At 44.2% G+C, this 72,089-nt stretch overlaps 1 protein-coding gene across 1 annotated transcript; it reads left to right on the top strand.

The window, feature by feature from the left end:
* The first annotated feature begins 43,341 nt into the window (after nt 1-43,341).
* LOC140916957 (endogenous retrovirus group K member 6 Gag polyprotein-like) lies at nt 43,342-47,380 on the top strand. The gene is made up of 2 exons (XM_073358854.1): nt 43,342-44,837; nt 45,432-47,380. Exon 1 carries the CDS (start codon nt 43,570-43,572, stop codon nt 44,308-44,310), a length of 741 nt encoding a protein of 246 aa, XP_073214955.1. The 5' UTR covers nt 43,342-43,569; the 3' UTR covers nt 44,311-44,837; nt 45,432-47,380.
* Nucleotides 47,381-72,089: the final 24,709 nt, after the last annotated feature.

Here is a 72,089-nt window from a genome sequence, read left to right as displayed (position 1 = left end):
CACACCTCACCACCAGATGTCATAGGGTGGAGCTCATCCTGACACTGCTTATATCTACACACAAAGCATGAAAAAATACCTCCCCGCACCCCACTCTCCTGCTGGTAATAGCTTATCTAAAGTGATCACTCTCCTTACAATGTGTATGATAATCAAGTTGGGCCATTTGGGCCAAAACCTGGATTTGTGCTGGAAATGGCCCAACTTGATTATCATACACATTGTAAGGAGAGTGATCACTTTAGATAAGCTATTACCAGCAGGAGAGTGGGGTGGGGGGAGGTATTTTTTCATGCTTTGTGTGTATAAAAAGATCTTCTACACTTTCCACCGTATGCATCTGATGAAGTGAGCTGTAGCTCACGAAAGCTTATGCTCAAATAAATTGGTTAGTCTCTAAGGTGCCACAAGTACTCCTTTTCTTTTTGAGGTATGTGTAGTATTCATACAAAATAATACAGATATCCCTTGTTATCCTTCATGGAGGTTAGGGTCCATCAATGGGTATTAACCAGGAGGGGCAGGGATGGTGTCCCTAGCTTCTGATTGCCAGAAGCTGGGAATGGGCAATAGGGAATGGATCTGTTCATTCCCTCTAGGGCACTGGTATTGGCCACTGTCAGTAGACAGGATACTGGACTAGATGGACCTTTGGTCTGACCCAGTATGGCCGTTATGTTCTTATATGGTTTCCACAATAGTTCACGCATTTTGATACATGTAGTTTGTGAAATAATAAATTAATATGATAAATTTACCCCCAGTTTGTTCAATGATATATAATCAATGACCTAAGCATCTGTCTCCTTCTGGTGTTGTCCAGTTAATCTGTGTCATCAGGATCTGGGGTCTCTGTTTTATTACTAGTGTCCTTTCCTTTATATTTTCCAAATTCTGCTGAAAAGACTCTGGAGTTTTACAATTTAAAAAAAAAAAGTCCTTCAAATATCCATCTGTTCCGATGACCTTTAGGAATTGCTTCTGAAGGGCAATGTTAAGTGTCAGGGTACTGATGGCAAGGTGTTGTGTGACTCAAAGGGGTAGGGATAGCTCAGTAGGGGAAGGGATAGCTCAGTGGTTTGAGCATTTGCCTGCTAAACCCAGGGTTGTGAATTCAATCCTTGAGGGGGCCATTTAGGGATTTGGGGCTTTGTCCTGCTCTGAGCAGGGGGTTGGACTAGATGACCTCCTGCGGTCCCTTCCAACCCTGATATTCTATGACCATTCACAGGGTGCTGAGCACCCTCAGCTCCTGCTGAAGTCAGTAGAAATTAAGTGTGGGCAGCACCTCTTGGAGTCACTCAGCACTTCACAGGATCTAGACTTACACGGAAATTGTAGTATTACCAACCCCAAGTGTTCAAAAATCATGAAATTGCCTTTAAAGTCATGACTTTTTAAAAAAAATATATGTTTGGGTTCTCTTCATTTGTCTTCTGACTTTTGTGCCTTTAGGGTCACATTTTCTAGCCTTTCTCTGCAATTAGGAGAGCTAGAAGCTTCCTCTTTTTGAGAATGGAAACTGAAAGTACACTGTAATCCCATAACCACAGAAACTGGGGCTTTAAGAAGAACAGAAAAGGGAATTGAAAAAAACACTTTAGGGTTATAGTGACAGCAATGTGTAATCATTACAGATTGGTGCCCAGCTGTTGGCTTGAACTCTTGTAAGCTTCGGGCACTCTTCATTATACTCAAGGATGAGTGGGGCCTTATCTGCCAAATGTTAGCAAAAGGAAACTCCACAAGTAAGAAACATATTACTTTTAAAGGGTGAATAATTTTTCTTCCCATTCCACCAACTATCTCTTAAACTCATCCTAGAGTGGCACTTGAAGACTCTGGGTATAGGTATTTACATCACAAAAACACCACTATCACCATTTATTCCTGGTTGCTGGCTCAGCCAAGAGTCCAATTACTAGGTCCTGGCTATGTAACCCTAACTCAGGTTGATGAGCCTCTACTTATGTCAATAATCCCATTGATCTCAATAGGGCTACTCGTGGGAGTAAGTGCTCAGAGTTCCACAAATGGGCACTTAATATGCAGGAAAGTTTCAACTACCTTCTATCTTACAGAGAGCTTTCCAGCTGTGATTCAGCCTGGCCAGGGAGAGCTATTGCTTACTTGCTGTACCTTTCCTATCGATAAACTAAAGGGAAAAAACTACACATAGAAAATTATAAGAATCTGTGATCTGTACAGTTCACTGAAGTCCCATGAGGCAGACGATGAACAACCTCTCTCACATTAGGTCCCTCAAACAACAATTGGCAGAGATCAGCAATTACAGATTAGTGACCCAACATCAGTTTACATTGTAAGACTTTTTGGAGTGTAGAAATTTACTTTGATAATCAAGTTGGGCCAAAGTTCTGTAGTTAAGTTCTCTGTAGTTAAGTAAAAGCTGAAGAATTTTTAGTCACTTTTAAATCTCTACCTCTGCCCCCAATCCTTGAGGAGAGGGGGTATGTCTACATTGCAATCTGAATAACCTGTATAGGCATACCCAAGTTAGCTTTGATTGAGAGCAGCTTGCTAAAAACAGCCATGTAGTCATGGTGGCACAGGCTAGCTGCCCAAGTATGTACATAGGTACCTAGGTTCCCAGCTGGGATTGTACTTGGGTGGCTGTTATTTTTAGCGAACTAGCTCAATCAAAGCTAGCTTAGATATGCCTAGACGTGCTGAAATCCTACATCCCAGTTGCTATGTAGACATGCCCAGTAACATTTCATACAGTCCCAAAGTACGATAGCATTTTTGACAAGAATAGAAATGGCAGGGAGGAGGCAAGGGTTTTCACAGGAAAAAACTAAATCTATAACACCAGCTTCAGTTCTATACATGTGGTTGTCTGGACACTTGCAAGAAACAGAAATTATGCAATTTGAGTCTTATTTTCCCCTGATCATTATTACAGGAAAGGTAATTGCTATTGATGGCTCTGGATCCAAAATCAAGTTCCATTGTATTGTAATGGGCCACGCTTTTCACCATTTCTGTTTTTCTTGTGTGATAAAACACAAGATAATGCTATGCATTTCTTAATGGGCTAATTTTCTGTGCAGTGCCACAAGCTATTTTAACTGTGACCTTGCAAGAACAAAAAGAAGAAGAAAAAACATGATTAAAGGTATTATTGGAAGTGCTTTCTTTCACTGCTGCTAGTGGAGAGAGATTTATTTTTATTTTCCATATTTCAAAGACATTGTGTGACATGTTTTACGTAGCCGATTCAATTTTCTTCTGTCAAATCAAATGAAAAACACAACTTGGGGAAATTTAAAGTACAAGCCCCTCCTCACCAATTAAATATACAATTTGTTTAAATGTGGATGAGCTACTTTCTTTGTCTCTGGCAGTTTTAATTTCAAGACTGTGCTCCCTGAGGATGGCTTTGTTTGTGCAGTGCTTTATTTTTAATACCATACATCTGATTTTTACGCATGCTGTTTACCTTTGGTTTCTTTGCTGCTTGGTTAGTGGGTTCTGGGGTTTCTGCTGATTGTGTTTCTACAAGTATTACATTTCTTTAAAATGTACATAAATACATGTAACACACACAAACAGTCAATGACCAGACATGTTGTGTGGACAGGTACAGATAAATGTGCAAATACTGGCTTACGGGCCACCCAGATGTGGGATTTTTCACAAAGAGCCTCGGAAAATCAGAGCTTATATTTGCCAAGTTTCCTCTCATCTAGGAGTTGGTGGGAGAGGGAGGAGATGGAGCCTCCCTATTGAATTGAACCAGTGGCTGTCCCAAGTTCCACACACATCTCAGGGGACAAGAGCATCTTTGTAAAGGCCAGTTGCCTCTATACTGTTCGTTTGGTGCATATCTCTTCCATGATGCCATAGGGCGACTTCACCAGTGGGGTTCTCCGCTGTTGGAGCTCCTCTGACTGGGAGTCACTTTCATGTGTATTTCTGCTTGGATTTTCAGAGAGCTAGACTAATAGCAGCATCAAGGAGCAGAGGGAAAAAATCATGAACTGTGTCCATGTAGAAGCAGTCTCACTCTAATGCTAACACGATTGAGCTGAACATCAGCTGAGTGCAATTCCTGCTCCAGAGTCAAAGAAAGAGCGTGACCTTTGTAACCTACTTGTGGCTGCCACCTTGTTCTCAGTGGAGCAGGGGAAAGAAAGTCCAGTAGCAGGGAGAGTGGGAAGAGGACTCTGCCATCTTCCTCCCCCACAATGCAAAGAAGCCATACTCCACTCCAGACTCGGCAACTGTTCACTCCTCTTGCCATCCTGTCACCACCGACACAAGAAAAGTGGGCTTAGCACCAGCCTCAGTAGGAAAGATCTTCTCAGGGTTCTTTCTCTATCTCTTTGTAAAGGCACAGTCCCTTCTATAAAGTGACTTTTCTCTACAGCGTCATCAAAACATAACCCTTGTATAGCAGAACAATACCAACACCCCAATCTAGGCATCCTTGGAGCTAGGGGTAGGATGTGCCTTGTGGTGACTCTGTAAAATCCTTGCGTGGAGTGCTTTATAAAGCACCTTCAAGCTAGTCCCAGACTAAGATATAAGGATGTTTCTAGAATCCCTTTTAATTTCTCCCTCCCCAAAATAAAGAGGCTGTAAAAACAAGGAGCTCCAGAAAAGCCAGGCCATACCTGGAAGATATTCAAGATGGTGGAACAGTGCAGAAGACCCATAAATCTGTGACCAAACAAGCAATGCAGAAACTTAACCGAAATTTAACAACCGCTTCTGAATCTAAATTCTCTGAAACACAAGCAGCTATGCACAAAATCGCTGCTGGGGCAGACATCTTTCAAGGTCAGAAGGCAATGTCTAAAAAGAGAGTCAAAGCCAGAGAGGAAACTCACATGCTGGCAGAAGCAACACTGCAACTGCTAAGAAAGCAAGGTGGCCTATGTAGAGGAGCAAGCTTAGGATGCAGAGAATAGGAGCTGACACACCATTATTCTCTTTGTTCTCCCAGAAGGCTTTTAGTTTCCTATTATAGGCAGGTTTTGGCATGATGCCTCCAGCCATCCTCAGTGTAGTGGTGCATCTCCTCTCCTGAAAACCTCCTAACATAGCTCTGGCTTACAGCCTTTCACATCCTAAAGGTTACTGTTTGAGTAATTACTTTCTGAGGAATTTTTTTCTGCACTGTTAATACTGAATGAATCCAGTGACCTTGAGGACAACCACATCTGATTCAGACATGATTCACATATTTTTCTCTGAATAAAAGCTTGCATCTGAGCAAAACTTTTGCACATATAAAAGAATCAGCTTGGTTATGAAAATCATTCCATGCGTAGGTTCTGAGCCTGCAGTCGTGTACAAGCATAATGCCCCTTGACTTCCATTTGCTGTCAGTGGGAGATTTGCCTAAGCAAGGCTAAAAGACAGAACTAGAGGTAATAAAGTAAGTGTTAGATAACTGAACTGCATAAAGAGAAAATACACTCGTCTGGCCAAAAATAAAAAATTTAAAAACAAGCAAGACCGTCTTTCACTCACAGAAAGTGATGGCTTTCAGAATGCACAGCACTTACAGAGGCAGTACTAGGTTATCTGTTCACCACTTCTTTTAATTATTATATAATTATTCTTCAGCCCTGAAGAAGATCTCTGTGTAAGCTCGAAAGCTTGTCTTTTTCACCAAAAGTTGGTTCAATAAAAAATATTACCTCCCCCACCTTGTCTCTCTAATTATTGTGTGTCAGATAGATCTACATCAGTCATGTTAAAAAAAAACAGAACCAAACCACAAACTCACCATAGAATTCTACAGTGTTGAAAAGATTTGTCAAGGCACTGAAACTAGTTAAATGAGGGGAGGAGGAGAGAGTGTTTGTTTTTTGGTTGCTTGGTTTTTAAAGAAGGGCTCAGGTTTTTTCTTTTTTCTAAGGATCCAGATCATTAACCCTTCTCCAGTCCCTTTCTAACTGTGTTTCAGAAATGTTCAGCAATAATAAACAGGGCTGAAGTGAGCTGTAGCTCACGAAAGCTTATGCTCAAATAAATTTGTTAGTCTCTAAGGTGCCACAAGTCCTCCTTTTCTTTTAAACAGGGCTTTGGAGATGGGCTTCGGCTCCGCTCCAGCTCCAGGCAAAAACTTGCAGCTCCACTGCTCTGGAGCTGCTCCGTGGGCTCCGCTCTAAAGCCCTGATAAGAAAGGAAACATAAGGCTTAATTATAAGGACTGCTTATTCATTGCACAGCCACTCCTATTACAAATAATTGTCAAACTTGCCAGCTTCCTCTTCCTGTTTACTAAAAATTAAAAGCATCAGGTGAATTAGACTTTCAAATATCTGAGTAATGGTCTCTTTGAAATGTGTTCTCATACAATAGATGATGACTCTCTGGTGAATCTCATTCTAAACACTGGGCTACGATACAGAGTTAGATTTTTGTATTTGACTCCCGTTGCTGTGACTGAATTACAAGCATTGTCTTTTACCTTTTGTTTATATACTGCAATAAGCTCCACCGACATATAAAACTTGAGAGGCAATTAAAAACTTGTCTGTGTGTATTCCCTAAAACACTTTTCTTCCTCGAGGATAAAATGCCCACCGCTCAAGTTTATTTGTAAAAGAAAGCTCGGGATGTTAGGTTAGAGTAAAAGCCCTGTAGAAGCCGGCAGGGAAATATTGATTCATGAAGCAGAACACAGAGATAACGATCAATCTACCAATGTAACTGAACTACAACATTGGCCAAAGTTCTAGCTGACCTTTTAAAATGGCATTTAGAAGGCTTGAGTCTCTGGTTTAAATCTATTGAAATGGAAATTGCTGAGCTACATCACATGAGAAGCTGGCCCACAGTATATACAGGTGAATCTATTGCATTTACAAACCCTGTATTTGCATGTACTAAAGGAGTAATTATGCATAATTACTTAGATTTGCATGCAAAATGGGGGGGAAGGGGTAGCTCAGTGGTTTGAGCATTGGCCTGCTAAACCCAGGGTTGTGAGTTCAATCCTTGAGGGGGCCATTTAGGGATCTGAGGCAAAAATTGGGGATTGGTCCTGCTTTGAGCAGGGGGTTGGACTAGATGACCTCCTGAGGTCCCTTCCAACCCTGATATTCTATGAAAACTATGAGATTTGTACATAGATAAGGTCGTGTATCCCAATACTGTGGCATGTTTATAGAAATGTCACCCACGACACCTATATTTCTCCATAAGGTCTGTGCAGAGGTCCAAGATGTACAGATGCTGTCATAAATATAAAGGGAAGGGTAAACCCCTTTGAAATCCCTCCTGGCCAGGGGAAAGCTCCTCTCACCTGTAAAGGGTTAAGAAGCTAAAGGTAACCTCGCTGGCACCTGACCAAAATGACCAATGAGGAGACAAGATACTTTCAAAAGCTGGGAGGAGGGAGAGAAACAAAGGGTTTGTGTGTCTGTCTGTAGTCGTCTTGGCCGGGGACAGAACAGGAATGGAGTCTTAGAACTTTTAGTAAGTAATCTAGCTAGGTATGTGTTAGATTATGATTTCTTTAAATGGCTGAGAAAAGAATTGTGCTGAATAGAATAACTATTTCTGTCTGTGTATCTTTTTTGTAACTTAAGGTTTTGCCTAGAGGGGTTCTCTATGTTTTTGAATCTAATTACCCTGTAAGATATATACCATCCTGATTTTACAGGGGGGATTTCTTTATTTCTATTTACTTCTATTTTTTATTAAAAGTCTTCTTGTAAAACACTGAATGCTTTTTCATTGTTCTCAGATCCAAGGGTTTGGGTTTGTGGTCACCTATGCAAATTGGTGAGGCTTTTTATCCAACATTTCCCAGGAAAGGGGGGGGGGTGCAAGTGTTGGGAGGATTGTTCATTGTTCTTAAGATCCAAGGGTCTGGGTCTGTAGTCACCTAGGCAAATTGGTGAGGCTTTTTACCAAACCTTGTCCAGGAAGTGGGGTGCAAGGTTTTGGGAAGTATTTTGGGGGGAAGGACGCGTCCAAACAGCTCTTCCCCAGTAACCAGTATTAGTTTGGTGGTGGTAGCGGCCATTCCAAGGATAACGGGGGTAATATTTTGTACCTTGGGGAAGTTTTGACCTAAGCTGGTAAAGATAAGCTTAGGAGGTTTTTCATGCAGGTCCCCACATCTGTACCCTAGAGTTCAGAGTGGGGGAGGAACCTTGACATGGTGGCACAGTGGTGGGATTAACCTGAAATCATTTTGAGATCCAGTTGAGATTTTTTGAACTAGAAATACAGATTTTAAAAAGGAATTTTTAGGAAGTCCAGAAGGCAGCTTTGAAACTGAAAGCAGCTTGGTTTCTCTCTGCTTTGTGGCCAAGCAGAGACAAAAGGGGATTATCTTGTGAATTGCAGGTTTTCTTTGCCTGGAGGCAGGGTACTTAACTCCTGCAGGGAAATTCACAGTTTTCCAACCCAGAGGTTTTTTTTTTTCTTTTCTTCCTAAAAGTAAATAGGGGGTGTGTGCTCTACCCATTTGCCTGGAGACAAAAGTGGCAGGGTTTTTTTTAGGATTTTGATTTTTTTTTTTTGTTGTTGTTTTACAAGGAGCACAGGTTTGAAAAGAAATTTTTTTCTTCTTTGGGCTGGGTAAGCAGGTTTCCAAGTAGTTGGAGGTTTTTTGCTTTAATTTGGGCCCAGAGCAGAGACAAGGGAATTGTCTTTTTCTGTAGGCTGACAATCGCTATCAGAGAATAGGTATTCTATTCCAGCACAGCAAAATTTTACAGCCAAGTTTTGTTTGTTTATTTCTAAACCTCGGGTGTAAAGTTAGTTAAAAACAGAGAGGTTAGAATGGCCAAATCCTCAGCTCGACTACAGCTGGAATTAGCCAAATTTCAGGCTGAGGAAAAACAAAGGGAACATGAAAGACAGATAGAACTCATGCAGCTGAAGAAGGAACAAGAAAGGGAGGCAGAACAACACCAAGAGGCTGCCCACAAGAGGGAAATGGAGGCAAGGAAGCATGTGGAGGAGGAGAGGGAAAAAGAGAGGAAGCATGTGGAGGAGATGGAGAGGATAAAGGCCCAGCAGAATATACCAACAAACCCTAGCAATCCTTCTCCAGGTACCACTTCCCATCCCAGAAAGTTCCCCACCTACAAGGCAGGTGATGATACTGAGGCCTTCTTAGAAAACTTCGAAAGGGCCTGCCTTGGGTACAACATCTCTACTGACCAATACATGGTAGAGCTGAGGCCGCAGCTCAGTGGACCCTTAGCTGAGGTGGCAGCTGAAATGCCTAAAGAACACATGAACAAGTATGAACTGTTTAAATCCAAGGCGAGAGTCAGAATGGGGATAACACCCGAGCAGTCTCGTCGGAGGTTCAGAGCCCTAAGGTGGAAACCAGACATGTCATTTACCCGACATGCCTACCACATTGTAAAACATTGGGATGCCTGGATATCAGGAGCAAGTGTTGAATCTCCAGTAAATTTGCCCTTCCTAATGCAAATGGAACAATTCTTAGAGGGTGTTCCTGAGGAAATAGAAAGATACATCCTAGATGGGAAACCCAAAACTGTAATTGAGGCAGGAGAGATTGGAGCCAGATGGGTGGAGGTGGCAGAGAAGAAGAAAACTGGTCGCAGTTGGAGCGGAGACCAGAAGGGACCACCCCAGACCACACCCTATTACCGGGGGCCGCCCAAAGCCCCACCTACCTCCCAAAGAACCCTCCAGACCCCTTATCGTCCCACCACCCCGTTCTCCAGCAACCCTCCTCGCCCCAGTGACCCGTCAGCTGGACAATGTTTTAAGTGTAACGAGCTGGGGCATGTAAAGGCCAACTGCCCCAAGAACCCCAACAGATTACAGTTCATTGCACCGGAATCACACCAGAGGTCCACAGGCCCAGATACCTCCCAGATACCCTTGGAGCGGAGGGAAACTGTGAGTGTGGGTGGGAAGAAGGTCACCGCGTGGAGGGACACCGGAGCACAAGTGTCAGCTATCCATGCTTCCTTAGTGGACCCCAATTTAATCAACCCAGAGATCCAAGTGACGATTCAACCCTTCAAGTCCAACTCTTTCAATTTGCCTACAGCCAAGTTGCCTGTCCAGTACAAGGGCTGGTCAGGAATGTGGACTTTTGCAGTCTATGATGATTATCCCATCCCCATGCTGTTGGGGGAAGACTTGGCCAATCATGTGAAGCAGGCCAAGAGGGTGGGAATGGTCACCCGCAACCAGGCTAAACAAGCCGTGAGGCCTAGCTCTGTTCCGGAAACTTCTATCAGGACCCAGTCAGAGGTGATGGACCTGGACCCCAGGCCAATGTCTGCAACAGCAGTAGTGGATCCAGTCCCAGAGACCCAGACGGAACCAGTCCCAGAACCGGAACCAGCCAAACAACCAACACCAGACCCCGTGTCAGCACTGAATCCAGTACTTGCAACCTCAACACCAGAGGGCCCCACCGAACCTGAACTGGCAGCAGCCGATAACCCTACACAAGAGGCTCAGCCGGAGCCTGAATCCCAACATAGTGCACCAGCGGAGAGCGGTTCACAGTCAACAGAAACAGCTCCATCCCCTATATCGCTTCCAGAGGGACCAAGCCTAGGTCCACAATCCCATGAGGAACTGATGTCTCCAGCATCAAGGGAACAGTTCCAGACCGAACAGGAAGCAGATGAAAGCCTCCAGAGAGCTTGGACGGTGGCACGGAGCAACCCACCGCCTCTCAGCTCTTCTAATCGATCCAGGTTTGTTGTAGAAAGAGGACTTTTATACAAGGAAACTCTTTCTGGGGGACACCAGGAAGACTGGCATCCTCAGAGACAGTTGGTAGTTCCAACTAAATACCGGGCCAAGCTCTTGAGCTTAGCCCATGATCACCCTAGTGGCCATGCTGGGGTGAACAGGACCAAAGACCGTTTGGGGGGGTCATTCCACTGGGAGGGAATGGGCAAGGATGTTTCTACCTATGTCCAGTCTTGTGAGGTGTGCCAAAGAGTGGGAAAACCCCAAGACCAGGTCAAAGCTCCTCTCCAGCCACTCCCCATCATTGAAGTTCCATTTCAGCGAGTAGCTGTGGATATTCTGGGTCCTTTTCCGAAAAAGACACCCAGAGGAAAGCAGTACATACTGACTTTCATGGATTTTGCCACCCGATGGCCGGAAGCAGTAGCTCTAAGCAACACCAGGGCTAAAAGTGTGTGCCAGGCACTAGCAGACATTTTTGCCAGGGTAGGTTGGCCCTCCGACATCCTCACAGGTGCAGGGACTAATTTCCTGGCAGGAACTATGAAAAACCTTTGGGAAGCTCATGGGGTAAATCACTTGGTTGCCACTCCTTACCATCATCAAACAAATGGCATGGTGGAGAAGTTTAATGGAACTTTGGGGGCCATGATACGTAAATTCGTAAATGAGCACTCCAATGATTGGGACCTAGTATTGCAGCAGTTGCTCTTTGCCTACAGAGCTGTACCACATCCCAGTTTAGGGTTTTCTCCATTTGAACTTGTATATGGCCGTGAGGTTAAGGGGCCATTGCAGTTGGTGAAGCAGCAATGGGAGGGATTTACACCTTCTCCAGGAACTAACATTCTGGACTTTGTAACCAACCTACAAAACACCCTCCGAACCTCTTTAGCCCTTGCTAGAGAAAACTTACAGGATGCTCAAAAAGAGCAAAAAGCCTGGTATGATAAACATGCCAGAGAGCGTTCCTTCAAAGTAGGAGACCAGGTCATGGTCTTAAAGGCGCTCCAGGCCTATAAAATGGAAGCATCGTGGGAAGGGCCATTCGTGGTCCAGGAGCGCCTGGGAGCTGTTAATTATCTCATAGCATTCCCCACCTCCAACCGAAAGCCTAAGGTGTATCATATTAATTCTCTAAAGCCCTTTTATTCCAGAGAATTAAAGGTTTGTCAGTTTACAGCCCAGGGAGGAGACGACGCTGAGTGGCCTGAAGGTGTCTACTACGAAGGGAAATGTGCTGGTGGTGTGGAAGAGGTGAACCTCTCCATGACCCTTGGGCGTATGCAGCGACAGCAGATCCAGGAGCTGTGCACTAGCTACGCGCCAACGTTCTCAGCCACCCCAGGACTGACTGAACGGGCATACCACTCCATTGACACAGGTAATGCTCACCCAATTAGGGTCCAACCTTACCGGGTGTCTCCTCAAGCTAAAACTGCTATAGAACGGGAGATCCAGGATATGTTACAGATGGGTGTAATCCGCCCCTCTGAAAGTGCATGGGCATCTCCAGTGGTTCTAGTTCCCAAACCAGATGGGGAAATACGTTTTTGCTTGGACTACCGTAAGCTAAATGCTGTAACTCGCCCAGACAACTATCCAATGCCACGCACTGATGAACTATTAGAGAAACTGGGACGGGCCCAGTTCATCTCTACCTTGGACTTAACCAAGGGGTACTGGCAGGTACCGCTAGATGAATCTGCCAAGGAAAGGTCAGCCTTCATCACACATCTCGGGCTGTATGAATTTAATGTACTCCCTTTCGGGCTGCGAAATGCACCCGCCACTTTCCAAAGACTTGTAGATGGTCTCCTAGCGGGATTAGGAGAATATGCAGTCGCCTACCTTGACGATGTGGCCATATTTTCGGATTCCTGGGCAGACCACCTGGAACATCTACAAAAAGTCCTTGAGCGCATAAGGGAGGCAGGACTAACTGTTAAGGCTAAGAAGTGTCAAATAGGCCTAAACAGAGTGACTTACCTTGGACACCAGGTGGGTCAAGGAACTATCAGCCCCCTACAGGCCAAAGTGGATGCTATCCAAAAGTGGCCTGTCCCAAAGTCAAAGAAACAGGTTCAATCCTTCTTAGGCTTGGCCGGTTATTACAGACGATTTGTACCGCACTACAGCCAAATCGCTGCCCCACTGACAGACCTAACCAAAAAGAAACAGCCAAATGCTGTTCAGTGGACCAGAAAGTGTCAGAAGGCCTTTAACAAGCTTAAAGCGACACTCATGTCTGACCCTGTACTAAGGGCCCCAGACTTTGACAAACCGTTCCTAGTAACCACAGATGCATCCGAGCGTGGTGTGGGAGCAGTTTTAATGCAGAAAGGACCTGATCAAGAATTCCACCCTGTAGTGTTTCTCAGCAAAAAACTGTCTGAGAGGGAAAGCAACTGGTCAGTCACTGAAAAAGAATGTTATGCCATTGTCTACGCTCTGGAAAAGCTACGCCCATATGTTTGGGGACGGCGTTTCCACCTGCAAACCGACCATGCTGCACTAAAGTGGCTTCACACCGTCAAAGAAACTAACAGAAAACTTCTTCGGTGGAGTTTAGCTCTCCAAGATTTTGATTTCGACATCCAACACATCTCAGGAGCTTCTAACAAAGTGGCTGATGCACTCTCCCGTGAAAGTTTCCCAGAATCAACTGGTTAAAATCGTCCTTGAGATGTGGAAAATATTGTTAGTCTTTATGTACTTGGTAGTATATTTAGAGATGCATGTGTCTTATTAACTCTGTTTTCCTAGAGCTCCAGGAAGAAATCCCAGCCAGTGTTTCACCCTAGCTGAGATTTGGGGGGCGTGTCATAAATATAAAGGGAAGGGTAAACCCCTTTGAAATCCCTCCTGGCCAGGGGAAAGCTCCTCTCACCTGTAAAGGGTTAAGAAGCTAAAGGTAACCTCGCTGGCACCTGACCAAAATGACCAATGAGGAGACAAGATACTTTCAAAAGCTGGGAGGAGGGAGAGAAACAAAGGGTTTGTGTGTCTGTCTGTAGTCGTCTTGGCCGGGGACAGAACAGGAATGGAGTCTTAGAACTTTTAGTAAGTAATCTAGCTAGGTATGTGTTAGATTATGATTTCTTTAAATGGCTGAGAAAAGAATTGTGCTGAATAGAATAACTATTTCTGTCTGTGTATCTTTTTTGTAACTTAAGGTTTTGCCTAGAGGGGTTCTCTATGTTTTTGAATCTAATTACCCTGTAAGATATATACCATCCTGATTTTACAGGGGGGATTTCTTTATTTCTATTTACTTCTATTTTTTATTAAAAGTCTTCTTGTAAAACACTGAATGCTTTTTCATTGTTCTCAGATCCAAGGGTTTGGGTTTGTGGTCACCTATGCAAATTGGTGAGGCTTTTTATCCAACATTTCCCAGGAAAGGGGGGGGGGTGCAAGTGTTGGGAGGATTGTTCATTGTTCTTAAGATCCAAGGGTCTGGGTCTGTAGTCACCTAGGCAAATTGGTGAGGCTTTTTACCAAACCTTGTCCAGGAAGTGGGGTGCAAGGTTTTGGGAAGTATTTTGGGGGGAAGGACGCGTCCAAACAGCTCTTCCCCAGTAACCAGTATTAGTTTGGTGGTGGTAGCGGCCATTCCAAGGATAACGGGGGTAATATTTTGTACCTTGGGGAAGTTTTGACCTAAGCTGGTAAAGATAAGCTTAGGAGGTTTTTCATGCAGGTCCCCACATCTGTACCCTAGAGTTCAGAGTGGGGGAGGAACCTTGACAGATGCTTATTTATAAGTGATTTTTCTATGATTAATGAACAGACAATAATCCAAAAGAGAAGACCATATGAATTCTATATTATAAAGACAAGCAAGAATTTTATCATCCATCTTGACTATACTTTAAAAAGAAAAGGAAGAAAGAAGGGAGGAGCAGGAAAAAACTAACCCCCAAATTACCTTTTTCTGCTACTCAAAATGCGGAAATGTTTATCTGAACAGCTATAACATACTACAGAGACAAGAGGGTCCATAAACAAAATTAGACTTTTCCTTATATAGATATAATGGCAAAGATGATTCCAATTTCGCATCACAGTTTTGTCCTTTTGCCCACTGATTTTCAGCACTCATATTTTGATCACAGTATGGCTAACTGTGGGCCAGACTGTGCCTTCTAAATGCATGCGCAATGGGGACCCTCTTTTCAGTATGCCCATGAGTGTCTTGTAGGTTTAGCCACCTTCACTGCCCCATCCCTCACCCCCTAAACTCTGGATACCAATGCACACATCTATAAACTTTGCAGGAAATACTGATTAGATTGTAGAGGATGGAGAGTAATATGTATACCTAACAGGTTCCACAGAATACAATGAGATTCCATAGAATATAAGGAGGTAACATTTCCCCACACAGTTCAACCTGTATAGAAATGAATTCCAAATCCTAAAAATACAATTAGTAGGATAAGAGCAGCCTCCTAATCAAAACCGATTCCAAGTGCACCATATCGAGGGAGATCAAAACAGCAACTGAATTTAATAAAATAATGGACAACTCAACTATCTACCTAAAAAATCACAATAGTACAAGGCTTAGAGAAGGTGAAAAAATTGTATCTTACTACAACAACTGATTTTAGAATCTAGATCATACCAGAAGACAGGCTATTCTGGACTAAGTCCTAAATAAATACTTGCAACATCAGTTTCTCATCATCACTAAAGCTTTCAAACCAACTTTTGCTTATTGTGCAGGCTTAGAAATTTATCTCCTATGAAAACAGAATGAAAATTGTTTTAAGCAACCATTTGAACCAATATTGTCACAGATTTGATTCACATCATCTGTGTATTCTTTTTATGGCATATTTAGTCCAGAAAAACTACTACTGGAAGGGAGAGTCCTAGTTTAATGGTTCTGGGATTTTTTTCCCCTCGGGTTCATATGAGATTTAAGTAGAAGAAATGTCCTTTGTGGGAAAAATCAAATATATCCAGGTCCAAAATCCAGCATTTAAACCTAAATCAACATGTGATTTACTTTTGGAGAGTCTGATAAAAATCCACCAGGACACACGTGTGTCTTTTTTATTTTAATAATAGAAGATAGGAAAAGATCATTTTACATGAGGATGAATCTAAAGATCTTCATATGACGCATTCCAGACTGACTACTCCTAAACACGAAAAAGAAATCCACTGGCTGTTTTTATATATAATTAAATATCCCAATTATAATTTGAGCTGCATACTTTCAGCGCAGGAAGGCACTGAGAGAACAGTCTGCTGCTACAAAGCAGTAGGAAAACTGTCAAATGCAACAGAGGTTTCTGTGCTGATAACTGCTTTCTTTCAAGCTGCCCCCAAACTGTTCCCATTTGGCATAACCACTAAGAGGATTTGATCCTGCTAATTGTTCAACAGAATTGAAATGAGATGTGTATGGCAGGCTGTACCTTCCCCAAGATATACTGCAGGAGAGGTGTTCATTTAGTTTCCTGCATCTAATTGTGTGCTTGTGTCCATTTCAAAAAGCAGCACTAATAACTTGAGCCTGTCCTACAAACCGGTTTCCAGAGAGTAAGGGATCAAATGAGGCATTTATTTTAGAGATATGCAGAGACTGAAATACCCCTCTCATCTAATTTCTTGGCAATATTAGCAGGAGGTGGGCAAGATTTTCATAGCTAGCCTTGTGCTGCCTATGCATTTGTGTGTCTACTTTTATGTGCACAATTACCATGCCTGCATATGTAAATTGGATTATTTATGCTACCTTTCCAGCCTTGGAATTCTTAGCTGATGTAGGGACTGAAAGAACCCTGAACATTGTAAAGTAGCCCCCATGGAGTGCTGCTCTAACTTACAGAAGTTACTTGCAGGCTAAACAGTCCTCTTGAGCCTTGCCCCTGACACACCCGCTGTGCTGGACATTGTGAGTGGGAGCAATGTCTGTCTGCTTATATTGTCTCTGCACTGCTGCTGCAGCCAGAGAATTCTTTCTTGGCCCCTGGCTATTGCCCCATACCGCCCCAGAGCAATGTTGGGGCAAAGAGCAGTGTATTTATGAGTAGAAGGGTGGAAATGTGAGTTGAACACCAGGTACAAATTTCTGACAGCGAGATGTCTTTGGATGGTGAGATATTCTTCTCAGGGAAGTGATGGAAGCCTTGAATTAGATAATAGGACGTAATTCCACTCTAGCATGAGGATGGAACATTGGTTAGATTGTACAACCCTTATTCATGTTGGCAAGCACTTACTCACGTGATTACATCCAACTGATTTCAAGGAGCCCGAAATGACCGTCTCTAATTTCTAAGATTTTATAAGGCAACGTGACATGGAAAACTTCATCAGCAAAGTAAATGCTGTAGTGCATTTTAAACAGGGGGACGTTGCTTTATACCAGATGAGCTCCCACACCTATCCTGAGAGCTCTATGTCCACGTAACATATATGCAGTTGTTTGGAATTTACTGTCTTCCTGATTTTAAAACAGACCCTGAATGTTTGGACCTGATCCCATTTTCCTTTCATAACCAAAACTCTGAGTCTCAAGCATCATCTGTGTGGAGGTCTGTTACCTCTACATTCCCACACTAGAGCCAGTTCTGGGATCCCTAGAGAACATAACTCATCCATTAAGCAGCTCAAGACAAATCTGGGGGTGGTGTAGATCACCTGTCGTCTGCAGTAATGCCTCTTTAAGCAGAGTAAAATCTGTACATAATATGGCTACATGGTTGCTCTTGTATCATTTTCCATCCTTGGTTCCACACAGCTACTAAAATCCCATAATTAACTTACTTAAAGTTTTCAATGCATAAAAGAATGCCAGGGCACGACTCTCTCTTTTTAATTTTCCTTTCAAAACAATTCATTCTCTGGTTTACTGGACTCTTAGCCATTTATGTTGAGTCCACAAAAGTTTGTCCTAAGTCAGTCACCTTCAACATGATGTACAACCAGCAATTTTAATGTATAAACAGCACTTCTGCTGACTACCCTTTTTATTGGTGAATGCCTTATTCTTGTGTACGGGAACTCTTTAAAATGGCTGCTTCCAGGTCTAAATGTTTCAGATGTCCAGCACTTTTTGAAGTTTGTTCATTAGGCTTTAAACATTTTAATGTTCCATACAACGACTTTAGTTGGAACACATTTTATATTTCAGCTTTAAAAATAGCAATTTAGGGGGAAGGTTTCAGAGTAACAGCCGTATTAGTCTGTATTCGCAAAAAGAAAAGGAGTACTTGTGGCACCTTAGAGAAAACCAATTTATTTGAGCATAAGCTTTCGTGAGCTACAGCTCACTTCATCAGTATGCATCCGATGAAGTGAGCTGTAGCTCACGAAAGCTTATGCTCAGATAAATTGGTTAGTTTCTAAGGTGCCACAAGTACTCCTTTTCTTTTTGCAATTTAGGGGGAAGTAGGCAAAAAACATTAGCCATAAATTTCTAAACATACCAGAGTTTAGATAGATTTTATAAATACTCTGAAAAATCTCTTCTAGAGAATGGAGATTGAGATATTTAAAATCAAGACGTTCTTGTAAGTGTCTGATTAGTCCTAAGCTACTGCATTTTTAAAGCATAGATTTGATTCTTGCTGAATGAGGTTGCTTCAGTTAATGAGTATTGTGTATAGCCCTTCACTTGTTAAATCGCAAGGCAGCCCATATATCAATTTCCTTTTCCTCTCAATTGCCTGGCAACTTTGACTTAATAACTAGACTACATTTTCTGGAGACAACTCATTATAAAAGTTCATAAGTGAAAACAATTTCAATAGATGTTGGGGTTCAATCACATACTATTAACATAGTGTTTCAAGAGCTTGCAATTTAATCTTTCTTGCTTTGATCACTGATGAAGTAAAGGATTTGAAACATTATCACTTTCAGCCAACTTTACCTTTCAGAATCACCCTACAATTCTGTTTTCAAGATTTCTGGTTGTATCTTTGTTATAGACCTGCATACATTTTATTTTTCATTTAAACTTTTAAACAAAAAATACCTTTTTCTGGAAAGTTTTCATTTTGGTTGAAATTTCATTTTTGATGAAAAATGCAAAATTTTTCAGGGTTTTTTTTTTTTTATTTGCTTCTCCCCTTTCTTCTACCTGGGAGAGTAAAACTGATGAGGATTTAAAATGAAATGAAAATCTTTCTTTTGATTTTTTTCAAAAGGTACTTTCCTATTTTACAAGCTCTATTTATTTATTTGTTTAGTGCGCCCATTGCAAGCAGCTGTAGCATTGCATAAGTTTTCAGATTTTTTTATTTTTTTTTTAAAAGACTCAGGGTCAAGAATGTGTTGGGAAAATAAACTAACTAATATCTCTGAAGCACTCAGATTACAGTGAAAGGAGCAATATAAAAACCTGTATAGACAGACTCGACAACTCAGGGACCAACCATTTTAACAACAAATAAATGGATAAAAGCGGAGCTGGTTAGAAAATTTTACTTTGGGGGGCGGGGACAAGTTTTGTTTTTGTCTGAAAATCAAAAGTTTTAATATGGAAATGCTACCACGGTAACTCATAGGAATTTTAGTTCAGATGTCACATGCCCCCATATCTGCTCTGTGGGCTGGGCTCCCTGCCCAGACAATCTCTCCCATGATGCACCATGATCTCCTTGATTGCTAAGCTACCAGGGTGCAACATGGGATTCCCCTTGCCATAAGGCATCATGGAAGAGGTAGTTGGTGGGGGGGAGCAATTAATGAAAAGTCAACATTTCCACAGAAAGCAGACATTATTCATGGAAAACTTTGTTCTGTAAAAAAACTCAATTTTCTATCACGAAACAGTTTTGACAAAGTTTTTGACCAGCTTTCAACAAGAGGAAAAACTCTTGATCGAGAGAGGCCTAAATGGAAGGTAAGGAACAAATAAGAACATAACAATGGCTATACCGGATGAAGTGAATGGTCCATTTAGCCCAGTATCCTCTCTTCTGACAGTGGCCAGTGCCAGATGCATCAAAGGGAATGAACAGAACAGGGCAATCATCAAGTGATTCATCCCCTCTTGTCCAGCCCCAGCATCTGACAATCGGAGTTTTAGGGACACCCAGAGCGGGGGGGTTGCATCCCTGACTATCTTGGCTAATAGCCATTGATGGACCTGTCCTCTATGAGCTTATCTAATTCTTTCTTTCATCCAGTTATAGTTTTGGCCTTCACAATATCTCCTGGCAAAAAGCTCCACCGGTGAAGAAGCACTTCCTTTTGTTAGTCTTAAACCTGCTGCCTGTAAATTTCATTGGGTGACTCCAGTTCTTGTGTTATGTGAAGTGGTAAATTCACTTACTGACTTTTTCCACACCATTCCTGATTTTATGGACCTCCATCATATCCCTGCTTTAGTTGTCTCGTTTTACAAGCTAACTAGTCCCAGGCTTTTTAATCTCTCTTCATACGGAAGCTGTTCCATTCCCTTGATCATTTAAGTTGCCCTTCTAAGTGCCTTTTCCTTTTCCAACGTACCTTTTTTGAGATGAGGCAACCAGAACTGCATGCAGTATTCAGGTGTGGGTGTACCATGGACTTACATAGTCGCACTATATTTTCCGTCTTATTATCTATCCCTTTCCTAAGCGTTCTAACATGCTTTCTGTTAGCTTTCTGATTGCTGCTGCAGGGTTGTGTAGACCAGGTGGAATATGTGTGCATGGTTTTTCAGACTGTTTCTTTGTTTGCTAATTATTACAAATATTGGTAAAAAAATGAGCAGTTGCACAGTCTAAGGAACGCCCACATGACTCAAAAGCAGGAATGATTAGTGACCAGCAGTTGACTGATGCAGAGCAAAATCTGAACTCCAAAATGTAAAGACCTAGTTTTATTATCTTAGAAATGCTAGACAAAAACACCACTGCTGAGGAATTCTGCCTGTGAAATTCCCTTGCTAGGAATGGGTCTGATCCCAAACCAACTGCAACCATTAGAAAGAATTGAACACATTATAATGGACACTTGATCATCCCAATGTTTGCCAGAAGCTCTCTGCTCTCTGTGTCTTTCCTACTCAGTGCAAGACATTCTTTTTTGGGATCTGAAGGAACTCAAATACGAAATTGCAGAACTACTAACTGTGGTATGTAACCTGTCACTCTGCTCCAGCCCCCGCTCCTCTTTGGCTCCACATGTCTGGGTTTGATCCCTGACTCCACTTTTGACTTATGACTCTAGTTTACCCTCTGGCATTTGGCTTCTGTCTCTCCACTACTCACCCTTGGCTCTGCCCATCCTGGACCCAGCTCTAACCATTAGGCGGAACTCTCACGTCTACCACTAGCCTGACTGCCCACAGCCCAGTCAGCTACAGGTTTGCATGGAAATTCAGGTCATCATGAAACTCCCAGCAGGGCTCATAAAATCGTTTTGTGCTCTTCTAGTTCCCAGTGTATTACCATGAATGTTCACGGGATGCTCCATAAAGTAAAAGAATGGGAACTCTCTCTGCTTCTATGTGGGAACATTATGGTAAGGAAGCATATTCTTCTTTCCATTCAGTATAAAAGTGCCACGTTTCGCACCAGCTATTGTGGCAGACAGTGCCCAGTGCCTCAGAGCTCAGATGAGGGACAGAGTACATTTTCTAGAAGGGTTATTACTGACAACACAAGGAGAAGAAATTAGAGTCAGGAATAAAAGAGGACATTAAAGTCCCCATGGCACCATCTTAAAAGACTTTTTAATACTCAGAGATATTTCAGTTTCCACTCTTTCCACATACCATTTATAATCCAGACAAAGCAACTTTGAGGAAACAAACGAGGTGTAATTTCATGCTAATTATGCATTCAGTGCTTTGTCATATTTATTTTATATTATAGCTTTAAAATATAAAAAGGAAATTATTAAAATGCACAAATTACATTTCAGCATTGTTTTATTTGGTATTATTTCTGTTTGGAAAAGTAATTCCCACATGACATTTTGTCCTGTCAGCTCACTGTAACTCTCAGACAACAGAGTTATTTATTCTCTGGGCTAAACCTAGATTCTTTATTCAGTCCTTGCTCAGGCAAAACTCTTAGAGGGGTCAGACTGGGGTGAGGAATGCTTTGAGGGCCTGATTCTGGTTTTCCTTGCAATGTTGTAGATCAGGAACAAATCCAATGTAGTCCAGAGATACACCAATGAAAAAGTGAGATCAGCTAAGGACATCAGACAACCTGTACCAGAGTTTCTGCAGCATAGGATTTTGACTGATTGTATGCTTTCCCTGGCTGCTATGTGCTACTGACGTGGGTTAAAATTATAGATTAAACCTTTCAAGCAGTTCCTGAGTGCGGAATATAGTGCCACTCATTTTAATCATCTGTTTCATAAAGGGACCCAAGATGAAAAATGCAGTGTGATTTCTTTATCAATGTTCTTGATATTTCAGGTAGTTCAGCCTGTCAATTTTATTTATTTATTTAGTGGCTTTATTAAATAGGCACACCGTCCTCTGGGTATGCTTGCAAAACATAAACTTAAATGGAACTGACATAATGTCAAGCTGAGAACACCCCTCTGGAGAACCCACCTTCCCAACCTCCCCCAACACAAAACATGTGTGCCTAACAGCATCCCCAGAAAGTCAATATGTCAAGGCAGCGGGGAACACAAATTTCAGAGTTAGGGGCCTTTGTATGGAAAACACTCTGCTGCCAAACATACAAAGCTAGAGAGCGTCTGATCAATCCTCTGGGCTGATCTGACTGCTGGCCCAGAGCACAAATGGGGGGTGGGCGATTTCTACAGCAGCCAAGAGACAAATTACTTTGAGCTTCTTGGATTAAAACAAATGTGGAATTGCACCTAAACATGCCTGGAAGCTAATACAGTCTGTGGAGCACAGGTGTAATGTAGTCCAGACAGGAACCAGATAGCTCTGTGTAAAAAAAAATGGGGATCAAAAATAATTGCCCAATATGGATGTAACTTTTTCAAGGGCCAGAACCTCATCTGGTATAAACTGGCATAGCTCTGTTGACTTCAGTGACCTGCTGAGTGCCTGACTCTTACTTTAAAAACAAATAAAAGTTGATAGAAGTATGCCACTTTGCACCAGATGAGGATCTGTCCCTTAGTGTTCAGGGGAGAATTAGGTTCCTGCAGGAGATCCTTTCTGCCTTTTGCTGATGTCTAAGAAATCCCCCCTAGTCCTAACTCTTCAATGACCTTGAGGAAGTCCAGGAGTCACCACAGAGACAAGTGACTTTAACAGACTTTGCCACCTGCAGTCTTGAGTTATACCTTCTGTCATAAATATAAAGGGAAGGGTAAACACCTTTAAAATCCCTCCTGGCCAGAGGAAAAACCCTTTTACCTGTAAAGGGTTAAGAAGCTAGGATAACCTTGCTGGCACCTGGGCAAAATGACCAATGAGGAGACAAGATACTTTCAAAGCTGGAGGGAGGGAGAAACTAAGGTTCTCTCTGTCTGTGTGATGCTTTTGCCGGGAACAGAACAGGAATGGAGGCTTAGAACTTAGTAAGTAATCTAGCTAGATAAGCGTTAGATTCTGATTTTTTTAAAATGGCTGATAAAATAAGCTGTGCTGAATGGAATGTATATTCCTGCTTTTGTGTCTTTTTGTAACTTAAGGTTTTGCCTAGAGGGATTCCCTATGTTCTGAATCTGATTACCCTGTAAGGTATTTACCATCCTGATTTTACAGAGGTGATTCTTTTACTTTTTCTTCAATTAAAATTCTTCTTTTAAGAACCTGATTGCTTTTTCATTGTTCTTAAGATCCAAGGGTTTGGGTCTGTATTCACTTATGCAATTTGGTGAGGATTTTTATCAAGCCTTCCCCAGGAAAGGGGGTGTAGGGTTTGGGGAGGATTTGGGGGGGGGGGGGAAGACGTTTCCAAGCGGGCTCTTTCCCTGTTATATATTTGTTAGACGCTTGGTGGTGGCAGCAATAAAGTCCAAGGGCAAAAGGTAAAATAGTTTGTACCTTGGGGAACTTTTAACCTAAGCTGGTAAAAATAAGCTTAAGGGGTTTTCATGCAGGTCCCCCCATCTGTACCCTAGAGTTCAGAGTGGGGAAGGAACCTTGACACCCTCACTCGCTAATGTTCAGTCACTTCCTGATTCTGAATCTGGTCTTGTCTCCCTTTCTATCTGGACTGCCACAATATGCCCTGAAGGTGATGATACTTTAGCCAATATCTCATACAGGTGGTTCCTCAGAGATGTACACTCGAAATTTCCATAACTGTTGGATGATTAGGATAATTAGACTAATGCTCCCTGGATTACTCCTTCTCCAAAGATTGATGATCACCTGCAAGCCCATATGTATGGTTTTGCAGACATGTCCAATTCTAGCACTGTGGCAATCTTCATGCACAGTCATACTGGCCAGTGGCACAATTAAAAAAAAATATCTCCCAGTAATTTTTGAAAATAGCCCACCTGACACATAACAGCTCAGAACAAACTGTTTTGAGGAACCCCCTTGCAATGTCAACAGCTCAGATGAGCAATACTAAATGGCTGGCCCGGCCCATAACATTTCTTTCTTGCCATATCCCTCTTCAGTTTTCCCTCATTGCAGAACAGTTTTAAATTACGTATCCTCTCTCCCAGCTGTCTTGTACGACTGCGGTGTCTTGCTCATCTAAGCGGTGAACTACAAACAGATGTTGTGCATGAAACAGGAACCACTGCAGTTGACATGTATTATCACATGCCAGACGGTGGGGCAAAATGACAGAGCCTGAGATGAGGAGGAAATCGTGTATGACATGTCCTTCATTTCAATGAGTAGCATGTCACTTCTGGCCTAACTTTTCATCTGCTCCATCAAATGTTATCTGACAGGTCATACATCTGACTGCTCGGTCCTGGTTATATATATATATATATATATATATATATATATATATATATATATATATATATATATATATATATATATATAGTATAATGAGAGACACAATGGCTAGGCATTAGGGAGAGCAGGATCCCAGCAGTGAACCCTGAAACATACTCTGAATTATGTACCAGGTTTTCAGGACATTTGCATTATGGTGGTCTGACATTTCTTATGAGTGTGGTCCAAGTCCACCAGTGAGCATACTTTTGAAGGGAGATTGCCAATGGCCAATTTGTTTTTTCCTATCAATCATGGGTATGCCTCCAGTAATGCTGTTTACAGCTCCCCAGACTAAAAACATTGTTCCAAGTGGTAATATGTCAAAGGAGTATAGGAGACCCAAGTTAAAATGTGAGAATCAATGTGTCTAATGAAGATGCTGAGATGGCCAGTCTAAGGGGTGAAGCAATACAGAATTTTGAAACCCCACCTTTAGCTAGGTCAAAATTTCCCAAACTATGGTGCTTGAACCACTGGTGGTGCATGGAGCGCTGCCTGGTTACATGCTACTGGCTTTCCTGGTTTCCAGGTGAGAGATTAGAACAGAGGAGCATGATAATACCTAGCTCTTATAGAGTACTTTTCTTCAGTAAATCTCAGCCCACTCCAGTTTTTTAATGTATCTATCTGCACAGGTAGAAAAGTATTATCCCCATTTTTACAGAATCACAGAGAGATTTAGGCCCTGTCTATACAATGTATAGTGAATGTCTGGTGAAGGCACTCTAGGCTGCCGGGAGAGAGCTCTCCCATTGGCATAATAAAACTACCTCTGCGAAGGGCAGAAGCTAGCACTTATGTCGGCATAACTTATGTCGCTCAGGGTGGAAGATTCACACCCTACTCCTGGGGGAATTCTGCGCCACTGCGCATGTGCAGAATTTATGTCTCCCGCAGATTTCTTTGCTTCCCCACAGAAAAATAACTTTCTGATGGAGAAGCAAAGGGAAGCCACAAGAGCAGTCATTAGACTGTTGCCAGCAGTATTGGGTCCCCAGAGCAGCCGGCAGAGAGGTAAATCACTGTGGGGCATGAGGCAGGACTAGGGATGACCTGGCTGCTGGCTCCTACCATGTGCCCAGCTCAGCTACTAGTCCCAGCTGGTCTGGGGAGGACGTGACTTCCTCTTCCCCTGCACAGAATCTGGGGCCTTATCAGACCCACCCCCAGATTTCTTCCCCGAATGTAGGAAGCTCTGCAAACTCTTCCCTGCTCCCCCTTGTGTTTCCTGCATCCATCACTCCTCAGCTGCAGAGGGAGGGATCACTGTACAGGGAGCTGCTCCCCTATCCTTCCAACCCCCATGTATCCAGATCTCCAAACACACCCAACCCCACCCCCCCGATGATCCCCACTCCCCCTGCACCTGGACCACCCCAACAAGCCACCCGCACCTGGATTTCCATCCTACCAAGCCCCAACCAGCTGCATCTGGACCCCCCATTAAGCTCCCCACATCCACACACCCCTGCCAAGCTCTATCCCTCCCACACCCTGACCCCTCCCTGCTGGGCCCCAACCACCTTCACCTTGACCACCCTGCAGAGTCCCATTGCCATTGCACCCAGAACCCCCCAACAGGCCCTGGGCATCAAGAGCCCCCCTGGCCCTGGATCCCCTATTGAGCCGCCCACACCCAGATTGCCCAACATAGAATCCTCTCAACCCACACCTAGATCCCCCCATGCTTAGCCCCTCCACATTTGGATCCTGCCTTGCTGAGCCTACCTGCCCACACCTGGTGCACCTGGCACTGAGGGGCAGGGCCCTGGGGTGTTTCTGGGAAAGGCCTGGTCCTTGAGTTGTATCAGGGTTGGGTGCACCTCACCGCTGAATCTGTCCAGGGGTGGAACTGCACAGTGATCTCCCACCTCAATGCAGCCAGTGACCTGTGCTCCCCAATGCCATGCTGGAGCCTCCCCATTTATTTGACAAATAAAATTTGCAGAATTTAAAAATATTGTGCACAGAATTTTTATATTTTTGGAGCAGAATTTTTAAATTTTTCATGCAGAATGTCCTCAGGAGTAACACCCGTGAGCGACGTAATTTATGCCGACATAAGCCATAGCGTAGATATAGCCTAAGTAACCTGCCCATGGTCACAAAGGAAGCCTTTGGGGCTCAAGATATTTGAACCCAGGACTCTGAAGTCCTAAGCTAAGGCCCTAACTTCTGAACCATCCTTCTTCTCCGAAGAAGCAAGGAAGTAAAGAGGAAATGGAGAAAGTATGAGTTCTTTTTTTACAAAAGGAACAAAACAGTGATCACACTGAGGCCTGGTCTACACCTAAAATTTACATTGACCTAACTTTACAGCGCTCAGGTCTGTGAAAAAGTTAGGAATTCTTCTGTTGTCTAGCGAGTGTCTACACTGCCGTGATGCGACAACAGAGCTGCAGCACTGCAGCTGTGACGCTTGTAGTGTAGACATAACCTGATCCATCTGTATTTTAGAATTGTTCCTGTTGGGGCAATTTAGCGGCACGTGACTCATGCAGAAACCATATTGCAAAAGCTGTGGGTAATGCTCAAACCCAGCACAGAGAGCCTGCTGACCTCATTATTATTGTATTAGTGTAGCATGGCCCAGCACCCCATCATGTGATGTTATTTGCCTGAGTAGGACCCTTAATTGGGTTCTAGTAAATCAGATAAGTTAGCAAACAGAATTTGTCCCAGTCATTCTACCCCAGCCTTCTGTGTATATCTAATCTAGGCCATGATCCAGCAAAGCACTTAAACATGTCCTTAACTTTAAATTGTCGCACTGGAGCCAATGGGCCTATTCATGTAAAGTTAAGCATTGTGCTTTTTTGGATCCAGGCCCTCTTGACTAAAAGGTTTTGTCAAACAGTCTGCTTACTTACTTCTAACACTTCAACCCACGATTTAGGGAAGTACATGATTTCAATTCCATAAGAATGAATATCTTCGCCAAGAGAAGATTACAAAATCCCCACCCACCTCATCTCAGCTTATCTTTTGGATCAGCTCAGGCAACAGATAAATGGCCTATAACAGTCAGAGAGGAGGCTGGGGGAAGGAGGCCTCCTGGCAGCGTAATGCCTAAAATCATTTGTATTCGGGTAGTAACATTTTCCCGAAAGCTTTTAATTCTCAGGTATTCCCAAAGCATATGCAGTGGGGTGCCTGCAGCAGATTTACAGAACTAGCAGGGATTATTGTTGGCAATGCTGGTAACATACCTGCAGGCAGGAGTTCAGGATGCATGGAAGAATATTTGTTCCCATGCTCCAACCCAGGTTTTATTCTTGATACTCAACTGCTCGGAGCCTGATCCAACAGAAGGTAAGCCTGGCCCCTGAAGCCGTGCCAGTCCCACAGAGTTATGGATACTGGCTGTACAGCAAATCAGCCTGTCCAGAAGAAAAGCTGACCTGCTCTGCAGAGCCAAAAAACTCCTTTGCTATGCACAGAAGATGAACAACCTTCCTATCTCCCATGCTCTGCTATTCTATATCCCACACCTGACCCCAGGTGTTGCAAGTGTGGCTACAGCCTTATAACTGAAATAGTAACATCTTTAATGCCCCACTCCCCAAATTGTGTCCCCAGATAGAAAGGAGGACTTGTACCAGCCAGCCTATCGGCCATCTAATGCTCCCCAGGGGTGTTCAGGGTTTTCCAGCACCTCACAACCCCTTGTCTTGAGCGTGAAGCAGTCTTCCCACACGCCGGCTGTAGCTCAGCATCCTGAAACAAGCGGCCGCTGGCCACAAACAGCCACTGACTTCCAGGTCTCTGCAGACCTTGCCCTTTCTTGTGCAGGCTAGTGACAGACACACACCAACCCCCAAACTCCTCTGCTAACATCCCCCTCTGTAGCATCCAGCCCCCGTCACTGGACACTCATAGAAATAACCAGGTAAACTGTCTCAGAAGAGACAGTGTATACACAGCTTGGCTGGCATACCCCAGAATCAGATCTTCATAACAACACAGCTCTGGAATCTACTGATAGTGCAAACAAAAGTAAGTTTATTTATAAAGATTAAGAGACAGTGAGCAAGGATAATAAAACCAATAGGTTACATGTCAAACGTAAGGGATTACATTAGTGTCAGTCTAAACATAACTTGAACAGGGTAAAATCCCTATCTAAAGCAATTTCTCATGTAAAGCAACCTCCCAGCGTCACTAGCCCACATGGCCAGGATCCAACTTTCATGAATGCAAAAAGTACTGTCCATTTTGCTTCCTCAGTGAAGGATAAGAAAGGAGTCCTTCTTCCTTCCTCTTGTAGTCCAGTAACCCTTTGAAATGGTCCTTTTGATGTAAGCCACCAGATAAGACTCTTCTTCCCCCATTGCTTGTATTCCAGTGTGCTCCCCCACCCTTCCCGATTGGTTTCACATCTCCCCACATTAATCTGCTTTTCCTGTTGACATCACATGCAAATGGAGCTTCCTTTCTGTTGACTTTACAATGTTTAATGTACAGCATAGACAGGGGAATAGATAAGCTGTTGTCTGGCAGAAGCCCTCTTTCTCCACTCTGCCTTGTTTCAGACTTTAAAACACAATTCCTTGTACAATGTCAGTACATACTTTTCACAACGATATTCATGACCACTGTGGCATCAGCATTCATCTGATACCTTACAAGGCATGTTTTGGATAAGTAATATGAAAGCAGCATGTTGGGTGCAGTGAGTTTATCAGGCCTGATAGGACTTGCTGACTCAGAGAAATGAACTCTTTTCCATCTGGCACCAAAGAGCCTCTGGGTCGCACCATCTTAATCTTCGTACACTATGGTTTGTGGAAGCTCTCTCTGGATCACCAAAGCAAAGCGTACTCACTTACCAGGGCTGGGCTTGTTGGGAGCAGCAGGGGGAAATCTTCTGTCCAGCAGACTCTTGCTGGAGCCCCAGAACCATGCTGCCAGTTTATGACCCCCTTAAATTATTATCTGGCTGGCTGAAGGGCAATGAGGAACCTGATTGTTGTATTAGGTCATGGAGATGAACTGGACATTGAGTAGAGATGTCTCTTTGGAAGCCATGGGACCCCCTTGCTATGCTCAGAAGGAATTTCTAAGGAGTGCATATTACATTTCTCAGACTAAAAGACAGAGATCAATGTTTATATACCAAACCATACCAAGTTATTGTCTAATATCACTGAAGTTGGTAATTGCATTAGCACACTTGTATTTGTTTGTATATGTGCCTTTAGCAAGGTATTTGATTGGAGGAGAGCACTTCAGTCCACGTACCTGGGTAGCATCCTGTAGAGTTTGTTTGAAATATCAAGAGTCAGCTCATAGACTCATAGATATTAAGGTCAGATGGGACCATTATGGTCATCTAGTCGGACCTCCTGCACAAATCAGGCCACAGAATCTCACCCACCCACTCCTGCAATAAGCCTCTCACCTATGTCTGAGCTATTGAAGACCTCAAATCATGGTTTAAAGATTTCAAGGTGCAGAGAATCCTCCAGCAAGTGACCCATGCCCCAAGCTGCAGAGGAAGGCGGAAAACCCCCAAAGCCTCTTCCAATCTGCCCTGGAGGAAAATTCCTTCCCAACCCCAAATATGGCGATTAGCTGAACCCTGAGCATGTGGGCAAGATTCACCAGCCAGATACCCAGGAAAGAATTCTCTGTAGTAATTCAGATCCCACCCTATCTAATATCCCATCACAAGCCATTGGGCCTATTTACCATGAATAGTTAAAGATCAGTTAATTGCCAAAATCATGTTATGCCATCATACCACCTCCTCCATAAACTTCCGGGTTTAACCTTGAAGCCAGATAGGTCTTTTGCCCCCACTGCTTCCCTATTCCAGAACTTCACTCCTCTGATGGTTAGAAACCTTTGTCTAATTTCAAGTCTAAACTTCCCGATGGCCAATTTATATCCATTTGTTCTTGTGTCCACATTGGTACTGAGCTTAAATAATTCCTCTCCCTCTCCGGTATTTATCCCTCTGATATTTATAGAGAGCAATCATATCTCCCCTCAACCTTCTTTTGGTTAGGCTAAACAAGCCAAGCTCCTTGAGTCTCCTTTCATAAGACAGGTTTTCCATTCCTCAGATCATCCTAGTAGCCCTTCTCTGTCCCTGTTCCAGTTTGAATTCATCCTTCTTAAACTTGGGAGACCAGAACTGCACACAGTATTCCAGATGAGATCTCACCAGTGCCTTGTACAACGGTATTAAAACCTCCTTATCACTACTGGAAATACCTCGCCTGATGCATCCCAAGACTGCATTAGCTTTTTTCACAGCCATATGACATTGGCAGTTCATAGTCATCCTGTGGTCAACCAGTACTCCAAGGTCCTTCTCCTCCTCCATTACTTCTAATTGATGCATCCCCAGCTTATAACTAAAATTCTTGTTATTAATCCCTAAATGCATGACCTTACACTTCTCACTATTAAATTTCATCCTATTACTATTACTCCAGTTTACAAGGTCATCCAGATCCTCCTGTATGATATCCCGGTCCTTCTCTAAATTGGCAATTCCTCCCAGCTTTGTATCATCTGCAAACTTTATTAGCACACTCCCACGTTTTGTGCCGAGGTCAGTAATAATAAGATTGGTCCCCAAACAGATACCTGAGGAACTCCACTGGTAACCTCCCTCCAGTCTGACAGTTCACCTTTCAGTATGACCCGCTGTAGTCTCCCTGTTAACCAATTCCTTATCCACCTTTCAATTTTCATATTGATCCCCAGCTTTTCCAATTTAACTAATAATTCCCCATGTGGCACTGTATCAAATGCCTTACTGGAATCTACGTAAATTAGATCCACTGCATTTCCTTTGTCTAAAAAATCTGTTATTTTCTCAAAGAAGGAGATCAGGTTGGTTTGGCACGACCTACCTTTTGTAATACCATGTTGTATTTTGTCCCATTTACCATTGACCTCAATGTCCTTAACTACTTTCTCCTTTAAAAATTTTTCCAAGACCATGCATACTACAGATGTCAAACTAACAGGCCTGTAGTTACCCGGATCACTTTTTTTTCCCCTTTCTTCAAAATAGGAACTATGTTAGCAATTCTCCAGTCATACAGTACAACCCCTGAGTTTACAGATTCATTAAAAATTCTTGCTAATGGGCTTGCAATTTCATGTGCCAATTCCTTTAATATTCTTGGATGAAGATTATCTTGGCCCCCCGATTTAGTCCCATTAAGCTGTTCAAGTTTTGCTTCTACCTCAGATATGGTAATATCTACTTCCATATCCTCATTCCCATTTGTCATGCTACCATTATCCCTAAGATCCTCATTAGCCTTATTAAAGACTGAGGCAAAGTATTTGTTTAGATATTGGGCCTAGATGATCCTTAACCTCCACTCCATCCTAAATGTTTAGCGGTCCCGCTTCTTTCTTTGTTTTCTTCTTATTTATATGGCTACAGAACCTTTTACTATTGGTTTTAACTCCCTTTGCAAGGTCCAACTCTACTTGATTTTTAGCCTCTCTCACTTTATCCGTACATGTTCTGACCTCAATAAGGTAGCTTTCCTTGCTAATCCCTCCCATCTTCCACTCCCTGTGTGCTTTCTGCTTTTTCTTAATCACCTCTCTGAGATGCTTGCTCATCCAGCTTGGTCTACAACTCCTGCCTATGAATTTTTTCCCCTTTCTTAGGATGCAGGCTTCCAATAGCTTCTGCAGCTTTGACTTGAAGTAATCCCAGGCCTCCTCGGCCTTTAGAGCCATAAATTCTTCAGTCCAATCCACTTCCCTAACTAATTTCCTTAATTTTTGAAAGTCAGCCCTTTTGAAATCAAAAACCCTAGTCACAGATTTATTTTTGTTTATCCTTCCGTTCAGTTTGAACTGAATTAGCTCATAATCACCTGAACCAAGGGTGTCCCCTACAACCAATTCTTCTATGAGGTCCTCACTACTCACCAAAACCAAATCTAAAATGGCATCCCCTCTAGTTGGTTCAGCAATTACGTGATGAAGGAATCCATCAGCTATCGCATCTAGGAAAATCTGAGCCCTATTATTATTATTAGCACTTGTCCTCCAGTCTGTACCTGGGAAGTTAAAGTATCCCATGATCATGCAGTTTCCATTAGTATTTACTTCATTAAAAACATCAAAGAGGGCTCTATCCATATCCAAATTAGATCCCAGCGGTCCACACCCCAAGCACTATCACAGGGGAGGCTCTCATAGTTTTCTTCCCCAATGTGATTTTTGCCCAGACGGACTCTGTCTTGTCCATTCCATCGCTTCTTATTTCTTTCCATCTACCTCATCATTGATATACAGTGCTACTCCACCACCTCTACCTTTATTTCTGTCTTTCCTAAAGAGCACAGACCCTTCAATAGCTGTTGTCCAGTCGTGACGACTGTTCCACCCTGTTTCCGTTCTCCCTAGAATATCTGGTTTCACTTCCTGCACCAGTTGCTCTAGTTCCTCCATTTTGTTACCTCGGCTCCTCGCATTCGTGTACAAACATCTTAATTTTTGCTGTTTGGCCTCGCTCACAGTCTTTACCCGATTAGGCACGGACATTCTACAGCCAGTATGACCTATTAGACTGGTATCCACACGGTCCTTCCTCCTTATATACATTCTCCTACCCATGGATGTATCCTTTCTTACTTTGTTTTCTTCCCTCTCAATGCTAAAATCCGGCATGGAGATTACCTGGACATCTCCCAAGCATCTCCCCCAAATTCCTAGTTTAAAGCTCTCTTAATCAGTTGTGCCAACCTCCATCCTAGAAGTCTATTTCCTTCCCTACTCAGATGAAGTCCATCCCAACAGAACTGATCTCTGTCCATGAATGCCTCCCAATGGCCATACATCCCAAAGCCCTCCTTATAGCACCACTGCCGGAGCCATCTGTTGATGGTCATAATCTTGTCAAACCTTTGTTGCCCTTCTCTAGGAACAGGCAGAATCCCACTGAAGATCACCTGAGCCTCGATTTCCTTAAGCATCTTCCCCAGCCTGGCATAGTCTCCTTTGATATGTTCCAGCGAGAATCTACCAGTATCGTTTGTTCCCATCTGAACGACAATCAGTGGATTTTTTCCCTCTCCCTTTAGGATCCTTTTCAACCTCAGGTCCACATCCCATATCTTAGCACCTGGAAGACAGCACACCCTTCTATTCTCTGGGTCAGCTCTGGTTACAGGCCTGTCTATCCTTCTCAGTAAGGAGTCCCCGATCACGTAGATCTGCCTTTTCCTGGTGACGGTGCGATTCTCTGGTCTATCCCCTGTTCCCTCTGGCTGCAAGTTCTTTCCATTCCTATTCTCCCTTGTAATCCTCTTCAACCCATCCTGTATCCTCCTGGGGCTCATATTTGGTGTAGTCTCCATTGACTCTTCCCCTTTTCCTATAGGACTAGCTGCTCTTCTCTTCTTCCTTGCCCTTCCACCTTCAGTGACCACCTGCTGAGCCCCTTCTTCATTTTCCAACTCTGCAAACCTGTTCTTGAGCTCTATTTCTCCTTCACTAGCCCGTTGTTTCCTCTGCTTGTTTCTCTTAGTCACATGCTTCCACTGTCCATTTTCTTCACCCAGCAGTCTCCCCTCAGAATTCTTCAGTCCTGCTTCCATCTGCAAGTCTGAGCTTTTCCCTTCAGCTGCCTCATGTCTTTGCTCCATAATCCACTCAAACCCCCTTCTAAACTCAACCAGACTTTCCACCTGCATCTCCAATCGTCAGGTCTTTTCTTCCATCAGCTCTATCAGGCAGCATTTCATGCAGACAAAACTCTTACCAGGTACCCCCTCCAGAATCATGTACATACCGCAGCTTCCACATCCAGTCATCTTCATTGTGTCTTCCGCTACATGGGTCACTCCCACTGCTGCCTCTGTATCTGTCATAGCCTTCCCACCTAAATCCTGCTAATCTGGGAAACACAAACCCCACCCAAACACCAGCACCCACAGCAAAAAACAAACCCCAAACAAGCACCACAAGACAAACTCCCCTGTTTAAGGCTCTGTTTGCTAGCTCCTGTGCCATGGCCTGACTGGCTGGCTCCCTTTATAGGGCCCCTAGTCAGAGAAGCCCCACCCCCTAATCAGGGCTCAGCTTCTCTCCCAGCACAAAGCCCCTGCAAGCCTCTACACCTACAAATACCAAACCAAACACAAATACTTTCTCCTCCAACAGAGCTCCCACTCAAATACCCCTGTTTACAGCTCTGTTTGCTGGCTCCTATGCTGCTGCCTGACTGGCTGGCTAAAGAAAAAGGATAAGAAGTATCTGAAGACTCAGCAGTATCAGCCTGCACTTCAAAGGGAATGGGAAACAGCCGTGAGCAGAAGGAAGAGAGGGGTGCTGTATTTAGCCACACAATGGCTCAATGCTAGGGCTTTGGTTGCAAAGCAAACTGGCAGATAACCTGATTACAGCTGCCCAGTTCATCAGCCAGTAAGGACGTGTGTTATCACTGGAGAACAGATTGGGTGAATCTTGGTAACTTGTCCAGAAAGCCAGTAAGACCCTCCTACTGACTTGTTTGGAACTATTCACATGCCTAAGGTTAAGTATATACTTCAATGCCTTTTTGGATGATGGCCTAAATGCAGCTGAATTTCTAGGTGAGAGACCTAGCTGCAAAGGATATAGCCTATCATCTCTGTTCATCGGCCCTTTAGAGAAATAAATCTGGAACTGGGAAACAGAGCACTGAGCCAGAAGCTGAACATAGAAATGGAACTCTCTATGATGGAGGACTTGGGGATAATTATAATACTTTGTGCTTCTATAAAACCTTCCATCCAAGGAGCTCATAGTACTTATAAGCATGAATAAATCAGTATTAGCAATGGGTATTATTTCTATTTTACAGAGTGGAAACTGAGCCAGACAGACGTTGTAACTTGCTCAGTGCCAGGAGTAAAATCTAGATTTACTAATGCCCATGTTTCTACTTCCATGTGTCCTCCAGAAGGAAAGACGAACTTGTGATGAAATTGTGGATAATGATCCTCTGCTGTGTCTTTTGTTAATTATAAAACAAAGCTATGAAGTAACCGCTATGTCCTCTGACTGAGTCAATACCTGGTTGGCATCAAGCTCTCTGATTACTAGAGACTGACATTCTGGTGTCATGTTCTCTCTGCATCACACCTCCCCCTAGTTGTGGCCTGCTGAAAGACTTAAGCCCCCTTTCCCCCTCCCCCAAAAAATTAATAAACTAACAATAGTACCAGAAGTTTTCAAATCCCATGGGGGCAGGGAGGATTTATTTTCAAAACTAAAATTGTCTGATGCCCTCAAGCTTCCTGAGTCATTATTTCTGATATCAACCCTTAATAGCAGAAAAGGGAGGTGGATCAGTGTGGATGGGGATCTAAACTGAGGGACACTCCTGTGTATGTTCATGGTATACGCACAGAGACTAGATTAAAAATATCTAATGCTGTTGCTGGCAGGTTGCCACGTAACACGACTTTTATTATTAGACCCTCCAGAGGATAACACAAAATACAATAACCAGAAACTGAGAGAGACAAAGCAGTCTGCTCCCTAAAGCAAAAAGGCACAATTCATTCCACCCTGTTCCAGGCTGGTTCATTCCAGACTGACTCTCATAGGATGCTTTCCCCCAGAATCCCCTAGCCTGCAAGCAGGAACAGGAAACCCCCTTACAATTAAAGTGGCAGCCTACAAATTCCAGCACAATTTTCCAATATGCCACAACTCTCACAAAGGAAAACCAGTTGGGAGGTTTTTGTATGAGGGGATCAGCTAGCTCGTTACAGAGCTAGGAGTGTGGATTTTTGTACTGCATGCCATAATCCTGTTGTAACTGTGTAGACAATGCTTTCATTACACTGTACAAAGTGAGTTTTAGTATTTGATGCTGTGTTGTGCTAATGCTGTCCATTGAGCAGCTTACTGGATGAATAGGTCAGTGTACTGGAAGCATGACAATGTATCTGCCCTGAAACCCCACAAGTGGAGTCAGCATTCTAAGGAGCACTTTCCAAACGAGGGCTGTTTGTCTATGAATTATGTCTAAAATGTGTGCCACTGAAGTATCACGGAAACACAAATGTTGCCTTTAAGACATGATAGCCTAAAGAAGCTGGTGGTAAATACAACAAGGAGCATGGGAGAGAAGAAGCCATTTGCCAACTGAAAATGGCATAAAGGGAGTAGCAGCCAGCATTAGATCATCATGGGTCACCCTTACTGCAGTGAAATCTACTGGCTATCCACATCTGTCACAGTTGATAGACTGTATTAAAAAACAAAATTGGCTTGAGGTGTTGGGTAATGGGTTTTTTTCCCAGTTAAAATAATTTTGAACAGTTGTGGCGTAGTTGTCGAACCACTATATAAGCAACAGAATAGAAATTACCTGTGCACAGAAATATTTCTGTTAGTTGGGAGACTACTAATTCAGTGAGAGAAACTCTGTCAAAGATGTACAATCTGTTTCCTTTGCTGTCTTGACTTAGTGACATATATTGAGCGGCCTTAAAAACTGATGTTTGATTGTATTGTGCAAAAACTAAAGCTTCTGGACTGTGTAATAAAGGCGTGACTTCCAGAGTGCTGGAAGGAGTCTTAGTTTTATTTCCTCATCCCCATCGTGTGACATGAGGCAAATTTACAAAAGCTCCATAACCTTTGTCATACAACTGGCTTTGGCTACTGTGACATCTTCCTTTTATGTTGTTGGGTTTTTTTTAAAAGCCAATTTAAATACAAGATGATACCAGCTGGAAATAAAAAGCACAAACTAATGTAGCCAATTAGTAAAGCTCACGGGCCTTCTGATCACGCAACTGCTGCTTGGTCAGAAAATAGTTCCTTCTTCGGTGTCTTCAGCTTCTGATTTGCATCTGCTACCTGAAATCTGTGTTTGCTTCTCCTTGTGTTTTCCATTCTCAGTGGCTGAGTGGGCATGTTCTACATCTCACAGTCCGCAGAGGTCAGAGAACCAGCGTTCTGCTTGCCTCAGTAGCCACTGTAACTACCATTACAGAATGGGTATAAATGTTATATGCAGCAAGGAATGCTATGGGAGTCTAATGATATTGACTAAGAACAGCCATTAGACTACTATTAGTTCTGTAAGGAAACCCTGCAGCAATTAGCTGGTATCTTCAATAGAAACATAACCATTAGCCCAACTAAATTCCTGGGGGATATCTAATGTATACTGGCACTGGCTTTCCTTTCCTCAATTTCCATGGCAATTCCTATAATGTTTCAGTTAGTGCCAACTGTGATCATGTATATGCATGGGCTGTTTCATCAAACCTGTTAGTATTTCAGCTTTTGCAAAAAAAAAAAAAAAAAAAGCTGAATTCGGTTCTAAACACAGTTGAGTCACAAGAGTGTTTTTAATATTCAGTGAAAGCCTTTTACTCATTTGCAAATGTCTATTTCCCTGCTCTCAATTCTCACACTTCTTTGGTATGGTAGCAGAACAAAATAAAACAACCCCTCCGCACACACACACACACAAACACCATTGTTATTATGTGCTGTATAATAAATACAAATCTTAGACTGTGGTGTGTATCGCTCATAACTGCTCTTTTAATTTCTGTCCCATTTGCACTGTAAAGTTTAAAGACAAGAAGCAGAAGAGGACCAGAGTACAACAGCAGAGACCAAAAGGGATAAAATGGGTATGGGAGAAACAGGCTGACAATCACCTCATTTCTGACATCTCCTAAATGAGAAATACCAATGCCTGAGATGCCTTTGAGGTCTGAGAACTTTTTCATCAGCAGTGATTGGAAAGTCTTTTCTTTTTATAAGTCCTTAATGGATTTCAGGGAAGAGTGGGTCGGAGCTAACTCCCTTTTTATCTTGTTTGTTTTTGTGACAGGGTGGACTAGGTCCGGAGGCCTCCTGCTGGAAAAGAGCAGAGGAGAAGTCCTCCAGGCTGCCTAAGTAAATCCATCAGTAACATGATGATCTAGTGTCTGGCTTCTCTGTTCCAGGACAGACGGTCCTTCAGTATCTGGTGATTGGTGAGAGTTAGCTAACTGAGTATCTTGGCTTGGCTGAGAATATGCTGGCTTTTAATGGATTCTCCTGTTGGTCTGGTGGATTCTAGGAGGCCTTATTTGTTTTCCCTGCTGTCGCATTACCCTGTCCCCATCTCATTTTTTACACCCTGCCCTTCCTCTCTTGCACCTGACAGCTCAATCAACGGCCTTCGGGAAAGAGGGCAATTTTCCACTTCCTTCTCTGTGGGATGGAGAAGGCTAGGGAGCAGGAGAATTCCTAGGATGGTTCCTGCTTCAGTGTCACAGCCCACGCACCTGTGTGAAGCATAGCAGTGGGGCAGGCTGTGGACCATCCGATGGAAGGTCATTCCCAAAGCAAAGACCTAGATTAGGACCTTGACAAATTTCAGAGTAGCAGTCGTGTTAGTCTGTATTCGCAAAAAGAAAAGGAGGACTTGTGGTACCTTAGAGACTAACCAATTTATTTGAGCATAAGCTTTCGTGAGCTACAGCTCACTTCATCGGATGCATTCAGTGGAAAATACAGTGGGGAAATTTATATACACAGAGAACACGAAACAATGGGTGTTACCATACACACTGTAACCAAGTAATCACTTAAGGTGGAGCTATTACCAGCAGGAGAGCGGGTGTGGGGGGGAGCCTTTTGTAGTGATAATCAAGGTGGGCCATTTCCAGCAGTTGACAAGAACGTCCGAGGAACAGTGGGGGGTTGGGGGGGTTAAACAAGGGGAAATAGTTTTACTTTGTGTAATGACCCATCCACTCCCAGTCTCTAGTCAAGCCTCAGTTAATTGTATCCAGTTTGCAAATTAATTCCAATTCAGCAGTCTCTCATTGGAGTCTGTTTTTGAAGTTTTTTTGTTGAAGTATTGCCACTTTTAGGTCTGTAATCGAGTGACCAGAGAGATTGAAGTGTTCTCTGACTGGTTTTTGAATGTTATAATTCTTGACAAAGATTCTCTACCTCTCCATGCTGGCTGCTTTGTGCTATCAGTTTCTTATCACTACCTTTTTCACACAACTCCTCACTTCTACTGTTTTATACTGAGCAAAACCCTGGGACAATTTTAGTTTTGCAGAACCTCAGTAGCTGGGGGGCAGAGAGAGAATTGTCAAGGTTCCTTCCCCACTCTGAACGCTAGGGTACAGATGTGGGGACCTGCATGAAAACCTCCTGAGCTTTCTTTTACCAGCTTAGGTTAAAACTTCCCCAAGGTACAAACTATTTTACCCTTGGACTTCCACTGCCACCACCAAACTTTATCTGGGTTCCTGAAAAAACATAGTTTGGAAACGTCTTTCCCCCAAAAATCCTCCCAACCCTTTCACCCCACTTTCTGGGGAAGGTTTGGTAAAATCCTCACCAATTTGCATAGGTGACCACAGACCCAAACCCTTGGATCTTAGAACAATGAAAAAGCATTCAGTTCCCTTACAAGAAGACTTTTAATAGAAGTAAAAAGGAATCACCTCTGTAAAATCAGGATGGTAGATACCTTACAGGGTAATTAGATTCAAAACATAGAGAACCCCTCTAGGCAAAACCTTAAGTTACAAAAAAGACACACAGACAGGAATATTCATTCCATTCAGCACAGCTATTTTCTCAGCCATTTAAAGAAATCATAATCTAACACATACCTAGCTAGATTACTTACTAAGTTCTAAGACTGCATTCCTGTTCTGTCCCTGGCAAAAGCATCATACAGACGGACACAGACCCTTTGTTTTTCTCCCTCCTCCCAGCTTTTGAAAGTATCTTGTCTCCTCATTGGTCATTTTGGTCAGGTGCCAGCGAGGTTACCTTTAGCTTCTTAACCCTTTACAGGTGAGAGGAGCTTTCCCCTGGCCAGGAGGGATTTTAAAGGGGTTTACCCTTCCGTTTATATTTATGACAAGAATGTTTTGCAAAACATTGTAGTAATAGTGACTTTATCCAAAGAACTCAAAGGGTGAAATCCTGGCACCATGTGAAGTCAATAGGAATTTTTCTTTACAAAAAATGAACTCCATCTCACTATACCTGCCTGAGGTAGAAATTCATCTCCCATTTTACAGATGAGAAAGCTACAGCACACACAGGCTCAGTGAATTACCACAGGTCACATAGTAAAGCAGTGGTCAGGTCAGGACTACAACACTGGCATCCAGTTCCACTCTTCTCTGTCCACCAGGTGACCCTCCCTGCCTAAATTCAGCAGAGGCTTGACCTATATTTATTTCAGCAGCTCTAAAATTGTGGGCTGGGACCCAAAAGTGGGTTGCAACCCAATTTTAATGGGGTTGCCAGGACTGGCTTAGACTTACTGGGGCCCAGGGCTGAAGCCTGAGCCACACCATCCAGGGCCAAAGCCTGAGGGCTTCAGCCCTGGACAACAGGGCTCAAGTTACAGACCTCCTGCCTGTGGCTGAAGTCCTTCGGCTTCAGCTTTGGCCCCTGCCCAGAGCGGTGGAGCTTGGGCTTTACCCACCCTGCCCCGAGGCAGCAGGGCTCAGGTGGGACCCTGCTGGGGTCATGTCGTAATTTTTGTTGTCAGAAGGGGGTCATGGTGCAATGAAGTTTGAGAACTGCTGGTCTATTTATAATTAGAGTTTTGTGTTTCAATGTATGATACCACACTAGAGCAAAAAAATAGCAAAATTGGTTTTAAGTTGGGGGAGGGGGGAATGCTGGAAGTGATGTTTTGCTGTGTGTCATTGGAATGCCACCAGGCTCCTGCTAGTTTGTGCCAGGAAGATATCGTAGCATTCCCATTAAAACACACTGCTTTGATATCCTTCCTGCCAGCACTCCGGGGAAGCCCTGGAGCCTGGCAGTTATCATTCATTATGATGGTTTCGTGCCTCTCTTTGGAAAGCAGCATCTTAAAAAAAATCACATGATTTCCTACCACCCAACCCTTCTTGTTTTTACTTGCCAAAAAGATTGTCATATTGTGACCAAGACTTACAAAGGCTCCCTAAAGGCAGGACCTGACACAGCCACAGCAATTTGATTGTGGGTCAGCTGCCAAATTTTGTGCTGGAGATGGTTTTTTAACCCTGTTTTAATAAAAATTGCGAGGAGCATTTTTTAAACACACTTGAAAACACGGTTTGTTTGTGCCAAAGACTATACATGAACAACTATGTTTTATTGATATTGGTTTTCCTTAATGTTCCAATTAGCTGAAAACACTGTAGCTTAGTGTTAAAAATAACTGAGCGAGAAATCAACATTGAAATCTGCTACATAAAAAACTAGGAGAGCCAGTTATAATTGAATAGCTACACCCTGGTCAACGGCTTATGGAAGCTTATGCTAGGAGCTGTAAGAAGTAGAGCTGAGGATTCAGCAGGTGGCTCTCTCCTCTCTCTGACCCTAGTCCTGCAGCACTAACCTCAAGAGGACTGCTCCTGGGTATAAAGTTAAACACATGCAGAAGTGTCTGCAGGATCAAACCTAGGTCAGTGTTGAATCAGTTCCCTAAGTTAGTAAGCCAGATTACTCCCTACATGGCAGTATTTATAAGATTCCTCTGCATTGTCTAACTCCAGAGAAAGAATCGGCAAATGGCAACACTTGCGCAACATCGAAGTCCATGTTCCGTTACCATTTGAGTCATCAACAAAGCTCCCATTGACTTCAGTGGGACAAGGCTAGTCCGCCTGTCAGTTTAAATCTCTGCTGATTCCTGGAAGCCTTGCCCATAACAAGATGTATTTGTGACAGATAGGCTCTGTCCTACAACATCCTGGACAAACCTTATGGAATTAAGATCAACTTCATTCAGTTGAGTTAAACCTCATTGAGTTAGGTTTGATACTGAGTTAGATGACATGAACTATGGGAAGCCTCCCAGGACTGGGCTCAAGGCCCGAGAGCAAGGAATGCAGTAGATAGAAATTGGTAAATAAGAATGTTAAACAAAGCCAGTGTATTCCTTTTATCTGTTGGAGAATGTAATGCGCGGGGGGAGAGAAAGAATAAAGGAGAGGGTGGAAAGCTGACAAGAGCAGTCCGTTGGCAGACCAGCCTGTTTGCTTGCTTAAAGCTTTGTGCTGTCTTGTATTTGAACCGCAACAACTGGCGCCCAACATGGGGCCCTCAGCACTCACCTCACCCGGCAAGGGTTTCAGACGCGTCACTCATCCTCTTCGCGGATCCCGGTGAGTATTTTTCATTGTGGTAAGTATGGGAAGCTCCCTCTCTGCTTTGCAAGTGCAACACCGCAATGAGCTACAGTATTTGCTGCGTAAGGCTCAGCATGACTGCCCCACCCGAGAACTCACTCTCCTGCTACAGGAGGTGAGTGCCCAATGCCCGTGGTACCCTGAAGCCGGAACCCTTAAGCTAGCGGACTGGGAGCGGTTGGGCCAGACATTGCACAAAGAGCCTCGGGCGCCTGTGCAGGCTTTACATGCCTGGCACCTCTGCCGCAACGCGATATAGCGTGTCGCCTCGGACAGGCCCTCCCTCGCGGGGCTGGTGCTCTCGCCACTCCCGTCCCCTCCTGCAGTCATCCCCCCTTCTGGCGATGTGACACAGCGTGTCGCCTCGGAAAGGCCCTCTCCCGCGCCAACAGAGGGGCTGCCGATCCCGCCACCCCCGTCCGCTCCTGCAACCATCCCTCCCCCTGCTTCACCCACAGTGCTCTATTACCACCGCCTCCCTTGCCTTCCCCACCGGAGCCGGTGTGTGATCACCGTCCCCCTGTGGGGCCCCATGCTCCGGGGCCCCCTGGGGGGTCGTCCGCGTCTGCTCAGGGGCTTTCGCTGGTGCAACAAATGGTTCACGCAGCGAAGACTTGCTCAGATATTACAGCAGAGGAGCTGGCTGATCTGGTCTCAGTTTGTCCAGTGACCTGGCAGGATGATGGCCAGGGCAACCAGGTTGCAAACTGGGTCAGTTTGCCTTAGTCGGTGATCAGAAAGGTAAAGAAAGTGATTCGCGAGTTCGGCCTCACTAGCACATATGTACGTGGTCTCATTGAAGGGCTAAGTACTGGGTACACCCTGATCCCTGAAGACTGGAAGGCGCTGTTGCGCATGATGCTGACGCCCAGTCAGTATGTTATTTGGCTTAGTGAGTATCGGCAGATGGCGGAACGCCAAGCCCAGGTATATAGAGAGCAAGGTATCATTTATGAGCACTTGGCAGGGGAGGGCCAGTTTGCTACCGTTCAGATGCAGTCTCAACTCCCTCAGGCCGTCTTCCCTATTATTTCCACCTGCGCCCAGCATGCTTTCCGGAAGGTCCTGGATTCAGGCAAGCCTACCAAAAGCTTTGCCAGTATCCGTCAGGGTGCATCAGAGTCCTTTATGGATTTTACCAACAGATTGCAGGAGGCTATCCTCCGACAGGTGGATAATCCTGCAGCAGCTCAGGAGATCCTGTTAAAAATGGTGGTTGAAAATGCGAACGAGGATTGCCGCCGTGCTCTCCAGGCGGCACAAGCCGCTGGCATTCTAGAGCTGTTGGACATGCTGTGGGCGTGCCAAAAGATCGGCACACAAGCACATAAAGCTGGGGTTCTGGCCGCCGCCCTGCGGAAAAGCGGGAAGGAGGGGAAGCGTTGTTACCGCTGTGGTAAGGAGGGTCACTTTCAGTGGGAGAGCCGCTCATCGACGGCACCCGTCCGCCCCTCAAAGAAGTGCCTCAAGTGTCGGAAGGGCTATCACTGGGCTAATCAGTGTTGTAGCGGGTCGGGAAACCGCACGACGGGTCTCCCCAGAACCCAGGGTCAAACGGGGGTGTTTCCCACTCAGACAACTGTCCCTCTGCCTTAAAATCTGTAGACTCCATGAGGGCGGTGACTGCCGGAAGTGCAGGGCTTGATTTGATTATGCAGAAGGACGCTGATTTTCAGTTACCGGGGGAGGTTTGCGTCATACCGACACAGGTGACGGGACCTCTCCCTGCCAGTTTTGTGGGTCTGGTTCTCCCTCGCTCACACGCTGGAAAACAGGTTTTTTTTGTCATCCCAGGGGTCATTGATGCCGATTACACCGGCGTTATTAAGGTTCAGGTGTGGACCCATCTTCCACAGTCGCTCCCGCGTGGACGGTCAATTGCGCAATTTATTTTAGTCCCCTATCAGGTGCCAGCCGCAGAGGATCGAGCCCGGGGCGGGAACGGCTTTGGATTGACGCTGTCTCAGTTGCCGTCTCACAACACGTCCTCTCCACTTGTTGCTCTAACAATGTCGGTCCGCCCCTCGAAACCTCAGTTAACACTTCTCTTAAATAATGTTCCTTTTACAGGGCTGGTGGACACTGGAGCTGACCTTACGGTGATTCGTGATCCGGAGTGGCCGGTCAGTTGGCCAACAGTTCCTTCTAAAGAGTTGTGGGGGATCGGGGGTAGCAAACCCGGGCGCCAAAGTTTTTCTTGGGTCACGGTCTCTAAACCAGGAGGCCGTGCCCTTGCTACAATCCGCCCTTTTGTACTCCCTGTCCACCTCAATATTTGGGGCCGTGACTTACTTGTAAAGCTGGACACCACCCTCGATATTAATATATAATGGCCCAAAATCCTCCCTCACCCACCTTGCCATCCGCATTACCGTTGGTATGGCAATCCTTAGAGCCCGTATGGATTGACCAGTGGCCCCTCCCCCTAGAGAAGCTGAAAGCGCTTCATTCGCTTGTACAACAACATTTGCATGCACAGCGCTTGGAAAGCTTCACTAGTCCTTGGAACGAGCTGCTGTTATTTTGGCCTTTTAACTTTTTGCTGATTGTCCCTTTAATTTGATCGTGGACACGCATTATGTTTATCAGGTAATTGATCATTTACCCCTTGCCCTCATCACCCCTCAGGTCGATGCGGACCTTCTTTGCCTGTTTTTGTCCTTACAGTATCTCCTCACCACTCGTAATTTCCCTTATTTTGTTGGTCATATTCGCAGTCATACCCCTCTGCCTGGGCTACTCACTGAAGGCAATGCGCGTGCTGATCGCGCGTTACGTGGTCAGGTAAATTCCCTTTTTTCTGACCCCCTTGAAAGCCATTCCTTTTTATCAGTCTGCCTCTGTTTTGGCCCGACAGTTTTACATTTCTGCTGATCATGCACGTTCTATTGTTTGTTCCTGCCCCCACTGTGCCGCTGCCGCCCCTACCTTTTCTTATGCCGTTAACCCCAGAGGTACCACAGCGAATCAGCTGTGGCAAATGGATGTCACTCACGTGCCACAATTCCACCCCATTCATTTTTACATGTTTCCATTGATACCTATTCAGGATTCCTCTGGGCGACCCCACAGCGTGGGGAAGCCACTCCCAAAGTTAGTCACCATTTGCTATCCTGTTTTGCTGTTATGGGTCGCCCGAGCCAGATAAAAATGGATAATGCCCCAGCCTATTGCTCCACAGCCCTCTCCACCTTTTGTGCCCAATGGGACGTCCGTCTCAAACACGGGATCCCTTATAGTTCCACAGGCCAAGCTATTGTTGAACGTGCAAATCGCACGCTAAAAACCTTGCTCAACAAATAATTAAAACAAGGGGAGCTGCGTCTCCGAACCTTAGGAGACATTCAGCAACAAATGCATATCCTTTTGTTTACTTTAAATAATTTAACACTGAACGCAGATCAGCAGACCCCCACGGATTGGCATTTTCATAAGTCCGAGGTACTGGAAAGACCGCGTGTCTATTACTGTCAGCTGCCCGATCCGCAATGGCTGGGCCCAGTGCCTTTAATCACTTGGGGTCGGGGATATGCTGCTGTGTTTCTCCCTGCAGGACCGTTGTGGGTTCCGGCCCGGTGTGTGCGACCGGCACTGAAACAGCATGGCGTGGCACCAGGGGCTATCGAACCCCATACCGAAGTTTCAGCTGACCTTGGAGGAGAACGCGGTGCCTCCCGGGTCGACAACGGCGGGACGGAAATGGAGGAGGCGTAGCGTCCCAAGCCAGCCCGTGACATGGGGAGCAGTAAAAGCATTGGTCGCCGCAGCTCAACGAAGACTGGCAGCAAACCAACAGCCAGAGACTCCTGAGACTTTGTTTGTGGCAATTCTCACCCAAATTACTGCTAATTCTGTATTGATTGTATGCCTTTTGTGCCTGCTAGGGGTTGGCTCTGGAGCGCTTCCTCTGTTACGGGCCCGAATGACATATAACCTATGGGAAAGATTGGCTTCAATAGCAAATGTTACCCACTTTTGTTTATTTGATTTTGTAGCAGCTGAAGAACTGTTAGGTACGTGCCTTATTCCGGTATGTCATCACCCTGAGGAAATTGGGAATGAGATGATGCTCGCTGCTTACGCGAACCTCTCTTCCCAGTACTCTAGCATGGCTAATTGGGGCCTGGCCAATTACACTTTACCTTCTTAAGCTTATTTTTTGCTGTTGCTGTGTGCAATGTATTTCCTTTTTGTTAAGGCTTTGTTGAGACCTGCCCTGGCAGGCTCCACGAGTTATGACCTTGTCTGTCCGGGAGTTAATTGGCTTGCAAAAGCAAATTGATGGCTACCATGAGATGGCCGAGCACAAATAAACAAAAAAGGAGGGGATGTAGGATTCATACAAGGTTCATGCACTTGGCAACATTCAGGGCACACCCGGAGTATTGTGTAGGAGCAGTGCACACACAGCTCCTCTCAAGGGCATGAACCTTGGAATTTCACCCAGATTACATGAACCGTGGGAAGCCTCCCAGGACTGGGCTCAAGGCCCGAGAGCAAGGAATGCAGTAGATAGAAATTGGTAAATAAGAATGTTAAACAAAGCCAGTGTATTCCTTTTATCTGTTGGAGAATGTAATGCGCGGGGGGAGAGAAAGAATAAAGGAGAGGGTGGAAAGCTGACAGGAGCAGTCCGTTGGCAGACCAGCCTGTTTGCTTGCTTAAAGCTTTGTGCTGTCTTGTATTTGAACCGCAACAGATACCTTTTGGGATCCATTGTATTAAAATGAAATTGTGTAGTTCTTATTGTGGAACTGTATGTAACTCCTCTAGTAGGAGGGGAATGTTAATGTAATTCCTCCAGTTATCAGGCCTTGCAAGCCACCCCTCTGGAGAGGAGTGCATATCCCAGTTGCAACTGGATTCTCCAGAGACCAACAGACAAAGGATTTTTAGATAAATATCTTGGTTTTAAGCAGGCTCAGGGCCTTTCTTCCTGACACAGTAAATGGACAAGATCATTGGTCCATGGAGGGTCCCATTCCTTAGGGAAGGGTTGGAAGGACTGAGCCTAGTGAGGTCCCATAAGACTGTATTCATCCTGAGCTGAGGCTTTTATGAACTTGTCTCCATAGAAGAGATCCATTTGTAGGGTTTTGCGGGACAGCTCCTGCCAGAGCCCATGTTAGAGTTGGGGTGATTACACTTATTAGCATGTGTGTATGGGTTTTTTTATCTTAAGAATAAAATAGCTTGCATAAAAATTTCTGTGCTGGGGGCAGTCACACTGTAGCCATCTCTGAAGAGAAAGCAAGCAGGTGTGCTTGGGAAGCCTGGTGTTGTAGTAGCCAGGCAAGGGTACTAACAAACTTCACCAGGACTTTATTTTTTAAAGTGGAAACCTCTTTTCCAAGCTGCTGCTGCACCTTCATTAGCTTTCCCTCAGCCTCTTCAACTCCTCCCCCTCCTTCCTGTTTCCTGTCCTTTCAGACTCCCAGCAGCCAGTCCTCCCAATTCTAATAATTACAAGCAACATCTAAACACCACATTCCCTCCACTCTTAAGAAACTCTCCCAATTACAATAAACGTTGTTCTAACCACAGGAACAAATAGGAAACAAGGCACTATACCGTTGACAGAAATACTACACTAAAAACATTATAGATACTACATAACATAGTCTGTAGTCCAGACAGGTGGTCATCTGGGTCTGACAGGCCGTCTCTCAAGCCCTGGTTTCAGTGCAATGTCTTGTTGTGTTGATACTACGGTGAAGACATCCAATACAGACTGGGTGTTGGCATAATCTCCTCTTGGTGCATAGGCAGGTACAAGATAAGAAGCGTTCCATACCCACCCATCAGAAAGGCGATAGAGAAGAAGGGACCTTACACCTATGATTTTAAGAGGAGCTGTGAATTTACGGTCCCATTTGCTTAAAATTTCAGGTTTTCGTATTCTAACAAAGGAATCACACTGAAACTTTGGTTCCTTAGCACCCTGCCCCTTGTCTGTGAAAGCCTTATACTTTCCTTGGTTCTGTTCAACTGTTTTTCTCACATCATGCTCGGTTGGGGCCTCAGGTCGTGCCTTTAACAATCCAGTAATGTTCATTTTAGTATTCATCTGTTTCCTATGCAGTAACTCTGCAGGTGATCTTTGCATTGTGGCATGTCGTGTAGCCCGGTATGCTTGCAAGAAATCAGTAGTGAAGGTTATCCACAATCGCCCTTCCAGTTCCAGAAAGCAAACTCTCTTTCAAACTTCTGTTAAACCATTCGATTTCCCCATTGGCTTGAGGGTAGTATAGGGATGACCTTCTGTGTAAAATGTTCCTCTCTGCTAGAAAAGTTTCAAACTCCAGGGAAGTAAATTGACTACCATTATCTGAAACCAGTTCTTTGGGGTTACCTTTCCTGCTAAAAACTGAAGAGAGGAACTTAATTACTGTAGCAGAAGAGATTTGCGATGTAAACGCTACCTCAGGCCATTTACTGAAATAGTCTATTAAGGTGATGGCATAATGACAGTCAATTGAAGCAGTAGCAAAGGGTCCTACAATGTCAGTCGCCACTTTTTCCCATGCAGATTCAGGAAGAGGAACAGGCTGTAATGGAGGGGTACATGTCACTGCTTTCTTATCATGCATTTGGCAAGTGACACAGGATTTTATGAGTGCTTCAGTTTGAGAGTCCATCCCTGGCCACCAATACAGATCCTGTAGCCGTTGTTTGGTCCGTAGTCCTTGATGAGTATCATGTGCCAGGTGTATGAGTTTTGACTGTAATTCTTTTGGCACAAATAGTCGGTGTGTACCTCGTAGCACACAGCCATCGAGCAAAGAAAGTTCATACCGAACTCTAAAATAAGGCAGCATAACCGGGTCAAGGTTTCTAGGGTTACTGGGCCATCTCTTTGTCAGAAATTCCCATAGTTTTTGTTGAATTGGACATGCTGAACAAGCAGCTTGGAATTGTTCTCTTGTAACTGCAGTGAGACTGCTTGTAATAAGCGCAACTACTACATCCTCATCCTCCGGTGGACCATCTGGTGAAGGCAAAGGCAGGCGAGAAAGGCAATCGGCTACCACATTTTGGTTTTCAGGCTTATATTCCAGTTCATAATGGAAAGAAAGTAGTCTTGCACACCATCTAGCAATACAGTATCCTGCTTTTCCCAGTCCTTTAGTGGTGAGCAACGTTGTCAAAGGGCTGTGGTCTGTGCGCAACTTGAATGTGCGACCCCACAGGTAAGTTCTCCATTTTTCAGTAGCCCAGATACATGCAAGTGCTTCTTTTTCAACTGTAGAATATTTCCTCTCAGCACTACTTAGTGTCCTTGAAGCAAATGCAACAGTCCTCTCTGTGTTGTCCTCATGAAGTTGTGTGAGGACAGCCCCAAGTCCATAATCAGAAGCATCAGTAGTTACAATTGTGGGCAAAGCAGGACTGAATAGTGCAAGTACTGGACTATGTACAATCAAGTCTTTCACCGTTTCGAAACTAGCTTGTGCATCTGTTGTCCACACTAAGGTTGAACTTCCCCGTAGTAATTCTCATAACGGTTCAATGACAGCAGCATAATTGGGAATGAATTTTGTATACCAGGAGGTAAGACCCAAGAAGCAATGTAAGGTTTGCAAATCTGTTGGAGGAGGAGCATTTGAAATTGCCAGGATATGAGCCGGATCAGGTTTTAGTCCAGCCTGTGAAATTGTATGCCCCAGAAAGGAGAGTTCAGTTTGTCTAAATTTGCATTTGGACCTATTGAGCTTGAGGCCTGCTTTGCTGATGCAGTTTAGTACAGACTGCAGGTTATTGTTATGCTCCTCCAAAGTATTTCCAAACACGATAATATCATCCAAATAGCACTGAACTCCATGTTGAGTCTTCAAAATCAATGACTTCATTTTTGGAAGGCACTTGGGGCTGATGTGAGACCATATGGAACATGTTTAAAATGGAATAGTCCCGCATGTGTAATAAATGCGGTGCAGTCTCTGCTATCTTCATGCAACATAACCTGGTGGTATGCGCTCTGCAAATCAAGAGTAGAAAACATCTTTGCTCCACGGAGTTCTGCAAATACTTCTTCTATGTGAGGAAGAGGATGGCTGTCAATCACAATAGCTTTATTTGGCTCCCTTAAGTCCACACAAAGGCGAATGCCTCCACCCTTCTTCTGCATCACTACTATAGGTGAAACCCATTCTGAGGAGTTAATAATGTCCTCTTGAACAAGTTTTCTAAGTTCCTCTGAAACAGCTTCCCTGACTGAAAATGGTAAGCGCCGTAATTTCTGTCGTACAGGCATCACATTATTCCGCATTTTAACTTTATGCAGAAACCCATAAGCACAGCCGAGTTTCTCCTCAACCTGGTGTTGGATCCCTGCTGAAACTGGTATGTGTACCGCAAGAGTGCTTTGCTGAGGAAGATCAATTCATCCATTTAACTATCCTGAATTTAAAGCAGCCAATAAATCTCTGTCAAGAATGGAAGTTCCTTTGTGGACAATGTAGAACTCTGCAGTTACACAGCAATCACCAAAAGTATCTATTGCTGGCAGGCAGCCACATACTGGAATATGGTTTTTCAAATAGCACACCAAGTGAAGCTTGGGTTCAGTGATAGGCACATCTTTAAAGTAATGTAAATAGATGGAATCAGGTAGAATAAATATTGCTGAGCCAGTGCCCAACATTAGCTGAATAGAGTGTGATTTGCCTGAGGGTATGGCGGAAATGTTTACCATGCATTTTATTTGTTCTGGAATATGTACAGTAGTGATTTTGTCCACGCTCAGCAAAGTAACATCTGGTATTGTAACAGCATGCATCTGTTGATTAAACTGTCTGCTGCGACATACTTTAGCAAAATGCCCAATCTTTTTGCAATGATTGCACTGAATTACTTTTGCTGGACATCCTGTGTAGCAAGGTGTTGTGGGGATCCACAGCGAAAGCATGCTTTTACTGTATTCTGAATTTGCTGATTTGGTGGTTTTTCATTAGTTTTCCTCTTGTAATTGTTTGTCTGCAGCGATAGTGAACTTTTCTGCAAAGGAGTCACAGCCTGGACTGTGCCTCCTGTATCCATGCTCATTATTTTGGTTTCAGCTGTAGCTGACTCAATCTGGGTAGCAATGGTTATTGCTTTTTCTAGTATAAGTTGTGGTTCTCTTACACGAAGCATGGTTGTTTTCTCAATGAGCTGGTTTCTAATCATCTCATCTGCCCTATTCCCAAAGTCACAAGTTACAACCAGACTCCTCAGGGAAGCAATATACTGCATTATAGTCTCCCCTCGTTTCTCCTCACACTGGCGATACCTGTAGCGATTAGCTACTACATTCACTTTTGGTACAAAAAAGTTCTTTAATGCAGTGAGTGCAGTCTCATATTTATCGCCTGCAAGGGGAAAGGTATAAAAATATACGCTGCCCTTCTGCTCCAAGGCAGTGGATTAGCAGAGCATGCTTTCTTACTTCAGAAATCTCTGTAGCACTGATTGCAAGCAGATAAGTCTCAAACATATGGATGCAGGCAGTAAATGCAATTGGAGGCTCACCTGGGCTTTGTAGAAAGGGTGCAGGTGGGTTCAGAGGCAGAAGATCCATCCTCGTCGCCAAAATGTTGTAGTAACCAGGCAACGTACTAACAAACTTCACCAGAACTTTATTTTTTAAAGTGGAAACCTCTTTTCCAAGCTGCTGCTGCACCCTTAGTAGCTTTCCCTCAGCCTCTTCAACTCCTCCCCCCTCCTTCCTGTTTCCTGTCCTTTCAGACTCCCAGCAGCCAGTGCTCCCAATTCTAATACTTACAAGCAACATCTGAACACCACACCTGGCTCTACTGGGAATAACGCAAGGAAGGCAGGAAACTGTACAGTCTGGAGACACTCCAGTCAGAAGGGAGTGAGACTCAGGTCTCCAGCCAAGAGAGGCAATGTCGAGAGTTGGAAGCCTGAGAGCGGGTGTCCTTGCTGGACCACTGAGAGGAAAAAACAGAGGCAGTTGCTCTGAACTGAGACAGCACTCAGGTTGCTAGAAGTCAGCCTTTACTTCCTGGTAGCTTCAAGTTAATACCTGTTCTGTTTATGAATGTTCTGTTTTGCATATGAATGAAATTCAAACATATTTCTTTTCACTTTATACAGGGTCAGCTACCAGTGATAGGGATACTTGTATCCCTAATACTGGGACATATGTTGCCCTCTTTTACACCTGTGCAAAAGAAAATGTAGTCAATAAAGTGGCATTAGCATAACTGAGGACAGAATTTGGCCCATTCTTACAGTTCTCCTTGGGAACCAATGTGATTTCCTTGGAAGGGCCAAATCTGCTCACTTTAATCACCTGCATAATTCCATCCAACTGATAACGCAAGTAGGATATGGGCGTTGGTAGTTTTAAAGTCGATCTTGAATTCTATTGGCATATGTCTGCAACAGTAGCTGTTTGCACTTGTTAGTTACTTAAGCCACATCCCATAACAGTTCTGTGAATCAAATGACTATGGGTAAACTGACCTTCTTTATTTCATTTGGAGAATAACACACAACAGATAGAACAGCTTGTCTGCACCTTGCAAGCCTTGATTTGTGTGATTAGTTAATGGGAGTCCTCATCTGACAAAAGCATTGCAGCATCAGGACCCCTTCATCTGCATTATAGAAAACAAGACCTGTTCATTTCAAAGCTTAGAAAATCCTCAATCTCTTAATTTGAAATTTTAAAATAGAAATCATCCAGTTTCTGGTTTAAAATGTGCAAATTGATTTTTAATCTCTCTCTGGCATCTTTATGCTAGATTACTCCTCTGTTTTTCTTAAGGTGGGTGATTTGGAAAATGGCATAATTGTTTTAACACAACATTTTTAGTAAGAGCCCACATTTTAAGGCAAATCTAGTTGCTTAACATGCTAAAATATACTCTTTTTTCTTCTAGTTGTATGGACATCTGTATATGGTGTTTAGCTTTTTGGACTGCTACTTGGTTCTTTGACAGCTGTTTTTGTTTTGGTCATGTACCCTGAAGCTGATTTCAATTTCAGTTTTATGAAGGGAAAGTGCCAAAACATTTCACATGCTTCAGTAAAACATTAATCATAGATATTCCAGCTGTAGGTCTTCAATCTAATATTTATAGAAAATGACTTGGCATTTTAGATATTTTTCCATTAGCACTAATAGGATCAATAACTTTCACACAGATAGTCAAGAAGGATGAAACTCATCCCTATCCAGAGGGCCAGCACAAGATCTATATACCACTTCAGCCTTGGTTTGAAGATTCAAAATGGTCTTAAGTGGTGCATAGGTTTGTACTGGCTCTCTGCACAGGGGTGAATTTATTGTAAGAGAACACAGTATAACAGCCACAGTGCAATTACTCTTTTGTTCTCAATAGCACTTCTAGTGAGAAGGAGTTGTGACTAATGGGTTTCTTTGTGTATTTTCAGCATGGCCATGAGAAAATGATGCAGAGTAATGGCACATCGGACAGTCTCAAAGAAAACCAAGGGGAGTGGAGCAGAGGACCAAGGAAACAGACCTTTCAGGGCATGTCTAGACTAGAAAAATAGGTTGTGTTTGCATGTTTTTAAACATCATGTTGTACCTTGTAGACCAAGATAGTGATGTGTACAAACACATTAGCTGAATGTGGTCATTCGAAGGGTCCCCATTAGAGTTAACTGACTAATATGTACTAAAGCACTGCTCGCTTTCCCAGTCGATAGGAGAGTTTCTGTTTGGTGCTGTCCTCGTGGGGAGGAGCTAAGGGGTAAGCCCATGAACTGTGAAGGTCATCCCCAAACTCTATTCCCATCCTGGAGCTTCCATGTGGACGAGCTGCTTTCTGCACTGCCGGAGGGTCTACATGCCGTGGACCAGGTCTAGGATCCCTCTCCCCACAGCTGAGCATTAGCAGCTGCAGAAAGGACTAAGAGATAATGCTTCGGGAAGCAGATTTAACTCGCTGGATCATTTATTATTCCTGCTTCTCAACCTCCTGCTTCTGGCTCTGCCCCTTTCGGGGGGGAGGGGAAGTGGAGCCTCAACCACTGTGACTCCATCCCTCCTCCACAGTAAGTATATATTGACCCTCCCGCTGCCCAGGGGTGGGGGAGAGAAGCAGGGATAGTTCATTACACAACTTATTTTTGCAAGGTGCTTAGATACCACCATGATGGGCAACAGACCGCTCTGCAATTCCCTCTGCACCCACCTACTAGAAAGGAGGACAGCACCAAATCCCTTCTCTCTCCCTCATGTTTCGCCCCAAGTTCCAGGCAGTGCTAATGCATTCACACTGGGGACTTGGGGGGTTCTTACACCCCTTGTTTTTATGCATGACCCTGTTATGGTCAGGCACAATCTGTCCCGTAGTTCCGATGCCTCAGGTTAGTGCACTTACCCATTGTTGCATGAGAATTTGTCCCGTCTGGATAGGCTAGTCATTACCTACAGAAATGTCTCAATCTTTTCTTCATTTTCCCTTTTCATTGCGATATGTTGAATGGGGTCCCCCAGGGATCAGTTCTCTTCAACAGCTTCATCAATGATTCAGATAATGGTATAGAGAGTACACTTATAAAGTCTGTGGATGATACCAAGCTGGGAGGGGTTGCCAGTGCTTTGGAGGATAGGATTAAAATTCAAAATGATCTGGACAAACTGGAGAAATGGTCTGAACAGGACAATTCAATAAGGACAAGTGCAAAGTACTCCACTTCGGAAGGAACAATCAGTTGCACACATATAAAATGTGAAATGACTGCCTAGGAAGGAGTACTGCAGAAAGGGATCTGGGTGCCATAGCGGAACACGAGCTAAATGAGAGTCAGCGTAACAATGTTGCAAAAAAACAAACAAAAAAACCCCACACAAACCTAATTCTGGGATGGTTTTTTTTTTTAAAGATAGGAAACAAAGAGCACTGGCTGGAGGGAGGTATAATGAAGGCACGTGCCATGGACATGGGGATTGCTATGTACGGCTCTGCTATTGCAGCTTGCTCCTGACCTGTGGCACCTCTGACATACCAAGTTTTGGATGGCTGATGAGCAGGGACTGGCAGACATAGCAAGCTTTTATTGTGCAGATATACAAATATGTGAACCAATGGCCACTGGGGGGATTAAAATGAGACTACTAACCTCCTTTTCACTTGCATCTTAATCAGAATTTTGAAGATACAACTCGTACTTTATAAAAACACTAACTAGCTGGGTTACACTGGTCCCACTCTCTGCATTTTGTTGATTTTCAGTGAGGTCCAATTCCCTATGCCCGGTGCTACTTGTTTCTATGTGGCCATAGTACTGTGCAGTCCTCAAAGCCCCAGTTTGATATACGTTTTTTGATAGCTGGGGAGGACAAATAAAACCATCTGTTTACAGAAGGGTGACTTTGAAGGTAGGTATCAGACTTGGAGCCCGCTTACAAGGACAAAGTGACACCTTAAAAACCCTTAACTTTGGCAGGTTTGGAGCGTAGCTCACTCGTGTGCTCTGATGCACTTTGCTTTAGTGCATTCACATTAGGAAATCCTCAATCTCTTTTTTTACATATTATATTAGCCAATTATGAAGGCTTTTTATTATTTGAAAAAGGGCCATTTATATTCACAACACTAAATAAAGATCAGTATCCCCTGGGGAAAAAAATTCCCAAAAAAGCCTCAATTAAACTGTATGCCTAACATAATCCTCGTTATATTTGATCAGTGCCTCAAACTTTGTCATGTAGTCCCAATAGAAACTCAGATTATTAGACTCGTTTATGAAAAAAGTCTGGCATCATGTGTTCTTTATATAAAACTATCTGGTAACAGCCACTTTCTATATGCTACGTACCTGGGCAATGCAAGTCTTAACAGATGGCACTATAGAAATGATGTCCCTTAATGCTGTTAAAACTTCCTTGTAAATTTTAGGATGCTATTGTGAATGATGGGCTTAGATTATTATAAATTATTCTTGAGAATTGCCTTTTTTTGGTACTTTAATAATAATGTTAAAACACAATGACAAATGTAAAAGTGAATCTAATGTCTGATGTCAGGCCTCTAGAGATTAATGGTTTAGCTGAACAGTTTAACACCCTTTGAGATGAGTCAGTTCATACAGCTTACCTGTAAGAGGTGAATCAGTCTAATTGTTCTGTCAATGCTAATATGTTTCGTTAATGTTGGAAAGCTTTGCTGCATATGTATTATGTTCTATTTTAATATTTTGGCAAGTCCTCTGACTCTAAGTAGAGTAATAAAGCTTTTACCACTGACCGTGAATGACTGTAATCTGCGCTGTTTGAGTTTCTGGATGCTCATTTTATGGGTCAGATCCATGCTCCGGTGGGGGCAGCGTGGTGCAGTCTGCCTTCCCTTGCACCCTTGGTAGCAATTGTGCTGGAGGAAGGATTCACCCCCAGATGTTGGGGGAGGGAAGAAATCCAATCCAGGCTCGCCACTCACTGCCAGGGATGGAATTATTACATGTCTTGCTTACAACACTCCTGCTAATACATCCCAGAATTAGGTTTGTGTGGTGTTTTTTTGTTTGTTTGTTTTTTTGCAACAGTGTTATGCTGACTCTCATTTAGCTTGTGATCCACTATGGCCCCCAGATCCCTTTCTACAGTACTCCTTCCTAGGCAGTCATTTTAGTGTGCAACTGATTGTTCCTTCCTAAGTGGAGTACTTTGCATTTGTCCTTATTGAATTGTCCTATTCAGACCATTTCTCCAGTTTAGCCAGATCATTTTGAATTTTAATCCTATCCTCCAAAGCACTGGCAACCCCTCCCAGCTTGGTATCATCCACAAACTTTATAAGTGTACTCTCTATGCCATTATCTGAATCATTGATGAAGCTGTTGAACAGAACTGATCCCTGCAGGACCCCATTCAACATACCCTTCCAGCTTGACGGCCATGTTAGGAATGCTCTGCAGCCATGAAGGCATATATAAGAAGGGGCAACACTTTTCCTACAACTCTCGGCACCCAGCAGCTCCATCATAGAACCATGGAACCTGCTGCTGTTGGACGTACTTGAAAATTGGGGCCATGTTCTTTTTCTAAGGGAAAATGCAAGATGTGCATCAGGCTATGGCACACCGTAAGCTCTCTAGTTTAGCCATTCTAAGCTGATGGGAGGGAACTCTTCCATTGACTCAATCCACCTCCAACAAATGGCAGTAGCTATGTCAGCATGACCTAGCACTATCCAAACCAGTGCTTAGGTCAGTGTAACTTATTTTGCTCAGTGGGGTGGCTTATTCACATTCGTGAGCAAAATAAGTTATACCCACATAAGTGGGAGTATAGACATAGTCTATGATTGGAATGGTAGAATAAGATCACATTCTGTTTCTTGTGTTGCTAGGGCTCAGTCTTAGTCAGCAAATGCTTCGTGATTCAAAGAGAAGGTCTTGGCAGTGACTGCATCTGGAGAAATATTCAATGACAAATAAAATCCACGTGCCATGCTAAATTATTTCTGTTTTTGTTTTATGGGGAAAGAGTAGGAGATGGAAAGGGACACGTGGGCTATGAGAACGATACAGAAGGTGAGAGAGAAATCTCAACAGATATCAAGTATTAAGGGAAGGGCGGTGTGATCTGTTGGTTAGAATACAAAACTGGGAGTCAGGACTTCTTTGTTCTATGCATGCTTCTCCTTCTGACTTGTTGTGTGACCTGGAGCCTAAAGGAGTCAGGAGACATTCTCCTTCTCATCTGTTCATTCTGAACTTCAATGTGAGCGAGACATGACTCCCTTAGGCTCCTTTGAGAATCCCAGTCTTGTGTTATCTATGGCTTGGTTAGTTTATCTGTAAAATGGACAAAGAAACACATACCTTGTAATGGTGCTGTGGGGCTCAGTTAAATAATTTCATAGTGACTAGAACTATATAAATGCAAGTTCGTAGCTCCTTCCACCTGATTGACTAGGAGTCTGTTGCTCTTGTCACTTCACTGACCATAGTCTATGCTCTGAAGAGTGCTAACGCTTCAAACCCCTTGAGCAGCCCTGCTCTCAGCTCTGGTTATTGGTAGCTGATGTGATCAAAGACAATTACAAATTGTTATTGTAAAAAAAAAAAAAGAATCAGGCTAACTCCTACTGTAACCTGCACAAACACAGCGCCCCGTCATAACAGTGCCTCTGGCTGGTATATCTGGGGCAATGAACTCCTAACCCTTGGAGCTGAACATCTGAGCCTTTACTACCGGAGCTAAAAGATGAGCTCCATTAGCTTGAAGGCAGAAGCAGACTCTCAAACCTCTTCGCGTGGCCTAGCTACTAGAGGGAACAAAGGGCCACACCGTGTTAGCAGGGGTTATGCTAATATCATTGCAGCTCACGGGAGTTTTACAATTGACTTGAGTGGGATCAAGATCTGGCCTTAAATATCCCTGAGTTCATCCTAGGTACAATGAGTATAACACCTTTCTTTTTTTTTCTAAAAAGGTGAAATGAATAGAAGCTCAATTAGATCGAGGAAGCTTCCCCCCACTCCCCCCATGGTAGGATACTTTTGTTCGCTGTGTCCTCCCTCTCACAATCTTCCATGCCATCTTCTTGAGTGCTCCGAAATCCCTATTTGTTGGCAGGTCCTCTTGGGGGTATTGATCATGGTTGGGAGATCACAATTCATTTCACAACATACCAGTAGTAATGGATCAAGATTTGAAACATAATGTGCTTGTGAAATGGAAATTAGTGAAAAGAGCAGGACAGGTCTGATGTGTCCTAGGCAGAAGTCTGGCTGACAGAGGCACAGAGCATATGTCGACAGGCAAAGGTTGTGATAATCAACCCTGGGTGAGAGTTGCAGAATCAGCCATGCTGAGTGAATCCCATTTTTGCTGGCAATATTTTTTTTAGATGATAAAAAGCTGACCCAAGTGCCGCTGCCATATGCTGAGCAAAAGAAAGCACAGGGTCAAGATTAACCCCAAGACATTCAAGGTTTTACTAACAATGTATTGTCCTCTCATCAAACTGCAGACTCAAGGACCTTCTTGTATTTTTCTAAGTGCCAAGGAGCAACTCTGGGTGAGATGGATTCAGCCATAGCTAGTTGCATAATGACTTCCAAGCAGACACCTGGGCCCCAGTCCCGCAAGCACACATGTGCTGAACTTTGTTACCATGAACAGACCCATTGATCATAATAGCACTACTCAGTCAAGTAAAATTAAGGACTGGAGTAAGTGTTTTAAGGATTGAGGCCTTAAAAAGCACAGAAACTGCCATACTTGTTGAGGAGGGAAGAAATAGACAGACTCTGATGTCCCCTGAATAGCAATACAACTTCAGATTAAGCCTCCTAATACTTTTGCTGGCTACCACCTTGTTGGTTTTTATTAATCATGTTGATTACAGCAGTTCATAAGGGCCAATCAAGAATGCAGCCCCATTGTGCTAGGTGCTGTACAAACAGAGTAGCAAGAAGTCCCTGCCCTGAAAAGCTTACAATCTAAATAGATAAGACTGACACATTGTGGGGGAGGAGGTAGAGCATCCATTGTGAACCATGTGATGGTAGAAAATGTCATGTCAGTTCCACAATTTCATGGGGAGGGGGGGAACTGGGTTTACTTGGAAGGGGCTCAGTTAAATGGAAAGAAAAAGGAAGGGGCTATGGGGGGACAGAGCAGGGGAGGAGAGGGTAAAAGGAGCAGGCATGGAGTAAAGCTGAGGTGAGGAGTCTGGGGGGAACAAACAGCCAATCAGCACATGACAAAGAAGTCCATACAAAAATGTAGGAGGTTCTCTGAATGTCCCAAAGTCCCTGTTTTGGCTGCTTCTGCAATCACTGATTGGCTCCTCTCTGCAGTCTTTTCCCAAGGCATATGGCGGATGGGAGGGGAGTCAATAGAATAAGTGTCTCTATTGAGCCCTAAGGCTAGCCCAGAGCTAATTCCTTCAGGGAAACCACTTTCCTCTTGCAGGGTATTTAGCACATTTAGAGCATATTTAGAATGTTGGCCTTCGAACCACCCTAGCGTTTGAACCTGCTAAGCAGATATTTTCCAAAGAATTTCAGCACAAGAGCAGGGCTTTGGTGAAATGGGTGGATGAGAGAAGGCAGCACCTGAGAACAAGCTGCTGGTAAAGCATGTTGTAGTGAGCCCACTGCTACCACTCCATTTCTGAATCTGCTGAACATAAAAAAGGAATAATTAGATGAACTAGAATCAAAAGCCCAGGCCCCAACATACCCCATCTTTTAAGTGGACCTGGATTTGTATCTGCATTTTCCAAACAGCCACCCTTTATGAAGGGCAGCACCAAATCCCTGGATCTCAATACCCACCAATAGCTGAACTGCGAACGTTTTGGCTCAAGCTTATGTCTAATAATAATTAGGGATGGGTAAGAACCAGACATCCACATCCCAAACCTAACTCTCCCCCTCAACTTTTCCAGTAGCTGTATTCAAACTTCACAGCCTATTCACCTTTCTATTTAAAGATCCCTAACCAGAACCCTGGATCCGAATGCCTCTTTCTTTGAGAGAGTTCAAATCTGGAACCTGAGCCAAACTTGGCAGCTCAAACCCATCTTCACCTGTTAGAACTTCAAAGCACTGTACACATTAAGTATAATCAATCTGCCTGGTAACCTTTCTGGATTAACTGTAATTCTATTCTGCACAGAAGCTTGTGCTTCTGAGAACGAGCTCATCATACAGAGGCCAAAAAAAGGGTTTTCTTCCTCCCCACCTATAGCATAGCCCAACTGGGTAGGTGAACTGGGGTGGGGAGAGTTGTCTTCCTCTGAAGAAAAGTATTCATACTTCCCCAGGCAGGGTACAAGATTTGATAGACAAATGGTCTAATCCAGTATGTCAAATCCTGTGTTCCTAACAAGAATGCAAAAAGGGATAAAACTGAACAGTATCACCCTAACTGCTACAGCCTCCCTGAACCTGGTGCTTTTATGGGGAAAGGAGAAAGCTGTAGTCACACTTGTAATTTTCTCTGAGCATGGTATCTAGAAGACTCCATTGACAAAACTGGTCCCTGAAAAGAGGAGCACTGCATGCCAAAGTGCACGACATTTCACATTCTGTGCTGGTGCACCGTGCAAAAAAGCTATTTTATTGGTAAGATTCCAACAACAGAGGAGAGCCAATTTTTTTAAAAGACCAGAGTAGAAGACTGGGAAATAAAGAAGTAGACAACAAAAAACTAATAATACTATTGTTTTCCTGGGAAGATGAAGGAAAGCAACTAATAGTTTTCCGAAATGTGCATTTGCTCGGGGCTTTTAAAAATTGGGCTGAAATGTTGTGATCCCCAGAGCCCTTTGGGTCTTAGTACCAATGTCCAGAAGAGCCACCGTATATTTCTGGGGATGAACAATCAGAAAACAAATAACTTATGGAGGCTGTAGGGCCATTGCCACATGTGAAATATAAAGTCACTTATCCTTTTTTTTTTCTTGTTTTGACCCAGCTCTCTCCCGTGGCTTTATTACAGGAGTGCAAGATTTATAATGGCATGAAGGGGAAAACTTCATAAAAATGGATATTTAATTTGCATCAGTGTCTTGCAAAGGTCAAGGATTTTCAGGGTGAAATCCAAATACTTTCAAGTAACCAGAGAAACTCTCTGGAGTTTCTGCCGTCTTTTATGTAACTATATTTAATGTGACTATATTTATGTTTTTTAGAGGCCAGTAATTGCTGATCTAGACTTATTAAAACTCATTTGAATTCTTTTTTGTTTCTCTGAGGTATCTTTTCCCTGCTTCCAGACATAACTACCATATTTGAATTTTGCTGGACCATCATCATTAGATATTCTTTTTTCCTTTTAGGATTAAGCTCATGTAGCTGAGGCCAAAGTGAAAATACAGAACTGTTGGATACGCTTGATGGGGACACCATCTGGTATCTATCTGTAACCATCCTGTTACAGAAAAGCAAATAAGACTGGTAACTATTATGTGCAGAACAAATTAGGTAAACTGGTGTCAGGCTATTGAAGAACTGGCATTTCATACCTATGCAGCCAGATGTTTGACTGGCATAAATTACATTACGGTAGCTGTATTGAAGTCAATGTTGATTTACACCAAGTATCTGGCTCATGATGTATACATTTTTTTAAAAAACCTTATGTGGGGGTAAATGACAGAGTCAGATTTTACTACTTTGAAGAAGCACCAGATTGAAAGCCCTAGAGAATAAGAACATAAAGGGCATGCTGGGTCAGACGAATGGTCTGTCTAGCCCATATCCTGTCTTCTGACAGTGGCTGGTGCCAGATACTTCAGAGGGAATGAACTGATAAGGGCAATTTCGAGAGATCCATCCCCTATCATCTAGTCCCAGCTTCTGGCAGTCGGACCCCTAGCATGGAGTTGCGGACCTGATCCTCTTGGCTAATAGCCATTGATGGATATGTTCATGGAGGATAGATCTAATTCTTTTTTAACCCATTATACTTTTGGCCTTCACAACATCCCAGTGCAACAAAGTCTACAGGTTGACTGTGCTACTACTGCCCATGGCATGATTATTCTGTGGTTAAACCGAATATTTCGTTCTTCACACCATGCACAGTCTTCCCAATGTATCTCACCCTGACTAGTGGGACCACATCTCTGAGTGAAAGACTAGATCAACGTCCAAGCACAGACATTCCTTAACCCTGTGCTGAGATAGCCACTAGGATTGTCTCAGTGCTAGGTGTTTTCTAACCTCGTGGAAACCCCCGCTAGAGGGAGTAGAAGAGAAAAGGGCTTATAACAGTATCCCCAACAGAAAGAGAAACTTAAGGCCATGTCTAGAATTTTCAAAAGCACTAAAATCCCATTTTCAAAAGTTACACATGCTCTCGTGAACCTAAATCCCATTGGCTTTCAAAGAGATTTAGGCTTCTAAATCACATAGGTGCTTTTGAAAATTTGACCCCAGATCCTTAGCAGCTTTAAATTACTGCAGCTCTGACATGAATGGCCCTTAATTTTTTAAGCTGAAATTTAGAAATTGTAAAACTTGCCTATTGCAGCGCAAGTTGCTGGAAGGAGGCCTACGCCCTGTTGGAGCTGCATGTTTTTCTTTGTTTTCCCACCTGCAGTTTTCTCCTCACAGTGTTGCTCAGGCACTTTTGAAGGATTTTGCTGTGTGCGTTGGATGAAGATATTTTCCCATTGTCAGAGGAACAGCCTGTAACTTAGCAACCCTTGTCTGCGTCAGGCTGGGGGAGGGAGAAATCCGAAGAAGCCCCTAGTGACATGATAGAGAAAGCGGGCCTTGACTAGTCTCTGCTAAAATCTTAGCAGATGCCAATGATCATGCTTTGAAATGACACTTCAAACACATTTTCTTTTTCTAACTTAGCAGAGATTCTTAACCACAATCCAGCTTCAGAAGTTGTTTTGGAATCCTTTTTTCCTGAGCCATTTTGGGGTTTCCAGAGCATGAAAACAAATCTTCCGTTTTGTAACGGCTGCAAAACATCCTTCCCTTCCCCAACCTTCACTTCCGTATTTCCTCTGAACGCTCCCAGGGTTCCAAAGCCACTAAGCGAACGTGCCTCAAGTCTTCTAAAACAAATGCATCTTCGGGCATTGTAAATTTCATTCCAAAAGGAATGTTTCTGAGACAGCACGTGTGCACAAAACCTTAACTTAGGGTGACCAGACATCCTGATATTACTGGGACTGTTCCAATATTAGAGGCTTTGCCCTACCCAACTAACCCCCTTCCCCCGCACCCCCCAAAGTGTCCCAATTTTTCACACTTGCTTAAGTATAGCTCTCAATGAACACAAATGATAGGCCCCAGCCCAAGAGAGCACATAAGTACCTGGTTAACTTTAAGCACACAAGTACTTCTTGTGGTGGGGCGGCTGCCCCACTGCCATGCCAGATTGGGCTACAGCAGGCCAGAGCAGCTGCGCAGGGTGGCAACCAGTCAGGGAGGGCCTGTTAGAGAGCCAGTCAAGGCTGAGCAAGAGGCAGCCAATCAGGGCCAGGCTAGGCCCTATATAAAGGCTGCCCAGGTGAAAGGCAGTGAGTCTCTCCCAGACCTTCAAAGGGGAAGGTCTGTCTCCTGAGTGAGGAGACCAGAACCTGGGACAGCGCAGTCTTATTGGGATCCAGGAAGTGGGCAGGCAAAGCACACCCCCTGCTAAAGGATCCCCCCCCAGCCTAAGAGGGGGGTCTACAGGACCTGGAAAACCAAATAATTATGGGGGACAACTAATGAACAACAGGGACAGGAGTGCGGTCAAAGGGTCAAACGTAGGGAACCGGACGGGGACACCGAGCAGAGAACCCCAGACAGCACCCACTGCTCCTCAAAGGCATCAAGGAAGTCAGTGGATGCTACCCAGAGGAACCCTGCCCAGAGGTGTGAACGGACAGAGGATCGGAAATAGGCCCCACAGTCACAGGAGACTCCATCGGCCAACCTCCTCACCCTGGTTTTACAGATGGCCACTTTAGCCAGGGCCAGGAGGAGGCTGACCAGGAGGTCCCGTGACTTAGTGGGGCAACGGACAGGGAGTGCATAGATAAGGAGATGAGGGGAAAAGTGCAACCAAAATCTTAACAAAAGATTCGTGAGGAGCCGGAATAGGGGCTGCAGCCTGGTACATTCCAGGTAGATGTGTGCCAGGGTTTCCCTCAAGCCGCAAAAGGAGCATTTGTCTGGGATTGGGGTAAACCGTGCCAAGTACATGCCCCTGCTCATGGCCCCGTGAAGGAGCCACCAACTGATATCCCCGGTGGGCCTTGGGACCAAGGTGGAATATAGGCCGGCCCACCGGGGCTCCTCACCCTCTAGAGGTGGCAGTCGGGGCGGGACACGAGGGTGAGGATGTGAAGGGTGTGGAGCACGAGCGTGTATAGATGTTTCCTTGGCATGGTCTGGAAACGGACTGGCTGCAGCTCGTGTAGCCGGCTCACAGTGAAGGGGCAGGAGGGTCGGTCTGGTCCACGGGGCAGGGGCCCGATGAAAAGGTCAGGAGGGCCTGGCGTGGAGGGTGGGCGGGGCACGCCCTCCCTTAGGACTCGGTCAAGGTAAACCCAAGCAGTGGGCGGCAAAGCGGCCCTCACCTCCTGAAGTAAGCCCAGGGGAATACGAGGTCTGGAGAGCCCCATGCGCTGAGCGAGCGTCATGGGATCCAGCCAGTCTCCCCGGTCGTAGTCCAGGAGGTCTCCAAATCTGGTGACTTCTGCCAGGACCAACCTCTGGCGCACCAAGCGGGACTCCGCCACCTGCACATGGAGCTGGGGGTTGTATAGCAGGGGCTCCTCGAGGAGATCTTCCCCCACGGAGGCCGCCACAGACCTGGTCGCTGTGAACAGTTTCCAGGTCAGGAGGAAGTCCTCGTAGAAGACCGGCAGCCCGGAGAGGTCTCGTGGAAGACCGCTCGGATGGAGATAAAGGAGCTGCCAGTCGTATCGGAGCCCCTGGAAGCTGCGCAGGAAGGAGTGCACCAGTATGCTCTACGCTGGACTACCTGTACCATAAAGGAGCCTCTGCAGGGCCTGGAGGCGGAAGACATGGACCTGAGTGCGGAGACACTTTAGGCCCTGCCCTCCCTCCTCCAGGGGTAGATGGAGAACCCCTGCAGAGACCCAGTGCAGTCCTGACCAGAAGAACTCCAGAATCGCCGTCCAGAGGTTGGCCCAGAAACCCAAGGCTGGGACCAGGGTGTTGAGCCGGTACTAGAGCATGGACAGGACTAATTGATTAAGCACCAGTGCCCTCCCTCAAAGGGAGAGACACCGGAGCAGTCCTGTCCATCTCCGGAGCCGCTCTACCACCCTGCCCTCTAAACCGTGCCAGTTCTCCGGCGGAGACGGATGCGTGGCAGAAAGATAAATGCCGAGATAGAGCAGTGGACCTGCACTCCATCGGATGGCCTGAAGCGCAGGTTGGAGGGAGCTCGCCTGCCACTAGTCCCCTACCACCAAGCCAGAGCTCTTGACCCAGTTGACCCGGACGGAGGAAGCTGCCTAGTAAACGGCCTGGCAAGCCTCCACCCGCGCCAAGTCGCCCGGGTCCTGGACCATGAGGAGAACATTGTTGGCATATGCCGACTTGGGACAGCGCAGTGCTGGGAAGGTTCGGGGGAACAGAAAGGAATTCCAGCCTGGTACCTGACAGGCTGCAGGCCCTGATAGAAGGGCCCACAAGGTTCAATGGGGCCGAAGGGGAAGCGGCCCAGGGAGGAGAAGTGGACAAGGGGAATGAAGGAGGGCAGGGAGGCTGCCACCAGAGGGTCCCTGGGCGGGACCCAGAGTAGAGGGGCGGGCCTGGGTCCTCCCCTTCCCCCTTGTATTACACCCAGCCATTAGAAGTGGCCATAGTGAACTGCACCCGACCCCTGACAGAAGGGGTTAGACTTCGGAGGTGTGGTTGGCCACTGCAGCTGGGCGAAGCCCACTGCGGCTGGGCAAAGCAGAAAGATTGCTGTTAACACCACCACCACCCCCACCCTGAAAGGGGGTAAGGATGGACTAGTTGGCACTGCAGGAGGGCAGTGTCCTGAAGAGGATGCCGTGAGAAGGGAGCAACGCGGGTCCAGACACCAACAGAGGGTGGGAGACAGACGGGACACCACCAGCGGAGGGCGCTCCACATGGACTGAGCTAATTCCTGGACCTACCAACCGGAGGAGTCGCGATGGTGAGTCCCAACCCTGTCATACTCCTGCTGAAGTTGCACAGAGAAACAAAGAAGATCCATAAATAGTGCAGGAAATGTAAGCTACACTAACAATGTGCTTACATTCTTTTCTGCACAGTGAGAAAGGTGAAGGAAAACATGGAAATAACTCGGATATTTATCCTCTGTTCTTTATAGTACTTTGAAGATGAATTATGTGCCCTAAGAATTGTTATGATTGTTGTTTTGTGGGTCTCCATATTTAGCAGCTGGTTGCAAATGTGGGAAACTCAGAGGTTGTGGCGTCAATGGCAAATCAGGAAAAGGACTTCAGACAAGTAATGCTGCCTTAGTCAGAAACTATGAAGTCAGCTTTTGGAAACAGGAAGCCTCACTCTGTGCTCTTGGAGCCAGCTGCTTATTTCAGTTACCCAGGTAAGTGTAAATCTGTAATAACCCCATGGAAATCGGTGCACTCTGCACTCATGCAGGTGTAACTCTGCTCCTTACAGTATATTGTTTGTGTTTTCCTTTAATGAAACCTGAAGAAGGCTGAATCATTTATATAAATCTGTATTTGCAACATTCAGACTTTGCCACCCAAAATATGCTTTTTTTTAAGAAGTTTTGTGGCATAAAAATTATATTGTACACCAGAATCAAAGTCACCTTTACTTAAAATTTGCAGCAAGTAAAGGTCTTAAATTACTTCTGCCAAAAAATCTTTTTTTTCTTTTTTTTTTTTCTTTTTATTTGAGGATTTCTTTGGCAGAAGACATCCTAAGTTGTCAAGTTTCTTATAGAATGTTCATAAGATCCTATGGGAAATAAAGTAACAGAACATGCTGGAAAGAAAGAGGAAAGCAAACTTCTTCTTACAAGGTATGTCACAATTTTATTCTAATCTACGGAGGCACTCAGAGTATGATATAATGCCATAAAATTTATTTAAGGTGAGAGAGCACCCCCATGAGGATCAATGTTGAACTGAGACAAAGATGTCAATGACAGTTCTGTGGGAGCATAAAGTTAGACCAGTATAAAGAGAGAACAAATGATTTGGTTCTGGCACATTTTAAACTGAAAATCATTTTGGTGTGAATAATGGCATTTTCTGGAGAGAACAGGAAAAAGTCTGTGGTGGTTAACATAAACGGAAACATTTAATGTATTCCTTGTATTTACATACAGCGCCCATGTGTATTCATGGTTACGCATGTTACATGAAGAATGAATTAATACAATTAGTGTTTCTAATCCTTATGATAACCAAGGGGTTGTTCCTTAATGATTTAATACTGTGCTGCATCTGGCTCTAGCTGATGTTTCTGTACCGTATATCAGAATGGATAATCAACGCTAGGGTTCTGACTGGGTAGCAGAGCCTGACTATCTAGGGAAAGAGGGAGAAGGCCCATTCTATTAGACGTTCACCCGAAAGGCCTCCTAAGTGTTAGTGGTTACATCTACACGGCAATAAAAGATCCATGGCACCACCACAGCAGGCCTGGGTGAGCTGTCTCAGGCTCATGGGGCTTGGGCTGAAGGGATATAAAACTGCTGTGTAGATGTTTAGACTCAGGTTGCAGCCCAAGCTCTGAGATCTCACAATGGAGGAAGGTCTCCAAGTCCAGGCTCCAACCCAAGCACAAATGTCTATACTGCTACTTTTGGCCCCGCTGACCTGGGCTCTGAGACAGGATGCTGCAGGTGTTTTTATTACAGCGTAGACACATCCTAAGAGACAATGCCAAAGCAAGTAACCTTAGTGGTTCTAGCCCACTGTGCCTGGAGAATACTGAAACTGCGTGGTGCTCCATCTGGATTTGCTCCCCAAGCTGTGCTCCATGGGAATGGAATAGGGGTGAGTATAATGGACTGTGAAATGGAGAACAGGACAGAGATTTGGCCTGTTTAGGGACACAAGGTGGATGAGGTAATATCTTGGACCAACTTCTGCTAGTGCAAGAAGCTTTTGAGCAACACGCAGCTCTTCTTCAGGTCTGGGAAACATACTCAGAGTTCACAGCTAAATACAAGGTGGGACAGATTGTTTAGCAGAAGGAGTTAACACACATTCTAAGACCATTCAAGGTGAAGTGGCCGATTAACACATCTGCAGTCACAGGACAAAGGGGGAGTTAATGGGTTACAAAGTGTTGTAATAAGCCATAAATCCAGTGTCTTTAGACCATAATTTTTAGTGTCTAGCAAAGTTATGAGTTTAAGCTCCCAGATTATCTTTTGAACGGGTTGTGTAGATTATATCTGACCTCAGTCCTCATCTTCAGAGGAAGAGTGATCATTTTATGAAAGTGTTCACCTACAGGTGACAAGGTGTTTTTGTCTTATCATTTTCCTGTGTGCATTCATTTGAGAGTGTAGTGTTTTGTCTGGTTTCACCCACATAGTTGTTGGGGCATTTAGTTCAGTGGATGAGGTACACCACATGTTGTTGTGATGGGCATGTGTAAGACCCATGGCTCTTAAAAGTGTCTGGTGGGCGGAGTGTTGATTGTTGTGGCAGTGGAGATATGTCTGCAGGTTTTGCATCTGGTGTTCTGGCAGGGTCTGGTGCCACTTTGAGTTGGTGGGTCCTGGTCTTTGGGGAGCTTGCTTTTGAGGTTGGGAGGGAGTTGAAGGCTAAAAGAGGGGCTTCAGGAAAGATTTCTTTTAGGGTGTGATCCCATCAAATATGAGTTGTAATTGTGTAATACCGCTTATGGGTTCCAATGCAGGGTGATAAGTGACAAATGTAAAAAGTGTTAAGATGCGTACCCTGGACTTTCTCCTCAGAGCATATTCTGTGGTAGCAGAGTGCCTGGCTATAAGTAACAGAATTCTTGGTGTGTTTGGGGTGCTTACTGGATCTGCAAAGGTAGGTGTGGTGATCCATGGGTTTCTTAGACATAGTTGTCTGTTGGATTCCATTGTTGAAGCCGATTGTAGGTGGCCCATGAAGAGGTTGGCATGTTGGGGAGCCATCCTAGTGCCCATGACTGTTCCCACAATTTGCACAAAATGCTTGCTGTTGAATGTAAACTTTTATGAATGAGGATGAAATGGATATCTGAGTGTTGTCCATTGTCTTGTAGATATTTGAGGCAGGCAGCAATCCCATCATTGTGAGGGATGTTGGTGTATAGGGAGGTGACATCCATCTAGGCAAAGATAGTGTTCTGATGGAGTGTGTTAATATTGCAGAGTTTCTGGAGGAAGCCAGTTGTGTTCTGGAGGAAGCTGGCCCTTTTTGTGGAGAGTGGTTTGTAGATGGTTTCCACAAGCCCTGATATTCTTTCAATAAGGGTGCCATGGCCAGATACGATAGGTCTGCCTGGGCTCCCTTGTTTGTGTATCGTGGGAAGATGTAGAAGGTTTCTGGGGTGGGTTCGTGGGGGATTAGGCTGTATAGTTTCTCCTGGATGGATGTTCCTGTTCGTCTATTTCCATGCTTTCTCTGGTGACTGTGCAATCATGTCTTATGGTTCTCGTGGTGAAGTACATTTTCAGGCAGAAGCATAGTGCAAAAATAGAAAAATACAGTGAGAAAACCAGCTCTTCCATATATCAGTTGGATAGATTGGGCCAGATTTTTCAGCTGGCGTAAATCAGCATAGCTTCTTTGGCTTCAGATTGCTGAGGATCTCACCCTTGCTGCTTTTTATCCTAATCTGGCCTGGGAGAGCTATTATGATAGACAATTATAGTCAATCACATTGACACCTATTGATTAAATGTGCAGTAGGTAATCTACTCTTTTGAACTCATCTAAAGTTGCACCCAGAAGGAGAGAGCTTTTAGCTTCGCAAATCAGCAAGCCATTTAGTGTTTGAAATCTTGTTTGCATTATAGGTCAATGGGAACTCTTTAGTCTCTTCTTTTCCTTACCCCTATCCCAGCACAGTGAAAATTTCAAAACATATCACTCAGCACCAAAAATAAACTGCCAGCCTGACTTGTTGCATTTGAATCTGGATCTTCATGAGCAGAGAATCTAACAGACTTCCTAATTTTATTACGCAGCCTTGTGGCTTCCAGTTCTGAGATAAATGTAGCAACAAGGCCAAAATGTTTTTGCTTCCACTCTTATTATCTCTCTCTAATACTAAACGGCTTCTAATTAGTGATACTTTACAGACAGCATATGTTTTAACTACAGGTGAAGAAGGGAACACAGAGGAAATGGTGGTCTGCTCAAATACAGGCCTAACAGTCCTAAGACATGGGTTCTCTTCCTAGTTGTGCTACCGACTTCCTGGGTTACCTTAGACGAAGTTCTACAAAGTTTTCCAAAGGGTTTATTGACTATGGTTATCTCAGTTGTTGGGCATCCAACTTGAGACACCTAGTTTGTGATCTTTAGAGATGTCGAGCACCAATAACAATTTGAAGTAGGAGCTGCGGGTGCTCAGAACACCTGAAAAGCTGTCCCTAAATGTCTCAAGATGGGCATACACAATCAGTGGCCACACTTGCAAACAGCTTTTAGCCTGTGTCTCCATTTCCCCATTTGTAAGTGGAGGTAATAGTATTTCCCTTTGTCATTCTATTATGAAGCAAACAGTTGATGTTTTAGTGAATTCTGAAATCCATAAGTGGAAAGTGGTTTATATAAATATTCATTTTCCTTATTCCTTTTGATAATATCTGAAGTCATAAATGGTAGGAAAATACTCTGTTGGCTAGGAAGGTCTTTGTTCCTTGAATGGCACACTGATTTTCTCTTTCTAAAATATGGCTTCTTCCAGTCTGGATATCAGACGCAATCTATTAACCCTTTACTAGGCACC

The sequence above is a fragment of the Lepidochelys kempii genome, chromosome 9, assembly GCF_965140265.1.
Source record: "Lepidochelys kempii isolate rLepKem1 chromosome 9, rLepKem1.hap2, whole genome shotgun sequence".
NCBI lineage: Eukaryota > Metazoa > Chordata > Testudines > Cheloniidae > Lepidochelys > Lepidochelys kempii.
Note: the sequence above shows the minus strand (reverse complement) of the source record. Positions and strands in the feature narration are given on the sequence as shown.

Coding starts and splice junctions, on each gene's coding strand:
- LOC140916957 (XM_073358854.1), top strand. CDS start 43,570: ATGATGCTGACGCCCAGTCAGTATGTTATTTGGCTTAGTGAGTATCGG.